This window comes from Prosopis cineraria, unplaced genomic scaffold, assembly GCF_029017545.1.
Source record: "Prosopis cineraria cultivar Desert tree isolate PC_DT_omini unplaced genomic scaffold, ASM2901754v1 PC4, whole genome shotgun sequence".
NCBI lineage: Eukaryota > Viridiplantae > Streptophyta > Magnoliopsida > Fabales > Fabaceae > Prosopis > Prosopis cineraria.
Genome location: NW_026555335.1, coordinates 3,660,432 through 3,722,949, shown reverse-complemented (window position 1 = coordinate 3,722,949; position 62,518 = coordinate 3,660,432). Strand labels below are relative to the sequence as shown.

Below are 62,518 nucleotides of genomic sequence, written 5' to 3'. Positions count from 1 at the left end.
AAATTACCCGCAAGTCCCTCATATAAATTACAAGTATAACTGCCCTAAAATCTCACCAATTGTTGAAATTATATTTGAGTCTCAAAATCCCTTGATGTGAAGAATTTTCCAAAGAAAATGACCTGCCAATCTTTGATCCTCGCTGAATTTGCTGCCTCCTCTAACACTTCAGCTTCCTCCTCCAAATCTCAACCACCACACACCTCCTTCTCATCCTGAGTTGTTCCTTGTCCTCCTTCCCCTTCTCCAAGCAGGTAATCTTCCTTCCAAAGCCAAAGGCATGGGATCTTCAGGGGAAGCATGCACCGATGGGTGTGGACAAGGCAATATTATTTGCTCCTTCTTGCATTAACGTATCGTCTTCGAACAAATACCCATCACAATCCTTGTGATGAGCACGAGTGCTTATCACTCTGAGGTATGGCCAAATTTTGACCTTTCATTTTAAATTGATTTTTAAATATTATACTTATTAACATAAAAATTACAAAAATATTTTGATATCAAATCTGAATTGTAGTTCATACTCATTTAGGAATAAGCATCGTAGTACTCATCATCTCGTAGTACTCATCATCTCTTATAAGATCTGGACCATTCAAATGTAATTTTTTTTATTTTTAGTTACATTTATCAAAAATAAAATTTGTAAAAAAATATAAAAATTTTAATCAATTTATTTATTATCAATATGGTTATTACAAATTTAATTTGCGAGATTCAATTTAATTATAATTTTTTTATAATTTTTATAACTTACCTGTTCAAATATACTTTGATAGTTTAAATATAATATAAGTGGCCTAATTTAATATTTATAATTTTTATATTTTTACGGATTATATTTAGATATGCGTTCGATAGCTCAGATTTAATTACATGGAAGAGGGTATATCCACCCATCCACTGGGTCAAAGGAGGCGAAATCGTTGCTTGGGTTGGACGACTCGAAAATGCTCCCCAGAGGCGGCAGCTGCACTGTCTCGCCCAGTTCCTCCAGGGCGGACAAGTCGCCGGAGGAGGAGGATATTGCCGATGACGATGATGAAGAGAAAAACGAGAGCGGCTTCGTCGAAGGACTAAATATCTCCATCGCAGAGGCCTTAGATGCGGCGGCCTAAACATCCCTGGTCGAGTTGGAAGTGGTCAAGGCAGGGAACCCACGAGTTCAGGGAAGTTGAGAACGGCGGATTGGCCTTTGATAGTGAGCGCGGCCACATCGGCTTGGCGAAGGTGCCGAGCCAGATCCGAGCCTTCTTCACGAGCTACCGGATTTCAGGCACCCACTTGCCCCTATTCCTGCACTTTACAATTAAGAAGGTGATGTGGTGGTGATTGTGATTTGGATTTGGGGGAGGAAGATGAAGAAGTGTTCAGAGGCAGTAGATTCGGTAAGATGAGGGAATGGCAAATGAATCATTTTCCTTAAAAAAATATTTGTATCTAAGGACCTTGGATTACAAATAATTTTAACGGACTTTAGGATAGTTAAAAGAGAAATTTTTAAATACATCGTGTGCATTATGTTATTTGTAATTTATTTAATAAAACATCATATTTGAGTTTTATTAAATATAAATTAATTTTAATATTAATAATAATAGAAAGAAAGATAAAAAATTAAATTTACATCTTATTATAAAAATCAAATTAATTAAAAAATATCATATAAAATTTTAGTTAAATTATTTAAAATATTTTAATTAAATAGGTTATAAGTAATATAATACATTTAATTTATTTAGGTATTTTTTTATTTAAAATTGTTATAAGGAACTTTGTAGTAATTTTATTCAAAATATTATCATCATATTCTTTTTGGTTTTGTTGAGCAAATAATATCATGACATCATCATCAAAAAGTTGCGTGAACTTCATTATGAATCCCACACAAAAAATTAATCAACCCAGCGCCTACTTAAGAGCTCCTCTAGCTTCCCATTTCCGCGCCGAGCAAGCTCCAATCAGAGAAGGAGAAAGCAAGAGCCATGGCTTTCTCCATTAGAATGCTTCTTCTCGCCCTCGCCATTCTCTCTCCCCATCTCCAAGCAGCTTCCTCTGCTTCACCCGCCCCTCTTCATCCCATCGTCCCCACCCAACACCCACTCGACCCTCTCACTAAACAAGAGATCACTCTCATCAGAACTGTCGTCCTAAACAAATACCCCTCCGGCACCGCCTTCCACTACGTCGGCCTCGACGATCCCGATAAGACCACCCTCCTCAAATGGGCTTCATCGCCTAACAAAAACCTCGTACACATCCCTCGCCTCGCCTTCGTCATCGTCATCATTAAATCCCAAATCCACGAGATCCTTATAAACCTCAAAACCCGACAAATCCTCTCCGACAATGTCCACACCGGTAACGGCTTCCCCACCCTGACAGTGGACGAACAAAGCGAGGCCATTTTGCTTCCGCTGAAGTACGGTCCCTTCATTGAGTCCGTGAAGAAGAGAGGGCTCAACTTGTCGGACGTTGTGTGTTCCACTTTTACCGTCGGGTGGTACGGCGAGACCAAGAGCATTAGGGCTCTGAGGGTGGAGTGTTTCATGATGGGTGAGGCGGCCAACATATATGTGAGGCCAATCAATGGGATACTCATACTGGTGGATATTGACAAGATGCAGATTATTCAGTACCAGGATAGATCGGTCGAGCCTGTGCCTAAGGCCGAGAATACTGAGTATCGAGCTGACCATCAAAAGCCACCCTTTGGTCCCAAGCTTCACGGCATTGCCACGATTCAACCAGAAGGGCCAGGATTCAAGATCCAAGGCCACAGCGTCAGGTATGTGTGCGTGTGATACTACTGACGTCACTACTATCTCAGTGGGTTTTTCGGTAAGCAGTTTATCGTGTTTAGAAAGCTTATAAAATTTAAGTTTTAACGTGACGTGCGGTGCGAGGTGATGGGTCTTGAATCTCGATGGACAAATTACAACTGTTTTTGCTTCTTCTTCTTCGTCTTCTTCATCTTCTTAACACTCTTCGTCCTCGTCCACGACTCATGGGACTGCAAGATAGCGGTTTTAATGTCTGCTCCCACCGTAACAAAAGATAATGGTCGACGTACGGAAGAACTCTGGGGCTACCTTAGGAGCTGGATTTTCTCCTCTGCAAAAGAGAGTAAAGGAAAAACCATTGCAGATCTCTGAACTTTTAAATTTTATAATTTTTCAAAATACATATTTAATTTGAAAGTTTAGATTTATGGTGGAAAGAAAAAGTAAAGGAGAGAACCTGCTACCTTATCTACTTGTTTTGCATGAAATTTTAATAATAATTTACGATTTTAATGACATTGAATTGCTTCAATAAAAAATATATTTTTTCATGAGTGCCTTATTCTGGAGTCTTAGGTCTTGAAAAGCAATAGGAGGTAAGAGTTAGTATGAAGATGATTTTTATTATAGTTGATTATTGTTTAGAACTGTTTTTAATTACTTTTATCATATGTAAATTTTAATGTTTTGGCTATTCTTTAAATATAATTTATAAATATTAATTAAGTTCATAGTTTTTTTTAGCATTATGGGCATGCGTGCTCTCTTAAAAATTTGCGTTGAAAATGCTTTCAAAAAATCCTCAGTAGAAAGTCATCTGTACTGTTATTCTTTGTTTTAAAATATATTGGCATGCATTATTTTACCAAGATATGAGATAAGTCCTGGTGTTACTTCTGTACTCCTAGACTTTGCATGGACAATATTCCTATAATCTTACTTCTAACTACCTTATCAGGATTAAGAAAATGCAGTTAAATTATTGATATTATTTAAAAAATATTTACATTAATTTTAATTGAATAAATCATTTTTAAAATATTTTTTTTCATGTAACATTTTTATTTTATAATCATAGAAAATAAAAATAGAGGTAAGTAATAAATTATTTATTTTTTATGTACATACCATAAATTTTTTCTAGAAGATTTCGTATTCATAGAACCAGAGTGAGCACATTAATTAGCAAAAAAAGAAAAGAAGCTGGAATTGGGGTCTGGCAATGTCTATTTAATTGAAAGAGATAGGCAACAGGAATTAGGAAGCGCTATGCTTTGACTAAAAGAGGACGGGTGTGGGGCTATATTAATTAATAGTAATCATGATGAATGAAAAGTTCCCTTTCTTATGAAAATAATTAACTTTAGAGGGGAACATCATACATTCTAGTGCTGCACAAAAACCTAAAAGGTAAAATTTTAATCTAACTTAAAATTTAATTTTATCCGGTGATAATTCAAAGTTTAACAGAATCAAATTTGATCTATAAAGAGTCTGTTTGAATATTTATTATGAATCAATTTGAGATTAAAATTATGGTTTTATAAAAATTTATCCAAACACTTTCATTTTATAAAACTCCATTTGGTTTGAAAAACTTCATTTTAGAGAAGCTAAAATTTTTTCCATTTGCAAAACTCTATTTGGCTCCTTTTTTTGTATCATTTATTTACACATTCAAAATTTATTCTCAAAAAATTATTCAAATATATTCAATTTATAAAAATTAATTTCTAAAAATTTATTCAAACATCATTACGTTTTAATAATCAATTTTTTCTAATTGAAATCCAAACACCTCTAAAATTAAAAGATTGATTTTATTAGTCCAGTATTCCTTCGATCCAGTATATAAGTCATTTTTTAGAAGTATAATCTAATTCACTTTATAAGTCATTTGTTGATAAAATTGTTTTGTTTTAAATTAAAATTTTTAAATTACCCTCAAAAAGTAAGAGAGAGAAAAATAAAAAAAATAATATTATATGATTGACTTATTTTTTATTTTTTATTTGAGGGTTATATTTGAAATTTCATTTACTTTTATTCTTTATACTTTTATTGTATTAATATTGATGAGGTTGGTAGAAATGATTTATAAATAGGATCAAAAAAGTATTTAGTTAGCTTTTTTTTCCTCTATGAGAGGCAATAATCCATTTCAATTTAATAAATTTAATTAAAATAATAAAAAAACTTATAATAATAAATTCATAATAATTTTTAACAATAAAGAGAAAAATATTTTAGTTACAGTTCAAATAATTTAAATTTATAACTTTAATAAAAACAACGCTTAACAAATTTCAAATAACACTATATTACAACAATAAATTAATAACAAACTCAACAAATTTTTATACAATCATTTTCTTAACATTAATTATATTTGAAACATTTGTTAAAAATAAATTATTTATAATCATATTAAATAAATTAATAGGATTAGATTGGATTAAGTTATTTAGATACTCAGCCTCTTATCCAGTTTAATCCAAAAACATAATTTAATTTTTTTAATCTTTTTGATTCAAAGACCAGTATTTATATTGAACAAGATCAAACTGAATTAAACAGGAGAGGAAGACTTTTACATAACTCTAGTGTATACCATAAAAACAGAGTCTTCATACGTAGCGTGATGCAGTATATTGGGACTATTATATTTGATTTGAATAAGCGTAGCGTACAACTGTGGTATGTTGCAGCTGGGCCAACTGGAAATTTCATGTCGAGTACGATGTGAGAGCAGGAGTAGTAATATCACTCGCATCATTGTACGATCTGGACAAGCACAAGTCTCGAAGGGTACTCTACAGAGGTTATATCTCGGAGCTGTTCGTGCCATACCAGGATCCATCCGATGAATGGTACTACAAGACATTTTTCGATGCCGGCGAGTTCGGGTTTGGACAGTCCATGGTGTCGTTGGAGGCCAATCGAGATTGTCCTCCTCATGCTCAATTCATGGATGCTTACCTTCATGACCGTGACGGAAACCCCTCCCTCCTCCAAAATGCCTTCTGTATCTTTGAAAAGCATGGCGAGATCTCGTGGCGTCACACAGAGACTGGCATTCCCAATCAAACTGTGAGTTTTCTTTTCTTTTTTTTTCCTTTTTATTTAAATGAAAATTATCGCATCGTGCAGGCGCCGAATCTTGTTTTCTTGTATCGTCACATGTTTTTGATTAAAAAGGTCATAACTTGATTCGTCGTGGCTGTTGTGTAAATGTTGATAGATTCGAGAGGTCAGGTCAGACGTGAGTTTGGTGGTGAGATCGGTGGTGACGGTGGGCAACTACGACAACGTTATGGATTGGGAGTTCAAGCCCAGTGGCTCCCTCAAGCTTGGGGTACGCATCATCACTCTATTTCCCTCTCTCTCGCATCATTTCACACGTACAAGTTGAACCTGATGTCGCTTTCATATGAAATACTTGAAATGGTCATTGCAGGAATCACTTAATTACCTCTCCGGCCCCGCCTCCTAATAAAAAAATCCTATTAAATCCAACACCTTTTAAAAAGATCACAGTTAAAAATTAAAATTAAAATTTTAAAAAGAATTTCTATTGAAGTTTTTTAACAGTATTTTGTAACTATTTTCTAAATTTATGTTAAAGAACATCTTTGCAAGGTTAACGTTATACTTTTTCGGCCTCAAATTATAAGGCAACTTCAAATAAAATTACATATATTAATAACACATAATAATGATATTTTACAAACTTATTTTTTCAAACTAGAACTATAAACTTTTAAAAATACCACTACATATTCAATTATTCCAATTGTCTCTATATTTGAAAGGTAATATTAAAAAAGTATGATTAATAAAATTTTATTTTTTTTAAATTGTCTCATGCACAACAAAAATTTTTAAAATTATTTTATAATTTAGAATGGGAGGAGTGTAACTAGACAATAATTTCATTAATATGATAATAAGAACCTTGATTCTTAAAATTAATTAATTTCTGGCCGGAACTTTTTAAGATCTGACGATTATTATTAATTATTAATTAATATATATCTAATGTTTTTTCTGTTCAAATTCAACAGATAGCACTCTCGGGAATGCTGGAAATCAAGGCAGTTGACATTAAGCACAACGACGAAATTAAGGAAGAGCAACACGGAATATTGGTGTCGGAGAACAGCATCGGAGTATACCATGACCACTACTACATTTACCATCTTGACCTCGACATTGACGGCGAAGAGAACTCCTTTGTGAAGACAGATTTGAAGACAGTGAAAGTCACAGACGGCAGCTCAAAAAGAAAGAGTTACTGGATAGCCGAGGCTCAGACACTGAAGAATGAATCGGCAGCCATGATCAGGTTAGGAGTTAGCCCGTCCGAGCTAGCTATTGTAAACCCTAACAAGAAGACCTCCATCGGCAACGAAGTCGGCTACCGCCTCATTCCGGCGATGCCAGCTCACCCCCTTTTGTTTGAAGATGATTACCCACAAATACGAGGAGCTTTTACAAACTATAATGTCTGGGTCACTCCATATAACAGGAGCGAGAAATGGGCTGGCGGGCGGTACGTTGATCAAAGCCGCGGAGAAGATACCCTGGCCGTTTGGACTAAAAAGTAAGATCATTATCTCCTCTTCCTTTTCACACCTAAAAACATTCATTTGATTACAATCTAGAAATAAATACATTAAGCTGCTCCCAATATCATTGCAATAATGTTGCAGGAACAGGAATATTGAGAACAAGGACATAGTGTTGTGGCACGTGGTGGGAATTCATCACGTGCCAGCACAAGAGGATTTTCCAATAATGCCATTGTTAAGCACTTCGTTTGAGCTGAGGCCAACCAACTTCTTTGAGAGGAATGCAGTTCTCAAGACACCCTCTCCCAAAACTTGGAAATGGCCAGCTTGCCCCAAGCAAAACTAGTTTGCTGGGCATCATAGTTAAATTATTGTGTGGAAGCGCCGCGTGCACATTAGTATTAAATCTGGTCGAGAAAAAACAAGAGTGTAATCCAATGATTGATTAGTGTGCAATGTTGTTAGGCAAGTCAAAGATAGGGAGAACAAAGGCGTGCAATTTATTGCCGTATGCGTCTCTGGTTTTATGTGTATTCTGAGATGTTTGTGAGCGATGAAAATCATATTTAGAATAAAAGGGGCACCTTTTTAAGTAGGTATCTTATATTTTCATTGGAAAAGTGAATGGATAAAAGTTTTTAACGTCCTTGATTTAAAGAACGGATTGGTGAAATTACAAAATTTTTAATAAAAAAATGCAAAATTAAAAGAGTAAAAAAAATAATTAAAATATTTAAACCTGGCTTCTCCATTTTTAAAAAAAGCGATCTCAATCTCTCCTTAGTTCTTATTAAAATCTCCATCGAGACCTGCCAGTCTTTTCATATTTACAACTTCGGTAAATGGTATATAGTTTTAAAAAAGCTTATGTTTGTTTTAAAAAAAACTTTACTATCATATTTTTATATAACTAGTCTATGATATTTAATAGCTCAATTGACATGTTAACCCTTACTTTTTTCCCTTATCCACCAAGGTTTTAGTAAAGATGTTAGGGAAAATTTAATCTTGAACTCCTTGATCAAATATAATAAAAAAGAGAGTTTTTTAACGTTTGAAATTTTACTGTAGATTAAAGAGAGTGAAATGAAATTAAAATGTGAACTAAAATTACCTATCATGCCTGGTGAAAGAGAAAACAAAATAACAACATCCAGAGTGAAGGAATGACAGAGGAAGAGACAAAATCACGTGAGAAGGGTCTCTCCCTCTCATCCCCCCTTTGTTTTGCCTTTCCCAACATCATGAGCTAATAACTTTGAACATCCCCCTCTGTTCTCTTCTATAATGGTGTAGCCTAATATCCATTTTTCTTCCTTGACCAACAAGCTCTCCAGTCTCTACACTTGGTTGAGCTCATCATCGAAAGCCGTTAGCGATTTTCAGCCCTGTGTGGTTGTTCTCAGGTAAGTATTGAAGGAGGCTTGAACCTTCGGGCTTTGTATACTCTCAAAATTTGGTGAGATTGATCTATTCAATCTAGCTTTGAATCTGGACTTGAATTTATTCCCTTGTCATCCATTCCCTGTGTTGGACACCGTTGCACCACTGCTTACTTTGTTTTAAATGTTTCTGTTAGGAAAAAACAAAAAGCGGTGTCGTGAGGCATGCCAAAGATGAGAGATCTTAAAAAAATGGAAGAACTTGGCTTCTAATCAAATGTAAGAAACTAGAATTCCATTACCACAGTTCATCCAAATGTGAGAATGTAAAGTGAAGAAAATTAATGCAGATGCAAAGGAGCAGAGATACATTAATTAAAGAAAGAGGTGGCAAATTATGCCAGTTGTACAATAGAAAAATAAAGACTAAAACTCCGTGATAAAAAGGAAAATAAAATAAAGTAGAAGATATAGAGTTTGGGAATCTAATTAGTAGTTTAATGATGTTGATGATGATTATTCTTGTTAAGAGGGGGCCCTTTATTTATAGATGATTCTGACTTAGTACCCAAGCCCATGATCGCTACTTTCTTTGAATTTAGGAAGCATTTCCTCTGTGGTGATCAATCATCATGGGTGGAGTAGAGATAATGGCTTAGACTCGATCTTAACTTAATAGCTAAGACTTCATAAATATTCATTGTTAATTATTTTAAGGCCAATTAAGTTAAGTTGAGCCTGAGTCTCTAAATTTACAATTTAAGTACAAACAGTTTCATTTTAATTTGGCTTTGAATTTAGCTATGTAATCATTTTGATTACTAGCAAGTAGCAACTTATATGTTTTAGATTGTTTTGTTATGTAATGTTGGATTTGTTATCTATTGGCATTTTGAGTGTAATATAAATCAACTATGCTAGTTGAGGTGTTGGAATTTTTTAGGTGGACTAAAGAGTGTGTGCGTTTTATTAGAAGAAAAATTGATGCTCCATTTTCATCCATATTGGAGTTGTGAATTGGCTTTCCTGTAATTTTAAAATTCAAGCTAACAAATTTATTAGTTGATATACATTGAGTTGTTAATTTTTTTTTTTTACATTTGTTAATGTAGCATGCTAGAGTTGTTAGGACTTATAGAGAGAAGTTCATTGAGTCCTCCTAATTTGGTGACAACAAATACGTCTTTTCTCTTGCAATATAGCCTAGCTAAATAGGGTTTGCCTACACCAATCCCTAGGATGAATGGGTCAAAGTGGAAGAACTTGTTTATGTTGGTTGGGCAGACATTTCCTCATGGTGATGCCTTTAGAGTTTGTATATGAATGCATCCACACAACCAATTTAGTTTTTCTTGGTATGTGTTCTTTTTTGTAAAAGGGTTTATTAGTATGGGTTGCTTTTTATAAAAGGGATTTATTAATGTGGGTAGATATTTGTAAATAGGGTTTCTGTCATGCTCGCATGTGACGAGCTGCATTATTCACCTTGACAAATAGTCAAAAGGAGGCAACTTTACTTAGGCCCAATTTCTGGGCCTAATTTGGCCTAAAAGCCCCTTAAGCCTTACTTTTAACCCCTTAAAGGATACAATAGGCTAGAATAGTCATCCAAACTCAATAATTAATTAAGTAATTAAATCCTCTAATTAATTAATCAAATTTTTTAAATTAGTTTTAGGCTATTACAAATCAAGGGTACAGTCAAATTGAGCCAACCATTAGTACTTTAAAGATGATGATGAGAGACTATATATTCTAAGGGATCCTAGAGGGAGGATGAAGTGGAAGATGAATTTATGATCTTCAATTGGCTAAAACTTTCTAGTGTCCTAGCTTTTCTCATTTTATTTGATGATTTAGTACCTTAGTCTAAGGTTAATTCTTTATTGGTTTGTAATTCTAACTTGAATTCATCTTTATGTAATGAGAATGCTTGTTTAATCGATTCGTCTCTTTTGAATTTATGATACATTATTCGGCCATCAATGTGAAATAGCATAGTTTTATATTTTATCATTGATGATTGTCTCGATTACCATGCATAGTCTTATGGGATAATTTTAGACTTCTATTAGAGAGGTTTTTCATAGTTTTGGGACTTAATCTAACACTTATCCCATGACTCACATAGAGAGGATCAATTAGAACACTTGGTCAATTTTAAATTAAATGAACTAAGAACATTAGCTAATAACTTAGGAAATTGAATCAACTATATTGAATAATCTAAGATACTCTTCTAGGTTGTTTATTTCAGCCAAGAGAAGAGTCAACTAGTAATTGTCATAATCAATGTAAGACAGTGATTCTTCCACCAATCCATTCTCTAGGATTTCATCTTACTCGTAGGGGATCACACTCACTTTATAGTAGCTTAGCATTTTGTTAGTTTAGCTTAATCAAACTTTCACTACATTAGGTAACTTTTAACACCTCGATAACCTCACTAAGCTATTTGGCCACTCTAAGGGAAATGATCTAAATTGCACCTTGGGCTACACTTAGGCAAATTTAGTATTTAATTTTGCAAGAAAAGTAACACTCTTATTAGCTAGCCCACACGAGCTGCCCATGGGTTTGCTCGCAACTTGTTTTCCCATGGCTAGCATTTTCATGAGCATTAAGAATTGCATCATTCATTTTTTTTAGGAATAAATGGTAAATTGATCCCTCATCTTTGAATTATGAATTCAAAAGTGTCTGAAAGATTGAAATTATAAATTCATTTTTTTTGTGTAATATTCACTTTTTACTTTTAAAATCAGTATAATCTAGTATAATCTATTTCCTACTGTTAATAAAAATAAACGTTAATGATTAATTAATCAAAAAATGACAGAAAAATATTTTAAAAATTATAGAAAGGGTCAAATTATACCGTTTAATTAAAGGAGAACATTTTATTAAAAATAAATTTAGAATTCTAAACATTCTATTTACTTTTTTATCCTTTTATTTTAATTATACCGGGGAGCTAATGATTTGAATTTACAGCCCCACCCATAATCCAACGTGATAATACAAATTAAATATAAGAACGCATTTCAAACTTGCCACCCACTCGTCACAATTTTCTTATCGAATTGCAAATATTTGTCATAGTGCAGTTTTAAGATTAGAGAGATATTTAACACTATTTACCACTTAAACTGCACAAATATATGAGTGAAATAAAGAGCTTTTATCATTAGTAACCTTTAGAGAGAGAGAGAGAGAGAGAGAGATATATATATATATATATATATATTAAACTCTTGTCCATCGAAGTAATTTTCACAAAATAGGTCTCATCAGTTAATTTTCTCTCCATATTTACCACCACACTTTGTCGTTGTTTACATCACATCACCAAGAGCCTTTTGGCTTGACCGTACCCTATACTTCTTAGAAAGAGGTTCGTTGTAGATTCTAAATTCCATGTGATCAATATACGGGTAGGTGTGTGATTATGACGAGAATGTATGTGTATGAAAGGAATATTAGATTAGGTTAGGCGTCTGTTTTTTTTTTTTTTTTTGGGCCGAACATAGGTTATATTAGATTAGGTTAGGCGTGTCTATCTAATCCCTTTAAAAGGGGGAAAAATGAAACCAGACCCAAACATAGGTTATATATAAGGTAAAGTTCAGAAATTTAGCTTCTAATCCCTTAACCTTGGTTTGAGCATAATGTCACAACTTATGTTCAGGTGTAAAAGAATTCATAAAGTTGTAAAATTTTTAAAGACTTTTAGGATAATGGGAAAAATTTCAGAGCTTTTAAAAAAGATTCAATGTGTTCTAAAATGTTCTACAAGCATCTAAAATAATCTAGAATTATCTAAAAAAATCTAAAAAGATTTAGAAGTTTTTAAAAAATTCTAAAAATTTATGGAGGAATGTCAAGATATTTAAAATATTTTAAAATATTTTAGAATGTTCTAAAATATTTCACACATATCTTAAAGGTTATTCTCTAAAAATATCCTTATAAATGTAAATATTTTTATGGAACACTCTAGAAGATGAATGTAAATCGTATGATTAGATTGATCTCTACTGTCCATCAATGAAGTAAGAATTTTTTAGAGAAAAGGAAAAGATCTATAAATACCCCTACAATCTCTCATTTGTAAGCTCAAACATATCAATAAAACTTTAAAGTTCTCTTGTCGAAGCTTTCTTCTTTCTTGTATTCAAGTTTCTTAATTTTTTTGCCTACATTTTGAAAGTTCGGCTGACTAAATTAGGATCAAGAGATTAATCATACTAAGGCCGACATGGTTCAAGAACAGAAAAGTTTTAAAGCCGCGACAATAAGCTACTTTCTTTTGCCTATGAGTTTCCCTAGCTTTGGTTTTATGTTTCTATGATTTATAATTTATGTACTTTTTATTTATTAATTAGATATGATTATATATCATATACAGTATATCACTGTTATGTTTGTTTTAATATTTACAAATAGTTATTTTTAATAATATATTGATTGCATTTTTTTGTAACTTTAATTATTTATTAAAATTCTTCCTGGGTTTACCCCGAGACGAGCATCTCGAGCTTCATTAGGCACACCTTCAGCCCAACCTGATATCTTTTGGATGAAAAGGAAAGCAACTGCAAAACGACTACATGTCAGTCCGACCTGAACTTTGCGTGGAGGTAACTCTTTATAGATATCATTATTTTTTTCTTAAAAAAAAACTCTTTTAACGTGTGAATTTTACAGGGCCTATAGAAAAGGAAAAGAAACCCGAGAATTTTCAGCACAATCGTGATGATTCGCAATGACATTATATTTATACATATGTTGGGCAGGAACATGCTGGGAAATTTAGAGTCATTTTGTTACATTGTAAAGGACCAGAGATGACAGTGCTGAGGATAGACTGTGTTTAATGTTTCATCATGTATATTGTAAAATTGAATGACATGAAAAATAACATATTTGATTTCTACCAACAAAAACATATTTGATTAAGAATTATACTAAACTTCTTTCTTCGGTATGAAAAATATACTAAACTATTAACTCAAGCAGGATGGAGCTAAGAATATGTGCTAATTCATAGGTTCAGGTTGGGCACATTAGTTGAGGCAAAAATGAGTTGGTTGGGTCAATCCAGTTTTACATGGGTTAAGCAATTCCAAATCCGAACTGACTCTGAGGCTAGGTGGATTAAACAAGACAATCTGTCTGTTTTCATCACAAAAACAAGACATTTTTTTCAAAAAAAAAAAATAGACCGACAAATGTCAATATCAATATTTTATGGATAGTGCTCTGGATTAATATTCACGTCATAAAGGGTGCTTCGGACTCGGAATAGCTACTCTCGCTCGTCTTTAGTCTTTACTGTCGTTCTCGCTGCAAGTCAGCTGATTTTTGAGACTCACAGGACTGAACCCCCTTGTAGTAAGAATGTAAAAGTGGGACCAGCCACACGACTTCAGCTCTACCATAAAAAGTATCCTTTTGTTATTTGAATATTTAAGAACTAAATAAAGCCTTGTGTTAATGACTTCCCAATGCGGAAATGAAGCAATATGATGAAATTTCAAAGTGATGATATAAAGGCGTATATCAGAACACAAGTACACAGACAAAACTAATAGTAGTCTAGAACAACAAGTCCAAGTGCAATCACAAGAAAGGAAGGAGAGACAGTGTAAGATAGCATGGACGATGATGGAATGAGTTGAGAATAGCTTCCTGAAGCCATTGCAGATGATGGAGTATTAGAAACAACTGATGGAGAAGAAGGTGGATTCATAAGCAATGTTGCATCTGCCAGTATCAAACTTCAGAAAGATCAGTACTCAAAACTGATATATTTATGCCTTAAAAAAAAATCAAGTTTTTTGTTGTTTCTTACTATCGAGAAGTACCTTTAAGATGGTGCTGATGAAGTACTTCAGAGGGAGAGGGAGTTGATGGAGATTGCCAACCGATACTGGTCCTATCATTATCATGTATAACAACACAAAACAGCTACAGTAATTAATTGATTTGTCCGATAAAAGTAATGATGTGTGTCACAAGTTCAAATTCTAATGATGTCAATTTCTCAAGATTAGATGGTAAGAATTTCTTTTTGAAGTTTCCTAGGCTTAACATGAACATCCTGCTTTTGAATAGACCAGTAAATTTGTTGACTTGATCAAAAGATTGCAAGGAAAAAAGTGCCTTGTAACAGCACCTGAAGCAGCAGGAAGCAATGAACCTGGCTGCAAATGATAAAGAGCAGATGAGAGGACATGTTAGCATTAATGATGAACATAATAAATAAATTGCCAAAATTTTGTTGCTTAGAAAGATGAAGGAGCAGTGCCGTTGAGAAAAAGACAAAAGCAGTCCATGCCACCATCTCTAAGGGACCTGAAGGCTTTGCAGCACTGGCTAGTTGGTAAGGACTCATTGGGATTGCTATTTATCAGGAAATTCATACAAGAAATGAAACTGGTAAGCATTGAGAAAGCGCCACATGGAATCCTAGTCTCAGCATTGGATGATGCAGGTGCAGGTGCAGCCATGGCTATATTGATAGTTAATATCAGAAACACTAAGCCCTTCATCTCTGGATATTCCCTTTTTCAGTTTTGGCTTTGTGGGGTTTGATTAAAAACGTTAGGCCAAAATGGGATTTTGGAATTTTGATGATTGGGTTAGAGAATGTGAGGGGATTTATGGAAGCGAAAAAGAAAGAAAGGCTCTGCGGTTGGGTTTCGAGAACTCAAGTGTTATCTGGGAGATACGAAATAGTTAATTGGAAACGTTAATTGTGTGACCTTCAAAGAAACCAGTTTAACAAAACAAGTTACACTCACCAGGTGGCATCTGAAACTTCATTATTTTTAAAACTTGAATTTCAATAATAAAAGAAATTTTATGTGAGAAGTTATAATTTTTTTGTTTAATTTTTACAATTCACATAATTAAAATCGTGATTGCCTAAATAAAAATTATGACTAGGACTAGTTATTTTTAAAACTTGTTTATTAATTATAAAAAATATTTTACGTGAAAAATTGTGCTTTCTTGTTTAATTTTATCGATTCACAAAATAAAAATTATAATTGTTTAAACAAAAGGTATGATTTGAAAAATGGAGCTAGAGCTGTTTTTTTTTTTATAAACATGGGGCAATATAGTTATTTAACTTAAAATTATTAATGTTAAAGAAATAATCATGAATTTTAGAGGAATTATGATATTTTGAGGAGATTTGATTATCATTTTTATAGTTTGATGAAATTTTATTGTCATTTTTCATTGGTAATTTCTTTTGATCACCTGCCAGCTTGGTCATTTACCCAATCCTCCTTAAATATTTAATATCAATTTTTTATTAGACCATCCTGAAATTTTACCTTGATGAAGAATGTTCCAGTCAATATATGGTTACTAAAGCAGCACAATTGATCAATCAAATTATGAGATTAGTGTAATTGGTGTCTTATCAAAGTTGACTTACATATTTTATCAAAAAAGCAAGAAAAGAAAGGGGAAAAAAAGAAGTTAACATACATACATACATACATACATACATACATATAGCATTATCTAGAAGAAATGAAACACTTTTAATGACTGTTTATTGCATTCATAGGTGGAGAGTATGGAGCACATGGGACTTCTGATTAATCTTCATCAATAATATCAACACAATGAAGAACAAGAGTTAGTCCAATTAACATTAATTTTGCTTATAATTTATAAGGTTATTGGATCAAATCTTATTGCCGATATAAAAATTTTATTGATAAATAATTTATAAGTGTTTTTTGAGTTTAAAGACATGCTTTGATCCTAATAAATATTCTGAACCCAACCTAACCCACCTAAACTTAAAAAAAAAAAACAAGAAGAAAGAAATAACAACACCGGTAGAATTCCATCTATAAGAACTAGTATTATCATTGTCATGATAGGAACAGAAATCAGCCTCTTGATTTAACCCACAACTTTTCTACTTTTGGACAGGGAGTGAGGTCGGGTTGAGCCATTAAATCACTACTGATATGTAAATTTAATGAAGTCACAGCTTGCGGATCTATCCTCACTCGAACACCATCAAAATTGAGAATTCTTTTCATATGTTATCTAGGAAATATTCAATGGAGAAAATCTAAGATCAGTATTATGAGGAGATTGAATCAATTAATTATGAATTCTATTAAAAAAATGCTCTTGTATGTTTTTTTTAATCCTACCATTTGACAGATTTAATTTATCTTGAAATTTCTTTTTTATTGATTCGATTTTACGATAATTTTTAGTTTAAAACTACAATGGTTCTTCTTATGCAGCGATTCATACGAAATCAACCGAAAAGAACAAACAAAAGTTAAGAGGGGGAAAAACAACAATTCTTATTCATTTGAGCTTCCCATACATAATGTCTAAAAGGGCACTTGTACAGATCTCTTATTGATTTCTTAAAATTAAATTAAAGTAAAAAAAAATTGCTTAAAATAGAGAGCTGAGGCTACCTTTAGGGTTGGGTGAGATGTGAGTAAAGCTTTATGGGGGGCTTGGACTTTCAACATTTAACATTTTAGATTCACTTCACTTTTTAACATTTTTTTTTTGGACTGAAACTTTTTATGTGAACAAAATAACTTTTTAAAAATGTGTTAAAAAGTGAATTTCACAACTTAACTTTTTGGTGGATTTAAAATTTTAAATGGGAGTTGGGTTTTACTTACTTTTATAAATGACCATAATATTCTTATCATGTTTTAATTTTTTTCCAACATTAAACTATATATATTTTATTCTTATTATTTAATTTATTTAATTTTGTTAATTTAATTTTTTTACATTTTTCAAAAAATTTTAATATGTTTTATTGTATAATAAAAATTATCAATTATCATAAATCAATGTCTTTTAGCCATTACAAATGCAAAAGTATATTTAAAAAATACAAATCATCATTAATCTAAATAACTTTCACTTTTTTAAAATAATTTTTAAAAAAATATATTTAAATATAAATTTTATTATAACAACTGACTTTTATTAAATTAATTTTTATTAAATAAACTTTTGGCAACTAAAAACCAAGCACACAGTTAGAGTTCAAATCATAATATTAAAAAAACTGCTTAAAATTAAAATTGAAAATGACTAAAAGGCTTAATAATATAAGGCCACAAAGTAATCGAGCCCAACCTTTTCACTTTAAATTACACAAAGGACTTGTTTTACATTTGTCTCCAATTTCAATTGTCGATCAAAAACCGTGCAATTTCAATCCCCGATTCTTGGGGTTGGCAATTTTAAAATCCAATTTGATGGTTTGCAAATATTATAATATAATAATGAAGTACAATTACCAGATCAATTTTGGGCCCAATTTTTTTTTTTAAAAAAAAGAACTTTGTAGATCCGAACTCTTGCCTTGTCAAAGATTCCATGAGAAGGACTAATAATTGTTAGCAGGGATGTACATGGGTGGGATTAAGCCCAAGCCGTCTCAATGACTAAATGTCATTGAAAATTTGTTTTGTCTTTTTATTCGACTGGATTCAATTTGAATCGTTTAAATTACCAATATCAATATATTCCTAAACATTACCAGAGGTAGTATTCCTCACAAGTTATGAAAAATATAATTTAATTTTAACTTTGCAAATTCCATATAGTAATTGGATTGAATAGATCAAACCAACAAGGTCATTTTTAAAAAAACTTCATTGAAGGACCGCCAGAAGACAATCCCATTTCTAAGTGGATTATCTGGTTTTTGTTCAAGAGGTTTACCTTAACTTTACAATCGATTATATATAATTTCAGCAGTGTCATTCATAACTTATGGAAGTAATTTTAACTTTTTTCACAAGTAGAATACTCTTTCCGTTTTCACGTATAACAGAAAATATCATGTGTCTTTTTGTTGATTATTTTTATTTACAAGTAAGACTACACACTTCAAGGAGTATTCACCACCTTTTTTCAAAATTACCCATTATAAAATCAATATTTAATTTCAATAGTCAAATTTGTTTCATTAGTTACCGTTAGAGAGATAATTTAGTCCAATTTTTTTTAGTTTAAGATATAATTATTATATTTAACTAATTTTTTTAATCTATGTGAATTGATTATTTTTTATTATATTTGAAAATTGAGAGAGTACTAAAATCACATAGATAAACTACTTGTGAAAAGTAAATAATCTGCTTGAGAACGAGGTTGCCTGCATCTGACTCTTCAATAAAATTTCAATAATTAAAGATTGCAATTGGAATCAATGAATTATCAAAGGCCTTAATTGTCATTTTTCCTATTTTCAATTCCATGGACCGATTCTATGTTGTCTTCAAAGAACTGCTAACCATGAGACTTGAGTTAGTCTAGCTGTGCACGTTACGCAGCTGTGCCGAACTTCTCCACATGGACAGTTATAGTTTTGAGATTTCGACGCCTCACGTTCATGTGTTGTTGAACCCAGGGACCTTTCACCTAAGAAATTGTAAATTGCGTGTTGATTGGTTTCAGATTCTGAATGAAATACAGCTTCTTTGCTTATGGCTGAGTTCAAAGTCTAAAATAAGAATTTTATTTTTGCTTTTGATAGACACGTGTATTGAAGAACGATGATAAATATGGCAGTAATTATTAAAGTTATAGGTTTCCTAACGGCGAGCTAATATTAAAATAATTATAGTCGTCGTCATTTGGTTAAGAAGAAAGAGGAGAACCAGCAGGTGTGGATTCAATGGTTCATTTCATTCCATTCCATTCCAAGAAAATCGCAGGCTTACAAGTCAGAAGAGCAGGGAGGGCACGTAACGAGACAAGTCAAAAAGCTTGAGGAGCGGTGCAAGTGCAACGAAGCGACGTCGTCTGAACAGGTGTCAAATTCTCGGCGTTTGAACACAGCGAAAGACCAAACAGTAGCTGTTAGAAAAGGTAGGAGGAGTAGTTCACCCACATATAACTGAACTCCACCCTTCGTCTCTTTGTCTGTTTCTCTGCGTCCTCAGTCCTCTGCCTACAAAAACCTCTCTCCCACAAGCAATCACCGCATCCTCTTGTCGCTTCACAGCAGATATGGCTCGCATGTGTGCGCTCATGGTGGTGGTAATGGTGGGCATGTTGTGTGCAGGGGCTGCTGCACAGTCCAGCTGCACAAACGTGTTGGTGAGCCTGTCGCCGTGCCTGAATTACATACAAGGCAACTCCTCCACGCCTTCATCGTCGTGCTGCTCTCAGCTCAGCAGCGTGGTTCGCTCCCAACCACAGTGCCTGTGTCAAGTCCTCAGCGGCGGTGGCTCCTCTCTCGGCATCAACATCAACCAGACCCAGGCTCTGGCCCTGCCTTCTGCCTGCAAGGTTCAGACCCCACCGACCTCACAGTGCAAAGGTCAGACCTTCTCTTCATATATGTATTAATACCATCAAATAAATCATTGAAGGATATAAGCAGCATCTCTTCATTCATTGCTCCCTATTATAATTCGTGTCTCTAAGCTAACATGAGCTATGGGTTGGCGGCAGCTGCTTCACCAGCGGGCTCCCCAGATGCAGACTCTCCCAACTCAGCTCCATCAGGTACATGCATAGTCTTCGTATTCATCCCTTTGAAGGATAATACAGGGAGTATATTCTGGTCTCAATTTCTCGGTTGTTCATGTTATTTCAGGGACTGGATCTAAAGATGTGCCCTCGCCGGATAATGGCTCGTCCCACGGGAATTCGATCCAGTTATCCATTCCTCTCGTCTTCATTGCTTCTGCCGCAGCATATGCTTCCGCTTTCAGGACATACTGATTCTTTCAGCCACATATATTCCACCTTGGACATGCTATTGATACGAGTGTTCTTGTGTCCAGATAGTATTGAATTCCTCTAGCTCGAAGAGTTCAATAATTCTCATTCGTTTTTGTGATTTTTCATAGTTTTGTATTGTTAAGAGACTTGTGTTTCTCTTCCCTTTATCAATAAAGATGCCTCGAGCCTTTCATTTCCTGCTCTGATCTCATCACCAAATTAACATCACACATATCGTTAAGGTTTATGACAAGATATTTGTGTATGACAAGATATTTGTGTAGACAAGCACCAAGTTAAATGTCTGGTTTCTGCTGAACTTTCGCTAGAATACCGAAGTTCTGATATTACATCAACTATTTAAATAAAACAAGTCCCGAACTTTTTGGCATAACTCAGTAAAGCATTTTACAACAAATGCCTGTAGATTCCTAGCGCTTGTTTCCTTTGGAAGAATATAATCCTATTGTGGCAAGTTCCGATTTAATCCTATCAAATCAAACAAAAGGTTTTCCTACAGCCTAGTACTTCTGATAGATTAACAAAAAATTACAGAAAAACAAATTCAAGAGTTCCTCAGAGAACTATATTTCACTCCATTTAGATCATATACATGAAGGGACTGGAAGCACTTCAGAGCAGCAACATGAACAAGTGAAGTTCAGTATAAACCATATAACTAAAATAACCCAGTAGCAATGATAAAACTTCTCCCTCATCTTTTGCTCTCATTGAATTATGTCTCTTTTCACCCGCTCCATTTGATTTGGTGGGTTAGTGTGTAACTGGAAAGTAAAGTCCCCATTCCTACAACACTTGTTCTAGTAAACCGCATATGAGCATTCGTCGCCTTCCCTCGAACAGCCATAACAGCACCAGCAGATTTCAGTCATCCCTACCAAAGATGGGAAAGAAAGGACATGCATATTTAGATCAGACTATTAAGGTTTTAATACCTCACCGTATACTAAGAGAAAATAAAAACCAAATTATGAATCCACCCAACCAATGTCCTCGGAATGCTGGACGTGCACAGCAGCACAATTCTATGACCTCTTCTCTAAATTTTGATCGCAATAAAAAACTTGTGTTCCACAAATTTGTAACTTGGCTTCCATAGTATCAAAAAATAAAAGATACGCTCAATATACGCCTTGTGTTGCAATCAATAGATTACAGATTACAAATTATGCTAAAACTGCACCCTCACTGTGTGAAATGCTAGAGTTAAAACACTCGCCGGAAGTGCGGACAAAAAAGAGTATTTTTAGGATGCTGTCTGCTACAAAGCTGTATTATACTGCATTTCTCATCAACAGCACCTTTTATTTTGGCCATCTCATCAAAACATATCTTGAAATTGTCCAAGATTTTGACATGTTAATTAGACACTAGATTTACATACCTCCCTCTCCCTCCCTCTTCTTGTGGATAAAGATCTTTCTCTTGTGTTTCTATTCTATACAAATTCGGTTAAATGGGAATGAAAGTAAAGGGTGCAGACAATAACGAAAAATTTAATATTCCATTAGATAACCTAAAAGCGAAAGTACATTCAGGCTTCCATGTAAAATTAACGACAGCTAAAGGCTTCAGATACCCCTGTGCATCGGAATCTATCTCTCACATAAATGTGACAGAGGTATCAAGAAATTATGTGTCCATCTCAACAAAACAAAATAAAGAATCGTACGGTAGACAGAAATATAAAACTCTGATTATACACACAAAAATACCTGAATAAAATCAAAGTTTTCTACAATTGTTAGCATGTAAATTAGTTATACAGAACAAATACGACTATATTTCTCCCTCTTTGTACAAAGCCAGGAAATTTGTTAAAGAAGCAAACTCCACCAAATTTGAAGCAACTAAAAACTCATACGAACTGTTCATTTATAAGAACAGCATAAGGCATTACCAAAAATTTGTCATATTCAATACTCAGAACAAGCAGCTTGATAACAAAAGTTACGATCCCTTGAGAAGTTACACATCAAGAATGTGTTCTTGAACGAACAAATTCTTCTAGTCTATCCCACACCTCCAATGCTGCAGCCCTGTCTTGGTGTCGTTTGTTCTTACTTATCTGCCAACAAGTATGAAATTTATGCTCAAAGTGACTGTTAGAGCTGGAAAAAAGATGAAGATACTAAATCGATATTATAAAATAAAAATCATCAACCAACAGTAAGGGGCACAAGAAAGAAGAAACCCACCGAAATTATCTTTACATTCCACTGCTTTACATTCTTTGCTGACTCCAAACTGTCATCTTCAAAACGCATATAAAATCCAATAACTGCTAGAACATTAACAGATTGTTACAACTAGCTTCAACTCAACCAAAATTTTTTGCAGATAAATAAACACAACTATACTCGAATTGTAGCGACGATTCCATTTGTTGAATAAAGAAAATTACATAACAACGCAAATTTCAACTCACTCTTGTTGAATATTTCAACGTGGTCTTTGAAAGGCCAGTCCTTAAACTGCCATTCTTTGCCCAACACAAAAACTGCAACCACCCGATCCCAGTCCTCCGCTTTGAGTGTAGAGGGCTTGTCCCTCACTTCATAAGCAGTGACCACCCTGTCCCTGCTAAGCTTCTTCTGCACCGTCACGCAATCTGGCCTTGCCCCCTTCATCTGCTTCACCTTGACGTCAGTCGGTATATAAACCCCATCCTCCAAAAACTCCTTCACATTGTAGATGGTAATCAGCGTCTGAAATGCACTGGGCACCAAAATTATCGGCACTCCTTCCCCTATTTTGCTACCCTTCAAGTGCATTTTGGGTTTTGGAGTAGAATCGTACCCTAGGTCATCTCCAAACCCTAAACCCCGCTCATCCGCCCCCATCAACCGACTCTTAGCAACAAGCCCGTCTTTTCTCTGCTGCGATTCGATCCTCTGCCTCTCCTCTTCGCGCTTCGTCGCTGCAACCAAAACGCTGTAGAAATCCCTATTTTTGCATTCCAGCAAGGCCTCACGGTCCTTCAACGGTCTTTCAGCCGCCCTAATCATCGACATGAAATCCAATTTCTTGTCATCCGGCACAGCTGCGAAGTCGGTGCTGACACGATTCGGAGCAAATGCAGGCTCTTCGGGACGGTACTCGATGGAATCGGTGGAGGATATCTTACCCTGAAGATATTCGAGGAGGGGTTTTCGGTCTGGAAATGTAACGGAAGGGATTCCAAGGGAGACGGTGTTCTGGATGTAATCGGTGTGCTTAAGATGGTGATTCTTGATGTAATGAACTAGGGTTTCGAGGGTGTAACGGTTGCCCTTGGTTGAGCGGTAAGCAGTCTCGACGTTGCAAGGAAAAGAGTATTCATTACCGAATCGGAACTCGCCGCCGAACCGAACTATCTTCTCCAACTCGCCTCGAATGGTGAAGTCCCTCAGGGCAGAAAGGGGATCCATCGGAGAGCTGAAACCTGGGAGTTCTCCGGTGTATCTACTGACTAACAAAAACTGCTGACGGCCCTTTCCCTTAAATAGTTTCTTGGATTTTTTTTCTTTTAGTGAGAATGAGGGGTCTCAAGAAATTTTTAAATAAGTCAGGTCACATCATTAATTATCATCAGTTCAACGAAAATATAATATTCAAATGATATTAAATAAAATTAATTTTAATATTAATAATAATATTAAAAAATAAAAAAATAAATACATATTTTATTATAAAAATAAAATTAATTAAAAGTATGTCTCATAAAATTTTCTTCAAATGACTTAAAATATTTTAATTAAAAAATTATAAATAACCTACTACATTCAATTTAATAAAAGAAATTTTATGAATTTTATGAGAATATGAATTATAATTATAAATTTTAAATTATTAAAAAAATAGTAAATTATAATTTATATTTATAATTAAAAAAATATGAATAGTCAAATAAAAAATTAACAAAATATATTTGTGATTGTTTATAATGTCATTAAAAAATTTATTTAAATTAATTATGAATCAAAATTTTTTTTGTTACCAATATACATATAAATTATTTAAAAAATTAATAAAATATACTTGTAATTATTTGTAATATCAGTTAATAATTTATCAAAGTTAATTATGAGTAATAAGCCAATAACTCATGGCTTTTTGCTGTCGAAATAAATAAAACCATTTAAAAAATTTAAAATATATACTTAAAATTATTTATAATATCAATTTATAATTCATGAGAATTAATTATAAATTACAAATCAATTACTTGCAATTCTTTACTACTGATATATAGATGAGTCATTTAAAAAATTAATAAATAATATTTGAATGTATTTATAACGTTAGTTGATAATTTATAAAAGTCAATTATGACTCTCATGTCAATCAATAAAAAATATTTTATTATAAATAAATATATGATATGTTATTAAAATTTTGTTAGAGGTCCGAATTTGAAGTTTTATTAGGAATCTGATTGATTTATAATCAAACATTCCAGTGTGTAGGATCCTCACTACAATTTTTCACATGTAAACTAAAATACAATCAAATAAAGAAATAAAACAAAATTGTATGAAATGAAACTTGAAAGGACAATGCATGAAAAAATCTAAATGAATAAAATATGCTGAAAGATCTAAATAAAAGTGTGGAGTGATATATATAAATGAGTTAAATAAGCTGATTGAAATTGAATAGTGAGTTGCATTGGCATTGAGCCCGCGGATAGATGGCTGTGGAATGTGAGCGCCGCTTCATAGGCTAGCTCAAGCAACTCTTTACTTGAATTATAACTCTTTTTTTAATAATTTTAGGAAGTTACAATTTGACGTCACATCTAATTAGCACCATGGCTACCTGAGACTAGCTCAACTAATAAGAATGGCATAAGGTGTATGTATGGATTAAGAATTCAAAGTTCAAACCCTTCCAATACATAAAAGAAAAAATCAATGGCATTGACTTGGTTCTTTTTTATTTTAACCATTTTTATAATTATTTTAAATTTTAAATTATAATTTAAAGCAGTATCTCAGGCTTCAGAATTTACAAATAATATGCTGGCAATTTTACCATATTTTTTCTCCAGAAGAGGAAGTCAATAAAAACTATTTTGAGCACAAGAGTATTTATGAGAAAAGTTTAGGTCCCGTTTGATTATGAGCAAGAAATAAAATAGAATAAATTTAAAAAATAAATATAAAAATAAGATTATTAATAAAAATATGTAAACACATTCATACGGAGGAGATGCAATTTAATTCATAAGGTTAAAAATTATAATTCATGAAAATTTTAAAAAGTGTGATGATCTCCACATTTATAATATATATTAATAAATTTTATTATAAGAAAGGGTGATTTAGTTTATTTTTATTTTTATTTTTTTAATCTATTTTATTCATTTCCTTTTTAATACCGTAATGTTTTGGACATTTTGAAATGTAACTATATTCTGGACTATAAATCAGAGACAATTTTTTTTTAAACTTGGATTTGTGTTCTAATCTCTGGATTAAATTACACTTTGTTTGCCAAAACTCAGAAATGTTTACAAGTTAAATTTGATTTAATTCGATTTTCAACATTATTGGTGCATGCAAGTGGTTGGAGGCTTTTTTATTTAAAACATTTGATGCATTCATTTTATTTTTTATATTATATTAATCTTTATAAAAAACGGCTTTTTGACATGAAGATGACTAACTTGTGTTATTTAATTTATGAACTGAAGAATTAATAAATAAAATAAAACACATCTCAAGTGTGTGTAAATAATTATATATAATATAAAAATTTAAACCAATTAAACTAGATGAACAATGTGGTTGATTTACTGCCTTAATTAACACAGCCACACTAATTTGAAAAGAAAAGATAAAATTCCAAGGGAAACGCTTCAGGAGTCTTCTCTGCCTTCAAGTCCCCACGCCTGCTTAACACATATAACCGAGTAAGAAGGAGCGTTCTTCTTCACTTTGAGCCTGACGCTAAGGGCTTTGCATTGCTGGGCCTTGCCCGAACATGGGATCTCAATTAAATATGGGCCTTCTCTGCCCCCTACGATCAGCTGCCGCCCGCCTTGCTTGACCAACCTGTACCAAGCCTCCATTAAAAATTATAAAATATTTTTAATTAAATTATAATGTTAATAAAATAATTATTTATTTTTAAATTAATCTTATTTTTTATTTATGATGTTTTACCTTAAAATAAACATGATTTATTTAATAAGAGTATTTAAAAAAATAATAATTATATATTAAAAAATTAAAAATATTTTATACTTTTAAACATTTAATTTTTTAAAAAAATATTTTATAATTTCAAACCGAGTACTAAATACTCATAGGATGATTTTTTCCCCCTTTCTTGTTTTCGTATTTGTTATAAAACGCAATCGGTAAAGCTCAATTTTATGGATGCCTCGGAAATATCGGTGCGACCATTCAACCCCTCGGACGCCGAAGACGTGCTGAAATGGGCGGGTGACGATAGAGTGACTCAATACCTGCGTTGGAGCTCCTTGAAAACTAGAGAAGAAGCGCTGTCATTCATAGAGAGGGTTGCTATGCCCCATCCGTGGCGTCGATCCATATGTGTGAATGGTCGGTCCGTCGGATACATGTCGGCGAAGCCAGGGTCCGGCGATGACCGGTGCAGGGCACACATTAGCTATGCATTGGGCGTGGATCACTGGGGAAAAGGGATAGTGACGGAGGCTTTAAGGATGGCTATCCCTCTTGTCTTCAAGCAATTCCCTTATCTGTATAGGATTGAGGCGTTGGTGGACATTGACAATAAAGGATCTCAGACGGTGCTTGAGAAATTAGGATTTGTTAAAGAAGGATTGCTCCGGAAATATGGCTTTTGTAAGGGTCAGGTTAGGGATTTCTTCATCTACAGCGTCTTGGCTGCTGATAAGGTGCCTGTTTGAATTTGCCTTTAAAATTAATTAATGGTAGGAAAATCATGTTTTGGCAAAACATACCCAAGCACCTTTGTTTTGCCTAAATTCCCCCCGCCTGCTTCTCAATATCAATTTTACAGTTGAAACAATTATTATTTTGTCAGAATTTCGGACTTGCCAAGTGTTCAGGAGATATGATTTGCAGACGATCACGATACTCTTCTTTTGAGTCAACCTCAACTTTTCATTCTTTACATATTAAAATATTAATATTATAATTTAATTTAATTTATATTTATATTGTTAATTGTTGAATAATTTTATACTTCCTCTTATAAAAAATATAAAATATTTATAATTAAATCTCACTTTTAATAAAATGTCTTCAAACTAACACAATTTTTTTTATATTTATTCTTATTTAATTGAATGTTTCACTTTAAAATAAATCTAAAGTGATTTATTTATTAGAGATATCTAAAAAAAACACATTAATTGTACTTTAAAACATTAAAAATATTTTACATTTTTAATATTTAACCTTATAAAAAATACCTCATATTTTTTAATGGATGAAGTAAATATTAAATGTATACTATTGTATTTTTAAATAAATCAAATAAATTTAATAACATTGTATGCAATTTTATTAATTATTCTCTTAAAACTCATATCCTTTACTTTAATTTAAATTTTTAAAATTAATTTTAATTAAATTATTCAAATATTTTTAATTATATCAAAATCAATTTTAAAAAATAATATCTAAATACAGTCACGTTATAACATAATTAATTATAATTAAAAATTATTATATTAATTATTTTTTTATAATTAATTATATCCAATTAGAATTTAAACACATGCAAGCTCACACTTAATTGATTTTGCCCAGTCAGGGGACACGGGTCTTTGTACCATCCATCATTTCCAGAAGCCTTAAGTATTAATTACTTTTGGGTCTAGCCCTGTACTTATTAAATTTGGTACTGGGGGAGTTTTTCTTTTTATCTTTGGCCCTGTGCAAATAATTTATTACTTCTACAGCTGATCTAAGGGACTTTATTAATGTACTTGTTCCGCCGGGGTAGTTCTTTTCACGAACAATTTAATATACTTTTTTTTTTGGTCACGTACTTTATTAATGTACGTACTGATAGTTATATATGCAAGTCCCTCTAACGAATAACTTTGGAATTTAATCATTTTTATATATTAACTAATGATTAAAATTTGGATGCGTGTCATATACCCAAAAATAGATGCATGTTTATTGGCTCGTGAGAATTGCTCTCAAGCAAAAAAGAATGGAATGTAGGAATTTGTAGGTTAGGGGTATTCATTCTTAGAATAAGATCTAAACCATTTAGATTTTAATCTGAATAGTTTAGATTTAAAATATTTTTTATTATATTTATTAAAATAAAAATTATAAAAATTATAAGATAATTTTATTTTTTTATTTTTGATCTAATCTAAATTTAATTTGATATCAAATTTTCTATAATTGATGAATGTTAATTATTCATATGTACTCTATACCATCATAATTTTTATAAATTTTTATTTTGATAATATAATAAAAGATTATAATAATGTTTTAAATTCGAGTCTTCCAAATTATAATCTGAATGGTTTAGATTTCATTTCAAAACTAAGCACATGGTGCTCATTATCAGGAATCTTGAATGTTTGCTACGAGTTAGTATATTGTTATCTTTGTTAAAAAATTGCTGTATATAGTTACGTACATACTATTTCTCTTTATACGTCCCAGGTTTTAAGGTTTATATTCCATGCTCATCGTGTACAGTGATGAGCACCGTGCATGTATTTGGTTAAACAAGGGATGAAAGCATATAAATTAGATGTGGTAATTAAGCTTAGTTTAATGGGCTTACCTGAATAAGTTTTAAAAATTTTAGAGCCAGGCTTAAGAATTTTTTAAAAAAATTTACTCTGAACTTATTTGGATCACCTTAATAAACTCGAAGGAATCTGATTAGACCATACCCGAATGACATTAACTCGTATATCTAAATTCCTTTTTTTATTAATTAGATAATATAAAAATTGAAAATATTATTTTTTTAATAAAATTTGAAATTAGATGAAAAAAAATAAAATAATATTTAATAATTTAGATATTTGAACTATCTTGAATAAGCTCAAGAAACTAAGAACAATTTGACTATATGAATTTTTTATATGTTAAGATATGTTAAATCTAATCTAAATAGAGCTTAGCCTGAATAAATTTATCCTACTCAAATTATAAAAATAGTGACTTGCAAGCGCCTTTGAATATCATAGCATGAGAGAAGAAAAGAAAAGGAAAAAAAAAATTGAATAGTTACTGTTTCATGAATAAGTTCCCGCTAAATCTAGAGATAAAAAACTCAGCTACTCATCACAACAAACAGGGCGCAAAGCTCGATGATACGTTTCACGAAATCTTAATGCAGGTAGAGACTAGACATGGGGTGTAATATTTCTCCGTTTTTATATATAAAAAAATTATATTATATAATTTAAAAAAATTAACTAACCATAATAATTATATTTAAAAATAAAAGATTAAAGCAAATGTCATATATTAATTAATATAAATATATATTAATTATTTTTTATTAATGTAAATTATGAGGAGTGATTTAAAAAATATATAATAAATGTTTATTAAAATAGATAATTTTATTTATATAAAAAATAAATAAATAATAATAATTTTTTTATAAATAAAAACAGAGGGAGCATTAGCTAAGCTGAAAAGTTGTTGCGCAGATTTGAAAATGAGCACCTGCATAGCATACACAATTCAACTCAAATTTCATTAAATTGGACCAAAAATAATATATTTTCACATTTTATTATCCCAAATCACAACACGTGGAATTTGTTTTATTTTTTGAATTAATTAATTATAAACCAATAAATAAACCATGAAAAAATACAGATAAACATAAACATGAATGCGTGTGTGACAGAGCTATGGTGATTTGTTGATATGCACTATCTCTGTTAACAAATATAAAATATTTATAATTAAATTTATTTTTTAATAAATAATTATTTATTTTTAATTAATTATTTTTTTTCATATTTATCCCTATTAAACACCCTATAATAAATATAAAATCATTATCAATAAAATATTTAAAAAAAAGTAATAATTATATTTTAAAAGACTAAAAATGTCTTATTTTTTTAACATTCAATACTTAAAAAATTTTATATTCTATATCCTTCCATAAATAAAGTATAGAGACCTAAAATATTAAAAAAAAAAGTGTAAAAATCTAAAATACCAAAAAAAAGTACATGGATTTATAACAATATGAGCAAACTGTAAAGATTTAAAATTATATTTTCTTTTATTTTTCTTGTTTGCATTAGGCAATGTTTGTATTGCCTCTATCCTTATGTATAAGATATTTTTAATTGAATTATGTAAATTAATAAAAGTTAGTTATTTAATTAAAAGCACAACTACATTTCAAATTTACCTTTAATTATTATAAATAAAAATATTTTTTTAAATAAATTAATGAAAGTATTTATATTTTTTTCTTTTTAATTTAATAAATATATAATAATTTATTTATTAAAAAATATGTTAATAATTTTTTATATTTAAAATAAAAAATATTTTAAAAAATTTTTTATATATAGAGATTGAGGGAACAAGTAACAGGCTATTAGCACGTAGCCCTCGTCCGCCTGTGCCCTAGAAAATGACATCAGCATTTCCTCCTTCTGAGTTTTTTTTGGTTGACTACTCGACTGCTCATTTCCCATTCCTTTTTAGCCTGCAGGACACACAAAAGGAAGTTTATAACAAATATTATTATTTTTTTTTAAATAAATCATAGGATAAGTTATGAATGCTAATCACAATGTTACTAGTAGTAATACAGTTTGATTAACCGCCTGTCATGAAAGTAATTAATGAGTAAGCGATAAAAGCCGGTAATTAATGCTCTAACTTACCATTTACTCCTTCCGTTTTTTAATATAAGAAAAAATAACTAATCATGTAGTTTAAAAAAATTGTTAAGTATAGTAATTATATCTATAAATAAAAAATTGGGCTAAATTATCTCTCTAATTAATGAAACAAATTTATCTTGCACAAATAAATATTGACTTTGTGAGAAACAATTAAAAAAGATATAATAAATACTTTTTAAAATTTGTAATTTTGCTTATAAACAAAAATAAAGAAAAACTTCTATTTGAATATAAGATAAATAATCACTTTGTTATGATGAATTGAAATTAACTTCCTCTTATCATCAAAATATGTTGCAATATTGATATATCATTTTATGTATTTTTAAACAAGTTACTACCTGATAACAAGCTTATTAAGGGTTTTCTTATAGACGATACTGTGATTTGTGAATGAATGATTGTATTATTATATGTGAAGAGTGAAGTTTTTGTATCTCTATGTGTCTGTAATGCAGAAGCTCTCGAGTGCCCCTTCTCTTCGTCTTCTTGGAGTAAAGCTAAAATTATGGATTGGATTATATGAGTTGGTCTAAGTAATCTACTATAAGGATTGAGTTGAGTTGAAAAAAATTGACCTATATCAAAATAAAAATTTTTTGTTTCGGATCAGATAACCCATGATCTAAATAGGTTAATTCTAATGAGTTAAGATTAAATAATTTAACCCATATTATTTATTGAGAAATAAAAAAATGGAAAGAGTTCTCACACTAAAGCCCCATATGACAAGCAGATTTTGGAACAAATTGTGATAAAATTGGTCAATCTTAGGTACTTATGATGTAATTTTTTAATTACACAAAATATCATTAGAACTTCTTATTTAGATATGATTTTTTAGAAAAATTATGGAAAAATAAATAAATAAACCAGTGAGTTGGCTCATTTAACCATCAACTCACAAAGGTTGGGTTGGTATTTTTTTCGATCCACATGAAAATAAATTGAACCCAATTCAATTTATATTCTCTCCAACTCATGATTTGGATTGACATGTATTCTTACCTCAGTTGCTAGAGTCTCTACATTAGGGAGAGGATTCTTGATTCATAGTAACTACGAGTTTTAAAGCTCATACACTACTAAAAAAATACAAATTAGCGAGGGCATTTAGCGAGAGATTTTCTATTTCTCTCTAAAATATTGAATTAGTGAGAAAATTAGTGAAAGATATTGATTTCGTAGCTTGACTTAATATTAGTGAGAAAAATAACAAGGGACTCTCAATCCCTCTCTAAAATAAAAGAATTATTGAGAAAAATAGCGATGGACTGTCAATTCCTTTCTAAAATGAAGAAAATAACAAGGAACTACTAATCCCTCTCTAAAATAATAGAATTAACGAGGAAAATAGTGAGGGATTGTCAATCCCTCTTTAAAATAAGACAATTTGTGAGGAATTGTCAATTTCTCTCTAAAATAAGATAATTAGTGAGGAATTCTATTCTTAGCAAATTACTGTAAAAAAAATAACTTTTGATAATGACTTTTAACTATATGTTTAATTATTTTTATTTAAAAATAAAAAATTAAATTTAAAAATTAACTAAAATATTGATAATAAAATTATTTAATATTTAATATATTTTTTATTTTAAGTTAATTTTCATTAATAAAATAATATTTTGCATAATATTAGTGAGGGATTCAGTCCCTTACTAAAATTAGTGAGGGAAATACAATCTTTTGTTAAATTTAATGAGTCTTTTTTTAGTTATGAATTTAAAAAAAATTAAAATATAATTTAGTTAGAAAAAATGACATTTAATGAGAAGTTTATCTCTCATTAAATTTAATTTTTTTAGTAGTGATCTTTCTCGGTGGTTGCCTCAGAGTGGTATACCAATGGGTATGGGTGGGATTTTAGGCATAAGCACTCGAATGCAGGCTTTTTGGTATGGGTGAGCAAAACCAAACCGAAACTGAAAATTGAACCAAATCAAATTGAGTTTGATCTATTTGATTTAGTTTATTCAATTTAAATGGTCGGTTTGGTTTTTTCTTAAAAAAATTTCAGTTTAAATGGTTTGGTTCGGTTTGAAGATTGCAAAACTGAATAAACCGAAATTAATTATATATATTTATAAATATTATAATTGATTTATATTATTAAGGATTGTTTTTATTTTTATTAATATTTTTTAGAAATACTAGTATTATATTTGATTCCTTTATTTTTGATATGCTTTTCTATGTTATCCAGTGTCTACGTTATTGTTTTTGGGGATCCCTTTTGTTTTCCTCACTATTTATATTTGTCATGTTAATTTTATAATTGTTTGAAGTTTCAAAATTAAGATTTCACAAGGTCCACTAGACTAGTCCAAATCATTTTTCCTCCACTTTAGTTAGGGGTATCTGGTGTTTTAAATTATTTCTTAATTAGTATGATGTTTTTTTTTGAGACAAGCCCAATTTGTTGACAAAAAAAGGCCCAATAACCGAAATAAATAATCGAACTGAACTATTAAAATTCTGTTCAGTTTTAGTTTAGTTTTTTCAAAACTTTGGTTTGGTTCGGTTCAAAAAATTGTTAAATTTTGGTTTGTCAATTTTCTTTAATCACAACCGAACCAAACCGAATTAATCAATACTCTCCCCTACTTTTCGGTGTTGGGTGGAAGACAAACTTTTTTTAAAATAATTAAAGAATGATATTTTTTATATTTTTCATTTATTATTTTTTAAAAACAGAACATCTTTTTTGTTAGAAGAAAAAATTGATGAAATTTATATATTCTTAACTTTAGATGATCATTCCCAGAAAATGAGATATGGTTTCACAACCCTTTCAAAATTTAGAGGGTTCATATTTAATATGATAGAATAATAAATTTTGTTATATAACTATCTTTCTATATCACTTAAATTATATAAATAGTATGGTAGGATAATAAGTCTTGCTATATAAATATCTTCTAAAAATAGCGAGATTATTATTGTCCAGGTGAAATTAATGTATTTTCTCTCCTACCTATTTTTATTTTCTCACTTATAAGCAGTGGGTACGATGAAAGAAAATAGTTTCTGCCAAAATTTTCTTCTATTTTCATTTTTTCTCTTCTTATTTTTTCTCCTCAGCCAAGCAAGGATTAAATTTTGTTTGGAATGATGTCATGTACATTAAAAAATTAGGAATATGTCACATTGTATATACATGGACACTTCACGTATTATTAATATTTCATATTAATATAAAATTTATAACAATTTATAATAATAATAATAATAATCAATCATAAGTAGCATATCTCATTATTTAGACTCGGTGTAATTTATTGAACTCATATACATAACTGTTCTTAAATTAAACTTTTTAACGTGGAGTTAGAAAATAAAAATCTCTAATGTGTTTAATAGAGTAAATTTTTTAAAAAATACAGATATTCAAATTAAGTAATGAACCTTGTAAACCACTGGGCCATTTCAAATATTATTATTACTAGTTTCTTAATTTTTTTATACTGAAAATCATAATTGATCATAAGAAAAATAGCTCAAACGCTTTTAAAGAGAGATTATGGGATCAAAACCCCAGTAATAAAGATGAGTGGGGATGTTAGGTTCTTTTTCATATAAAAGAGTAAGGATAACTGCGCCTAAAATTGATCTACATCCAAAAAAAAAAGTGGCAATTTTAAAAATTAATAAAAATATTTCACAAAGTCGTCGCGGGTTGGAAGCAAAAATTTATGGTTTTTTCTTCAATCTTGTAAAATTCCAAATCATTCTCGTCTTCTCTGAACTTACAAGCACCCATTTTTAAAGAATTTCAATTAAAACCTTAACAACAACAACAACAACTTTGTCCGGTAATCCCAGTCCAAAAACTCGTTGTACTTATCGAGAAGACATAAACGGATTTTTCGTGCGTTTGTTTCTCTGAATCTGTTTTTATTCACATATCAGACTGATCTGTGTTCTGAATTCGTCATCATTCATCGACGCACGCAGCACAGAGACGACAGAGAGCCTCGAACAAAAACAGAGAAACTCACATTTCTCCCTTTCCCTCTATCACATGGAAATGACGTTAGAGATCGCCAAGGCTAAGACCAGAGCGTGGTTTTATCAAATCAAAACCACGGATTTCTAATTCTATGGACACGATGGATCACTCTTTTACTTTGTAAACAACCCACCAACCGTTACCTTGCACACCTGCTCTCCCTCCCTCACTCCCTCTCTCTGTGAAATGCCTCTCATTTGCACTATTGTAACTGTATGTCTGGCATTCAGGATGAAGACTGAAGTAGTGTGGAGAGCATAGAAAGTAACAGAAGTAGCGTGGAAGAAGAGAGCATAGAAAGCAAAGTTAAAATTTAAAAACATGATCCACAGGCCTAAATGCATGGGGAGAGAGAGAGAGAGGGAGAGAGAGAGAGAGAGAGAGAGTTGTTCACCAGTTACACTCAGATCTTTGTTTTGATGCTAGAAGTTGAGGGTCTTACTCGTGTGACTCTAGGCTGGTATTTGTCCGGATTCGGAAGCAGTTTCAGCTGAAGTAGTATTTCAAGACAGGCGTTTAAGAAACTGAAAGAGAAAACACTTCCCCCCCCCCCCCTCCATTTCTCTCTCACGCACACATTACATAAAATAATTAGAATTAAACGAGGGAACAAAATTACAAGCCCGCCTTGAGTACTGGGTGCCGGATGATTCATGCACGTCTGGTCATTTGATCATGACTACTAGTGTGAGCCTCGTTGCATGTCGTTTCTGAGCACCCTTTGATCTATTCTCGTCAGAAACAGGCGAATGAAGGCCGGGAAAGCCGGGGAAAAAGTTATCCTTTTCCCTCTCATTTTCCTTCTCACTCATTAATTTGTTTCTGTCTGGTTTAGAAACGGAGGTTAAAGAGGGTTCGGCTATTTAATTAGAGTTTCTGGTCTCTCAGTCTGCTCAACCTCGTGCGTCTCTCTGAAGCTTTCCTCTTTCCCTTGAGGCCTGTCTTATAATCTCCCTCTTGCTATCAATCCGTCTCTCGACCAAACCTAAATCTTCTGCTTTTTGGTTTCAGTGTGAAGCGTGAAAATGACTCCAGCAGCAGAACAGTATTTGAAGCATTTGACATTCTTCTTTGTTTCTCTCAGACTCCTCGGAAAACTTGCTTTCAAAATTTTCCATGAAAATGACAGCATCTGCAGTCCACCATCACCCACCCCAGAAACTGGCCACGGAAGCTTTCTGGAGAGAATCGATTCAAAGGGTGTTGGTCTGGGGATTGTTGGATCTCTTTTGAACGACAACAATTCTGTCGACCCCGAAAGCCCAAGGATTCTGTTCGGATTCCAAATGCAGACTCATATTCCCTCCTTACTTCCTCCACCTGAATCGCCTGAAACCTCATCGGATTCCGGAACAGAAGACACCTCAGAGTCCAAAGTCAGAACCTGGAGACCACCTCGAATCTTCCAAAGCTATCTGTCTGCCAGCGAGATGGCAGTGTCTGAGGAGTACACTCGGGTGACTGTGCACCGCCCGAACCCGAAAGTCACGCATATATTCAATAACTGCATTGTTGACAGCAGCTTGTTCGTAGGTGAATTATTGGGGTCGTCGTCGTCGTCGTCGCAGGAAGATCATCAACCTGTGGTGTATACTTCTGAGAGGTTTCTGAGCTTCTGTTCTTTCTGTAAGAAAAGCATTGAGGGGAAGGACATCTTCATGTTGAGGTAAATTCGACTCATTCCTCTCCGATTCATACCAAACCGCGTCCAGAAATGTTTGCATGTCATGTTAGGAATCAAGGCGAAAATATTATTTTGTTAATGGTTCAATTCAAACAGAATTCCAGTTGATTCATGTGACCGTATATTTCAGGGGCGAGAGAGCCTTCTGCAGTGCTGACTGCCGATACAACGGAATACTGATGATGGAGGAGGAGGAGCTTTTGAAGGTGGCCGCTGTAAAGAAGAAGGACCTCTTGATTGTTGCGGCTGTGTGAAAAAGTTAAGAGCCACCGCCTTTTTTTTTTTTTTAAAAAAAAAGGGCCAGTTTCAGGGGTACATAGAGTGTCCTTCCTTTGTCTTTCTAAAAAAAAAAAAAAAAAAGCAGGGTTACTATCTTTAGTGGACTCAGGCTGGGTTAATCCATGGCGTTTAGAAAATTCATCGTGAGTGACTTGGTTTGGTTATGCTGTGTAGGGTGGCCTGAATTTTTTTATACTTCAAGGAGATGGAGAGATTGATAGGCGTGACATATTGTAAAGGATAGTTTTGTTGAAATGAAAAATCAGGACTGCTAGTCTGTTTTGCCTTTCAGATCGAAAGCTTGCGGTGATAACGAGGATGCCCGAGAAAAGCTTCCTAGTTACACCATTATCTCGGTTTATTGCTCATAAATGACATGTTCCATGACAAGAATATACAATGCTTGATGATAAAGAAGCTAAAGACCAACCATATTTTAGTAGATAACTTTGAGATCTTCAGCACACATGAAAGATTCACGAGGAAGTATTTTTCTGACTGATTTAATTAGGGAATAAATCGTTGCTCAATGTCAACTTGGAGTTAATGATAGACGTATATCTATGATTCTAGGGAAACCTTCGAGCAAGTTAATTTGATATAACTTTCCAATTTAAACACACGTAATACGAACGAGTAGACAAGAACGGAATTCATCTACAATTTGGAAAAGTGACAGACTGTTCAAGTAAGTAACTGTAATTTCTGGTTGGATTGGAGTAGATCGAGGCACAATATCATGAAGTGGGCCTCCCTTGTGCGTTTGGTTCAGTTACAGCTTAAGGCAAAAAAATTACAGCTAATTATATTTTCGTGTTCAAGATATGCTTTCAAATATTTTGAAATAGAAATGTAAGTCGTTGGCCGAAAAAGGAAATAGAAATGTATGAGCTGTCACTGAATGATATCATTTTCACTCCCACAATCTAGCAAGGAGGGAGAAGGGATCTCTGATCTGATTATGACCTCCACAAAAATGGACAACATTTTCATTTTCAACCATAATTTTCCTTTTGTGCCCAGTTTAACCACACACGGACGAAGAATCCATTCATAGATATGAGCAAATATTAAATATTAAATAAACGCTATTTTACGTGTTCTTTTCTCGTAAATAATTATTACATCCAGGGGGGAAACTACGATATGGCTCCCCTTAATATTATTCTGTTGCGTGCATTCGCGCGTGTTGATATACCGGTGGTCCATGCGTCAGCTTTTCGAGCACCCCGTTCTCAGAGTCTGGAGAGGCTTGAACTGCTACATCGGAGAGCACAATATATTTTTTTTAAAAAAAATTATGACTTGTAGTTCTTTTTTTTTTTTGGGTACAGTAGCACGTCTAAAATTATTAATGAGGGACAAGTTGCATAATTCATGCGAACTCCAGGGCCAAAATATCAGTAAACTGTCATTATTAAGTTTCAGTCAGTATGGTTAAAATTTTGAAGCAAAATATATGATATTTTGGATTTGGATTCCATGCTTTGTAGTAAGCACTCGATCGCATCAAGTGTTTGTCATGATGTGGGAGGAAGATATGTGATCAACAACTTCAAAAAGTTCTAGTTCTTAACCATATATAGTCATGAAACATTGAATCCTATCATCTTTTCTGCCTTCCTCATTGAGTGGCGAGATGAGAGATTGATAACCATGCGATTAGAGTTGGCCAGTGACGAGAACCACGTCGAAGACGACTGAGCGAGAAGCAAATGAATGGGAAGTGGGTTTTAAATTTTGGAGTCAAATCTCAACCAAGAGATGAATATCGAGAAGGTGAGATCGAGGGAGTTCGAAACTCGATCTAGTTCAGGTACATGCGTTATTGTAGCATCGCTTTGGGGTTCCAACCACTGTTCAGGTTCTCAACGATTCTCTGATGAGAGTTCAAGTTAATCCAGTGCGTATGATTGTCGACCGGATAAGAACATGACATACTACACGACAATATTTAAAGGATAGGACTTTCGTTATTTATAGTGAAAAAGCTCCATGATCATCGTGGTTGTCGATTTGGAAAGAAGAACAGAGCACAACAATGTCATACGGAAAAAAAAAAAAAAATTCACCTTCGTTGTGGTTGTCAGCTAGAGGAGAAGAAGAACAAAGCACAAGAAGATTGACAGCATACAATATGGCTATTTATAAGAAGGTTCTGAATTTCGGTCAAGCAACGCCTACATGATGTGTGTGTGTGTGTGGCTGTTTTAGAGAAAGGTTTCAACGTTTCACAAATCATGTTGCGTAAAATTTCTTAAAGTCATTGATTTGATGAACGTCATATGACGATGACACTTTATATTTGTACTCGGTATGTGTAGTGGAGACACGGGCCAAATCCAAATCCTAATGTTTTGGGCCAATAAAAAAGTATGACTTAGATATATATAGTTCATCAGTAGAACTAGGATAATTGTCTTGTCACATATATATAACGTAGATTTCAGGACATTTCATTATCATACAATGAGCGTACGTATGATGTGCTCGATAAAAATAGTTATACGAATGCTCTACAAGATTGGTAAAAAAGAGAGCATATTAGAAATCAAAACATAAGCTAAGAAGATGTCTACAAGAAAAAACATTTGCTAATAAGATACTGATCCTTTTTTTTTTGGGGGGGGGGGGGGGACCTAAAAGATACTGATTCAGTTTCATGCGTTTTCTCACCTTTTTAAGTTTTTTATTCTTTAAAACACAACGATACTATTTTTGAGATTGATTCTTTTTACCATGTGTTCAAAAATTATGTACATATTAGTGATAATGAAATTTTTAATGTCTTAAATTTGTCTTAGTTATCAATTTAATCATTCAAGTTTAATTTTTAATAATTTGGTCATAAATATTTTTATTAAATTATTATGTTAGTGTAACATCCAGAAAATTTAATTGTGGTTAATTAACCCAATGAGTGTAATAAGTGAATTAATGAGGTGCATAGTCAAAGAAGTCTAATTAGTGTATTTGACTTCGTTTTCAGCCTTAGATGTGGGTCTAAATTGAAGTCAAAATATTTGAACATTAAAAGAGGAAGAAAAAAAATGAAGGAAAACCCTCTGTGTCACATGTCGCAACGTGCGGGCAATCTATCACGATGCATAAAGGCAGATTTTCGTTTGTTGGGACTTTCTATACCATGGACTGATGCAGAGGGCAACATGCACTGCAGAGCATGGCCAAAAATCAAATAAAGCTAGCTCGTGTTTATGTGCAAAAAACAGAGAAGACGGAGAAGAAAACACAAAGGCACGTTTAAGGCTTTGTAGGGTGCGTTGTTGGATTACATTGATGATATTTTGAGACTCCCAACCACCTAAGGTAAGTAATTTATACTCTCATCTTCATTTCTCTACCACATTTATGAGGATTTGGATTAGGGTTTGAATTAGGAGATTGATTTTCAATCCAAAGAGTTAAGAGTCCGAACCTATTGATTAAAATGGATATAATGAGAGTTGTTTGATGTAGTCAAATCCTACATTGATGATTTTATCAAGAGTTAGTTGGGGTGAATTATTTGTATGCGAATTTTGCAATTAATATAGTTATTGGGAGTGTTAGTGGCTTATTAATAATGGTTTAATGACTCAATAGTGTTAATGTGAGCTAATGAAACTTAGTGAACCCATTGGGTACGAATAGGTAGTGAATTATGAGATTGATAGAATAGAGAATGTGGATATTAATGTTGGTAAACTTACAAAAATGGGATAATAACAATATCCTTGTGTTGTGATTGTGGTGTGATTTAAATTGACAACATTCGAGCTTGTGAGAAGCTTTGAATATTGGTATTGTGAAGGGTAAACTTTTGACCTTTAAAAGGTTTAAAGTAATTGAGGGAAACATATTTTACATAGTTATATGTTAATTTAAAAATTGTTAAATTTATAAATTGATACTTGTTATGTAAATATTATTGATGCAATTTGGCAATGTGATGACTTTAGGCAATTTGGCAATATTTGTGTATTTATAAAAATGAATTGTTTTTTAATCAAGATTTAAATTTTATTGCTAGACTTATTAATGTGTGTTGTGTAGTTTCTAAAAAATTATGAGGATTTTAATTTTTTTAATTTTAAAATATTTTAATTAATTTATAATATTTATTTTTATTTTTATTTTTTTATTTTTTGAAATAGGGCTTGCGGCCTTAGCTTTGAGCCCTTTACATAAGGACTGAACTTAAAAAATAGGGTTCAAAATGAAAAATCGGGCTTTAAGGCTCAGGCCCTTAAGGGCCAAGCCTACCTATATTCCTAGCTTTAGGTATAAGGTTAGCATTTGATTATGAATTTAAATTTGGCCACGTGATTATTAGTATTGTGGTCTTGTATGTGTTAGTGGTGCATGATTGGTATTATTGCGATCCCATGATGTGCATTGACATTATGTGGATATATATGTGCGCGCGCGCGCGCGCTTTAGGCTCGATCACATGCTTATTAGTATTGTAAATTGTGGCTATGGCCATCATATATGCTATGATTGCGTGTTATTACTTAATTGCATCTATTTACAATTGATATGCAACTGTATAAGTTGGGTGAAACTTCGTTACTCAGTGATTATACTCACTCCTTAATTCTCAATATTTTTAAGGCCTAGCTCATTGGATATGAGTTGGGAAAAACACACAGAGATATAGGATTTATAGAGCAATCATTTTGCAGCCTCTTCTTGTTGTTTTATGTGTATAAATGTTAATACAATTGCTAATTATGTTTCATATGATATTTTTGTACTACTTGTATTATTATAGCATATAACTTTTATATTTTGTGCCCTGAATTAGTGAGTTTTAGTTGTAAACTCATGGATAGGGTCAAAATACTTGTGTAAGTAGGTATATGTGTAAATTGATTGATTTAAAATGAAAATGGTTGTTTTGTGTAAAGTTTTTCTCCCCCTTATGTTTTGTGAAAGTTAGGGTTAAGTGATAATTTTGGGTTATATGTGTATTTGATTAAGTGTGGTATGTTGCATAGGTCCTTCAGAGTTCATTAAGTGTGATTGGATGATCGGTGTAGGCTTTTAACACTTGTGGTTGAGTTGGAATACCATTGTTGTGAGACTTTTGTGAAAAAGTGATAAAATAGGTTTTGATGTCCAATTTTTTGTAAAAAATAAATTTGAGTATGAAATTTGTACTGTTAGCTAAAGTTAGGAGAAAGCTTTGTGCAGACACAAAACTATCTCAATTGGACATTGGATAGAGGTTTAGGATGCGTTCAAAGTTCACTCCCTATGCTGTCAAATTGATAGTTGATAACTATCATATTTATGCAATGCGCTGTGGTGTATGGCACAGAGATGAGTGAGTTGGGGCGTTCATGTATTTAGCCGCGGCACATGTCACGTTTTTTGCATAGAAATGCAATTTTGAGTTTTGAAACTCAATGTTTTGGGCCCCAAATGATTTTTAAATTTTTATATTGTTTTAAAACTTTAACCTAAGTATAAATAATGTTTGAGAGATTAAAAATATTGCATTTTGGAACCCTGTTGTAATTGATTTAACAATTATTCTTAGTTTTGTGATTTTTATAACTTGATAATCTTTTGAAGATTTAATCCTTTAATTACCTCAATTTTAAAGTTAATTGTGATTTAGTGAGGAAAACTTTACAGTAAGTACTTTAACTTTTAAAATACCAATTAAATGTATTGGTATCTAGTTATCAAAATATTTATAGCTTACTATACTAACATTTCTTTTTCTTTTTCCTTGATATTATGTACGTACAGTACAGGTCTTTTATTAATTTTTTAAGCTCATTATCCATACTTCAGAGTTATAATTTTAACCTTCTTTCGATATTAAGAGCATATTACGAATGTATTGTTATCCTTTTCTTGGTGTGACTCATGCTGCCTGTTTTCACTTTTCAGAACTATACTGGCCCTGCTTAAAATGGGTCGACTCTTGGTCCCGCGGGGAAAAAAATCACGTTGCTTGAAATTGGAGCGCATGTGTGGAAAAGTTAGAGCGATAATTTGATTATTTTGATAAAATTTGTGACCAGTAAATCAAACTTGAATGAACAAATATTTTATTAATGATATGATATATATCAATAGTTAAATAAAAATTAATTTAATTTTTATCAAAATAGTTTTTTACCCTGCATTTTGTTCTTTATTTTTTAAAAAATATGAGTCTATTTTTTTTTAATTAGTTAAACAATTATGCTCTTTTTTTTTTCCGTTCAGTCATATGACTATTATCAATATTTCGTTATTCATATCAAAATATTTTAATAATGTTATATTTTCTTTTAACAATAAGAATTTATAAAAAATGATGCAAATTTAAAGGATCAAATTGATAAACATTAAATTTAAAGGATTGAATCCATAATTATAAGGTAAATTTAATGGACTATAGATTTTATTATCCCGACATACATAAATATCAGTTATCAATAATTATTGATTTTTCTTGATAAATAACATGCTGATAGAATATTAAATAACTATTTTTCAGTTAAATGAATATAATCATTATAGTTCAATACCAACTCATTCAAATTTAGATATTAATTTTTTGCTCAAAAAAATTCAGATATTAATTTATGAAATATACGAACACACTAATTAATTATTACTGGTCTGGTCATAATTGAAAGCACTGATTTTGACTGTGATATTAATTATCACTTTCTTTATAGCTCTTAATCTCTTAAATTTTTTTTTCTTTCAAAAAAATTTTTAGGTAGCATTTAGATCGTGGATTTGTATTTAAGTTTTAAGATTTAAAATATTACATTCAGAATTTATGTATTTAAAATTTATAGTTTAGGTAATTTAAAAAAATTTAAATCAAAAAAAGAGATGAGTTAAAGTTTAAAATGAAAATAAAAAATCAAAAGCAATAAATTTATTTATATTTTTCAATTAACAAGAAATAAAAAAAGAAACAAGAATCATGAAAACATCAATGTTAAAAACACAGAAAGAAAAAAAATGAGATGTTTGAAGTGATTGAAATTTTAATTTTTTTATATTTTAATAATTTAAAATTATAGAAAAAATGTGATAAGAGATGGATTTGATAAAATTTTATTTATCTAAATGAAGGATTTTTTATCCAAGTCTAAATTTGAATTCCTGTTAATCCAAACATACTGTTACCGCATTTTGAAGATTGCAGATAATGGACATCCATAGCTCCCCTAGAAATATATTTTATCAAAAAAAAAAAAAAGTGTCATGAATATATCATTACAATATTTTTTACCATCAATAAACCCAATTAAACAAGTCAAAATGGTAGTGATGAAAAAGTTACCATAACAGGCTGTAATGGGCGGTTGAGTCAAATGGGCATATCTCATGTGTATCCGATCGATGCCTTGCGCACTCCCCTCCACTGCGCACTGGCACTGCTAATATTTTCTCCAAGATTTTCAAACCCAAAAACTCCAATTGTCCCGCGCATCAATTTGACGATCGGGGTTTATTGTCAGAACAGGGAGCCCTGATTTAATGGAGACTGAAGAAGGCGAGACTAATGGCACAGCAGTTGAGGGGGGCTTGATTCTACGGCCCGTGGCTCCGGCTGAGTCCGGTGAAGGATTGCCGTATGCCCCGGAAAATTGGCCGAATCCCGGCGATATCTGGGGTTGGAAAGCCGGTAAGAGAATTCACCCCGCCGGTTACTTCAGGGACAGGTACCTGTATCTTCCAGCTCATCTAAGGCGCTCCGATATCCCAGGCTCGAGCAGCAAGCGCAGACGTTTTTTTGCCAGCAAGCAGTCCGTTGAACGCTACATCCAAGAATCTTTTCCAGACACTGATCTTAATGCGTTCTTTGCTTCTTTCAGCTGGAAGGTTCCTGCCACTGAGTCTGCCTGTAGAAAGGGTCAGCGACTTGCGATTTGATACCCTAACTTTTGCATTATCTGTTCTCCTCTCCTTTTCCCCTCTTTCTGTCATTTTTGTGGTTACTGTTGATTTTGATGTCTTCATGTGAGACTTGGTTGAAAGGTATGGCAAGTATATATCCTGATATTAATTAGATTTGTTTATCTCGTTGCTCATTTACACGGATGCAAACTATCACATTTTATTTAAACAAAAAGAACTCTCACGTTTTATGCAGCTTAGATGTCGTCTTGACTTAAATGCTACTTACGATAGGAGTGTTAGAGTCGGACTATAATTTACAATTGCGTGTTTGTAATGAAAATAGGAAGCATGGTTGTTTGATAGAGTTTAGGAAGAAACATTTTCTAACATAGGCTGAAAACAAAAATCTCCGAGACATTTTCAGCCTTTGGAGGAAATGATTGGTGACATTTTTGTAATTTTGCAAGAAAATAAGTACTTCTTTCTGGTTTTCTAGCCGTATGATCTTCCGGTCTTTCCATTTATGATAATTTAAGCTAATAATTTGATTTGAAAACGATGATCAATTGTTAGCTCCACAAAACAAAAATTTATGTTTTTTTTTTCTTATTTCACCGACACACCATCTGGATTTCAATCTTTGTTGCGCATCTAGCTTACCTGGTTGGGTTTAGTCAGAGTTGTTGGTTACAGAATAGCTGGCTAAATGTGGATTTAGGTCATGCTGATCATTTTGTTTTTTAAACATGGAAGACTTGTCCGGGAAAGAAATCATATTCATTGATGACTTACGATGGATGTTAGATTGATTAGGATTCCTAAAATCTTTCATCTTATTTCCAAAATTCATCCATCCTAAAATTTTGTCAAGGCCTATCATCTTTATATGCTTTTATTTTGATTTTCCTTTTTTGGGTGATTAGAAATTTAATTTTAAACTAAGAATATTGTTGTGCATGGCATGCAATACAGAGCAACATTCTATAGCTGCAGAAGATATAGAAGTAGCAGAAGATTCATCATCTGATTGCCAGTCTGATATTGCTGTATGTCAAGCTAGAAACAAGAATTGTGACAGCCTGACATCAGAAGTAGAAAAAGCACAATATTCACCCGACTTGCCTTGTGATCTTTTCTGTAATAAACCTGGTTTTTGCCATGATTGTTGCTGCATTCTTTGTTGCAAAACTGTTGATTCAACATATGGAGGCTACAGTTACATCAAGTGTCAAGCGAAGGTTGGTGACTATGTATGTGGGCATATTGCTCATATATATTGTGCTATTCGATGTTACATGGCTGGAACAGTTGGAGGAAGTATTGGGCTGGATGTTGAGTACCTATGCCGGCACTGTGATGCAAGGACTGATCTAATTTCTCATGCTACTGAGCTTCTACAAAAATGCAAAACTATTGATTCTAGAGATGACATTGAAAAGATCTTAAATCTTGGTGCAAGTATCTTGCGTGGTTCCAAGAGAACGATTGCAAAGGAGCTGCTAAATCGTATAGAATTGGCCATCTCAAAGGTATGGTTAATTGATTTTTAGGTGAAAGTTATCTAGCTTGCTTGCATATGTTTATGCATGCCCTCTCTTAGGCTCGTAAAGGAAGCAATATGACTGATTTAATTGTTTGCAACAGCTTCACTGTGGGACTCTGCTTGAAGATATTTGGAAGGCGGATGATGAGGAATCCTTACAATATGCAGGTGCAATAGTATCTCTGTATTACACAATAGTCAAAGCTTTGATCTGTGATTTGCTAAGCTAAAATAGCTCTAGTTCCTACAAATTAGTGAACACACGAGTTCCTGAAAATAATAGACTCATTGCACGTTATTCTTTTTAGCATCTTTAATTCACTTGATGGAGAGTAAGGCGCAATAAAATTGTTTATTATACGAATAATTCATGTGTTTACAATCTTTTTTGAGCTCAAGTAAATTAGAGCTAGTTATTGAGGACAAAAGCATTAGTTTACTATAGTATTAATAACTTTAGTAATGTTGAAAATGCAGCTGTCATATGACCTTACTCTCTTTCTTGAATAATTTATCTTTATGAACAGGTTTCTCAGATGATGGCAGTGAAATGAAAGTTGCAGTTAATGAAAGCCCTTCGGAAGTCATCGCAGGGACAGAAAATAACGATTATGTACCTGACTTTTCAAAACTTGAGGATGAGATACATCAAGTTCTCCAAGGGCTGCAAAAGTCACAGGCTTTGGAATACAGCATGGCAGAAGAAATACTCCAAGGGAAGAAGGGTTATCTCCGAAACTTGTATCAGCAACTGGACAGGGAGAAGTCTGAATGGGCGTGTCAAGACTTATCTCATTCTAATGTCTTGCTTGATGCTGTCAACAAGAGGATGGAACAGATAAGACAGGAGATTATAAAATTCGAAGACATGAAAAAGGTAGCCAAGGGTTTTGGTAGGACAAGCAAAGATGTTTTGAAGGCACACTTTGGCTTAGAAACTGCAGAATAAAATTGATAAATCTTTTAGTGACCGACTCCATCAAAACCTACCGTTTTTCTTCCAAATTTACCGAGTACACTGTCGAAATAGGTAATGTCTGGCTGCCCTTGTGGCAAAGCACATAGATGAGCAACAAGGATCCCCGTTAAGTATATATTTCATGCCGTTCCTGAAGTATTGTGCTTTACACATTCTGATGATAGTGTTGCTGGACATGAGAGGTTACCCGGTGCAGAAGTCTATTGAAGGGGAGATAGTGGTGATGTGGCAGAAGAAATGGCAAGGGAGAGAGAAAATGTATAAGGTGTGTGAGCCATTGAGATATGAAGAGGGAGAAGGACGAAGCATGTGGCGTGAAAAAATTCTGTGGATTCTTTGAGCTGTTTTTTCCTTGTTATTCTGTTTTTTTTTTTTAAATTACAGCATACTTTTAAAACCAAATAGAAAAGGCAACACAAGCTAGGTCGGAGCATTAGGCTTTTTAGATATATCAGCTTCTAGGTGGTTCCTATATCCAGACAGAGGAGTCCGAAAACCGTGTGTCACTCATCTCTTTTTGCTATTCTCTTCCGAGCTTCTTTGCTGAGTGTTCTGCTCGTTTTTGCTGTGACATTGCGCTGAAGCGCCACACACTTGTAATAATCCGGCGCAAGCTTGGATTGCAAAGTTTATGGCATTTTAGTGGCAATATCACAGCAAAAAGAACAGAAGAGAAGCACCCAAGAGAATAGCTCAGAAAGGAAGATTCCACATAATTCCTTCACGTATCCCTCTTTTTATATCTCAGTGCATTTTTACTTTCTACCTACTATTTATTCTAGCATATTCTGCCACGTGATTGCTCTCTCTTCACAAACCTTGAATTTTCTATCCACTGCATCATGTTTATGTGATCTCTCATATATTTTAGCATCACCGCGCGCGCGCGATGGTTTGTCGCGGTAAAATATAAAAAATAAACAGAAAGAGAGGAAAATGACATTTCATTAAAGACTACATGAACTTCCAAAAGCAAATGCTAAAATGGGTTTGGAGGTTTGAAACATTGCACCTGAGATAATACTCAACACCGACTCAGAAGCAACGGTGCAACAATTTTTGTAACTTGGATGGTTTTGAAGGCTGATAGCTTTTTCTTTCTTTCTTTCTTTCTTTCTTTTGGTAAAATGATAGATTTTTTTTTTTTTACTTTATTCTCATTGTGGGTCGCTTTCCTGGTTAATAGTGCATCGGGGAATAATTGCAATTTCCTATATTCACAAAAATGTGAATGTATATGGAAAAATCCCATGTTCATATTAAATTTATCAGGACACAGAATGTGGGGCTGTATTGAAATTTCGACCTTAATTGATAAGCTCATATTGATTACATCAAAATACTATTATTTTAAGACATATTGGTCCAAAAAAATTAAATATATGTAAAAATAAGAATGTGATGAAAATAAATCTTGCACCCCTACATAAACATGGTATAAAAAACAAGTACTATTAAATAATAATGATGATAATAAATATAATTGATATTAACTTTAAAAAAGGGAGTATTAACTTTAAAAAAGGGAGAATTTCAATCAAAGACCATGGAAGAGATTTAATTTTAAGTAAGTTAAAAAATGTTTTAAAATTTTAGTTAAGTCTTGAGGAGAAAATTCAAAAGAATTTTAACGGTGAAAAGATCAAAATATCTTCTATATATTATGTAGAATTATTAGTTGTTAATTTTCTTACTACACTTGTTAATTTATTAATATTACTTGTAAATCATATCCATTTGTCAGACAATTAATAACATTAATTTTTAATTTGCTAATTTTATTTGTTAATTTATTAATATTAATTGTAAATTACAAGACCTATTAGTAATTTACAATTAATGTTAATAAATTAATAAGTAAAATTTAAAATTTAACAACTGATATTACTGCTTATAATTAAAAAACTGATGTCAAATTTTTTATAATTATTGATATGTCAACTTATGTAATTTGTAATTTATATTTATAAATTAACAAGTAGAATAAAAAAATTAATAACTAGTAATTCAGTATAATAAGTGAAAGGTATTTTGATTTTTTCACCATCAAAATTTTTAACTTTTCTTTCTTAACTAAAATAAAATTTTAAAATATTTTTGAACTCTTTTAAAATTAAATCTCTTCCCTAATCCTTTATGAAAATTCTCCCTTGAAAAAAAAAAAGGAAAAAAACACTGCATTGTCTTCTCCACGCCACCTCTTCATCTACGTTATTCCTCATCTTTATAGTTCTCCCCTATCGTCTCATGTTGGTTGCATTTATAAATTCACAAGGATTAGAGAACAAACACAATGCTTTTAAACATCACCAAGCAGCAATGGCAAGGTTAATCACAACTGAAGCACCCAAAAAAAAAAAAAAAAAGTTCCCAGACTCCGTTCCAGCACAATGCTCTTTAACAGTTATGCCTCAAACGCTATGCAAGGGATATGCTAAATTAACAAAATGAAGCAATACAAACTTTTTATATTCCTTCTTCATTCATCTTGTCTTTAACTCGTGATCCAGTTACGGCAAACATCAAGAGGCCATCAATTATCACGTCGAGATGATGCCTTGAGAAACAGTTTTTTCCCCCTTGGGGATCATACAGTATGCTGAGTTTAATTATAAAGAACCAGATCATGATCATTCTCATAACAACCCCTTCTACCACAATACACCACCCGGATGAATTCTCTCCATAACAAGCCGCTTGGAATTTAGATGTGGATATAATTAGCCAGATTTAGTGATAAAATAAATGAAGAAAGGGGCAGACAAAATGTTCAGGACCTGCATGGATCCCGAACATGATAGATATGATCCCGGAACACAATAAATTTACCTAACAAAGTCAAACACCTATTGAATGTCAACATTCGATAGATCCAGATCGATACTCGTTACCAAGGTATGAGTAATGAACAAGAGGCTGACCAGATTTAACAGTCTGAAGAGCAGCACTCCTCTCTCTGTTTTCACTTTCCTTCTGAAGTTTTGGTCCTTACATCAAGCTCGATTGTACGCAAAACTACTATCCCCTTTCACCAGTATGCTGAATCGTGTGCAACTTAAAACCGTAAGGAAAACAATTCCCAGTCCCAGGTACGAATGCCCCCAAACCTCGGAAACAATTAACAATGACCACGATTGAAAGGGGCATATTTACTTATAATCGAAGGAATCTCTCTCCTCACACTATCCCATCAACGGACAGAAATTTAACAAACGGCCGAAGCAACATAAAAGACAGAGAGATTGACATGGAGATCATTCTTGCCAAGGGAATAAGTACAGACCTTGATTGATTCAAGAGAAACTAGTTCCAACAACAACTTGAAAAATTAAAACTAACTCGCATACTGAAGCCAAGTTGAACGGCAACAAGGTTGAATTAAAAATGAGAGGAGAAAGAAGAGATTTACTGTACAAGCACGAGTCTCCCACCCATTCCATCACCATCACGCCACTTTTCTCCGCCGCCATTTCCATTTCCATCTTCTGAATTCTCCAGTCCCTCCCCTTTCGGCACCGTCACTATGAGCTCCCCATCGACAAGAACTGCGCTTGCGAGCTCCGGCCGCGTCGATTCCGGCAGCCGAAACCTCCACATATCGAGTTCTATATCATCCAACGATAACTCCGCCGACCCACTTTCCCTCACCATAATCTTGGTCACTCCAGGGTGGATTTCCACCGTATGCGCCTGCACATCGCCGATACCGTCGGTTTCCGCCACAAATCGGAAGCAATCGGGTCCCTCCTCGATCGATACATCAGCATCGGACCGAAAGGGAAGCTCCAGGACCCGGCTGAAAACATGGGGAAGCCTCCTTAGCTTCTTGTTGGAGAGGCCAAGAAGCTCTTGAGCTTCTGAGAGAGGGTTCCGCGCATTCATGTCATATTGGACGGTGATGTTGCGTTTCCTGGGCACGGGGTGAACCTTCATAGTTTCAAGATCACCGTGAATAGCGGAAGATTGAAGCAAGATTAATAGCAGAATCAACTGGGTAAGAATCAAAATCTGGGTGAGAATATAAAGGGGAAAAGGAAAAATCATATATGAGCTGGCCTTTGTTGCGTTTTGTTTGGGAAGAAAAGCTGTAGAAGAAGGTGACCCTAACCCTAAAACCCTATGCTTTCGATTGAGCAGAGGATTTAAATTAGCGTTATTTTCTGTTTGTCGACAAAATTTGAGCGACTGGTAGAAATTCTCATAGCAAAGGAAAAAGTTTGTTAACGAAATCTTCCTTTTCGGTTTTCGGTGAGTGCCGCGGGGATGAGAGAGAATCAGCTCACAGATAAAGAAGGCGCGATTATGAGTTTGGGCCCAGAGTTCTTAAAATTTACCAATAGGTCCGCAATCACTACTCCATTACGGAAAGAGTTTCATTTTGATTTTGGACCATGCAAGGAGGTTTGCATATAAGTGCCATTTTTAAAAAAATACAAAGGCACATAAAATTGTGCAAGAAGACAAAATGAAGTCATGTTTAAAATTATACGGTTGATACAATCAAAAGGCGGGTTATCCAAAATTATAATATTGAAGCTATCTTTGGATTTTTAATGAGCTAGCAAGTTGGCATGGTTGAAGTTGATTTCCTAGTCGTTCATATTTAGAGAGAGGATGTATATTAGAGAGGTTATGATTGATAAGGGATAAGGCTTCTATGAAATCAAAGTAGACATTAATTTTAGAGAACTTAGCATTCCAACAAAGCTCAAGACCCTTTAAAATTCCTATAAGTTCAGCAACTATGTTGGGATAATAACTAAGATTTTTAATGAAATGTTTGACCAAATTACCCTTATCATCCCTTATGATGCCCCTGCAAGCAATAGCCCCATTGATGTTGACAGATATATCGATGTTGATCAATCTATGAATGTTGAGCCTGACTCATCCCAGTGCAGGAGGGTTCCACTTAGCTTCGTGTCTAGCACTACTTTTACTCAAATGATTGATTCTGACTTGAAGCCTTAGATCGTTAATGATCTATTGAGTGCAAGAAAAGACAATGTCTTTATCTTAGTTATTATTATTAGAATAGATCTTGTTTCATCTTGTCTTCCATATATTCCAACAGGCAAGTGTAAAGAGTCTCTGCCAATTTGTTCTTATACTCAGTCTACCTGCTTCATTTTTTGCATTTCAAAAAATTTAATCCTGCATACAAAGAGAGAAGAAAGCATTAAGTTTGGTATGATTAACTAATTTTTTCCAAACATTATGAGCTTCCTCATAATCCCCGTAAGATATGGATAGAAGAGTCAAAAGAGTTACAACCAAAAGGGTAAGTACACTGTTAGGGTGTATTTCCATTATGATTCATGTAATCGATTTGGAGATGATCCCAAACAGCTTTTCAAAGAAAGTATCTAATTTTTTTTATAAGTAGGCCATTTCTAGATCTTAAACCATATTTTAAGGTGATTTTGGTCCCTTCAAATCTCTATTGCTCTGTAAGAAGATTTGATAGAAAAGTTACCATTAGAAGAAGGCCTTCAATAAAGAAGATCGTTATCACCTCGAGGGTTTGGGGGCTGAATAAGAGCAAAATGTTTGATCACTTTAGGGTCGAGATACCTTCCTCAAAGATTAAAGTCTCATTCTCCAGCGGACAATTTAAAGTCCAAAACTCTTGCATGAAGAATATAATCAATATTATTGAAAGCATATTTAACAAGAGGATCAGGTAGAGAGGACCATTTATCATACCAAAAAGATATCTGATCTCCTCTATTAACTTTTCAGTCAACATTGAACATGAATTTATCCCAGACTTTACATATGCTATTTTAAGTATCGGAACATGAGTTTAGTTTTTGAATCATGAGTATGATGGACTTATTGCATTTGTATTTGTCATAAAGAATTCACACCTAAAGGCAATTCGGTTTAGTGATGAGGCCTTAACAAAGCTTCATGATGAAAGCAATATTTTGTTCTTTGAGTTTTTTTATTCTAAGCCCCCCGTCCTTTTTATCTAATATAACAAAATTTTGAGAGAAAAGGTGAGGTTTTTTAATCCTATCAGTTGAATCCCAAAGAAATTTTCTAGAGATTTTTTCTAAATCAGCCAACACATTGTCAGGTAAAAGCATCATTTGCATAGTGTAGATAGAAAGTGCCAAAAGAATAGATTTAATGAGCACAAATTTTCCCGCAATATTGAGGTATCAGCTTTTCCATCTTGCTAAGTGAGAATTGGTCTTGTCAAGTAAAGGTGAAAAAGTAATCTTAAAGGCCTTTTCATGAATAAGAGGAATTCCAAGATATTTGCCAATATTTCCAGCTAAAGGAATTCCCAACTTTGCACTAATCTAAGAAGCTGTATTGATGTTGACATTCTTGGAACAATAGAGTTTGGATTTGTCAACATTAATTTTCTGCCATGAAGCTTTACAAAGTCAGAGATGCATTGCTAAATGTTTATTGCTTGAGAAACAGATGGTTATGTAAAAAAGCAACAAATTGTCAGCAAAAAAATAAATAAGATATAGGAGGCCCTTTAGTTGTTAGCATAATAGGATTCCATTCATATTTATCTATGCTACTAAGAATGAAATAGCTTAATCGCTCAATATATAGAACAAAAATATAAGGAGAAAGAGGATTCCCTTGTCTAATGCCACGAGTAGGAGAGAATTCTTGTGCGGGCTCTCTATTCTAAAGGACTCTCATATGCTAGTGGAGATAGCAGCTTGAATTAATTTCTTGAAATGGTTATTTAACCCAATCAAGCTGAGGGTATCATCAATGAAATCCTAAGATAATTTGTCAAAAGCCTTCTTAAGATCTACCTTGAGGGCCCTAAAACCTTTCTTACTAACTTTTTTTTTCATGGAGTGAATAATCTCTTGAGCAATAATGATATTATCTATACTCTGCTGCCCTTGTATAAAGCCATATTAATTATTCTCAATTAAATGATTCATAAGGTTATGGATGCGATTAGAGAGAATTTTAGTAATGATTTTATAGCTCACATTACAAAGAGATATTGGATAAAAATCCTTCATACAATTTGGGTTGTCTTTTTTAGGAATTAGAGTGATGAAGGTGTCATTTATCTCGTTAATGGTGTTGAGATCCCTGAAAACTCTCTTAACAAGCTTGAGAATGCTATGCTTATGATTATCCCAATAATTATGAATAAAATTGACATTAATGCCATCAGGGCTAGGAGTTTTGAAGGCTCCAATGTCAAAAGCAGTATTCTTAATTTCTTCATCTGTTACTTCTCTGTGTAAAGTTTAAAGTTGAATGGATAAGAGAGGAGGGAAACTTCTATCGGTAATGAGTTTTAGTCTAACATTGGAGTCTTCTTTGAAAAGTTCTTTAAAATAAGAGATAGCCATATTTGTTAATAAGTTTTGGTTTTGAATCTAAGTATCATTGTCTACTTTGAGAGATAGAATCTAATTTTTTTCCTTCTAATAACCACAGTGACAAAGAACAATTTAGTATTGTGATCTTCCTAATTCAACCATTTGCATCTAGATTTTTAGAATCAAATTAATTCTTCTTGTAAAAGGACTTTCTTGTAGTCTTCCTAAAGAGATTTTTCTAATTTTATTAGAAAGTAGTTATCTCTAGAATTTTTACTTTTATCAATCCCTTCCAAATCTCAAAATCTTTTTCTTTTTGGAGGATATATTGCCAAGGTTTTCCTTATTCCAAGTAGAAGCAGCATTGGCAAAATTAATAACCCCATCTTTCCAATCAAAAGTAGCCCACGAATTTTTAACTAAAGGTTGAAAAGAATCTTCAAGCATCTAAGCAGCTTGGCAATAAAAGGGTTTGGGATGGTGCATATGTTGAGCCATATTCTCAAGTTGAATTCTAATTAGACAATGATTAGAACTATATTTAAAAAGGTGGTAAGTGTTTGCTTGATGAAATTTGAGCCTCCGTTCTGGCTTGCAAAAAGCTTAATCTAATCATTCTTTAATGTTTCCTTTTTCCTAGGTAAATCTATCACCATAGAAGTTTAATTCAAGAAGATTGAAAGAGTTGATGTACTATCTAAATTGTTTCATAGATGTCCAATTAAATCCATTGCCACTAAATTTATCTTTGTAAGAGAGATAAGAGTTAAAATTGCTAACAATGAGCCACAGTTCAGAAATATTTTAGGCAAGTAAGAAATTGAGTCCCATAAAAGATCTCGACAATAAGGGTTTGGATTGCCATAAACATAAGAGAGTAAAATAACTACAATTTTTAGAAAGATTATTAATCTTGCAGTGTAATAATTGGACATTGGAATAGATATAATCAATATTAAAACTATCATTATTTCATAATAACTAAATACCACCAGTATAACCCGTAGCTTTGACACCAATCCAATTAAAAAAATCTAGTTTTTTAATAATTTTATCAGCTCTAGAACCACGAGCTCTAGTTTTTATTAAAATTAGAATTTGGGTATTATAATCTTTAGTGATATCTTTGACACGTTTAGGGAAGCTTTTAGCACAAGCACCTCTACAATTCCAGCAAATTATATCTATAATAAAAATAAATGGAATAGATAAACCTGGACGAAGATTAATTTTTATACTGAGGCATTGATTCCTCAATATCTTCAACACTAAAATCATCATTAGTTGCAATACTGTATTCTTCATCAAGAAGATCATCCTTCGGGTCATCATCTTCTTGAATATCATGCTTTAATTTATCTGGATTATGATCATCTCCCAAAAAATTGCTTTATACAGTTGTTTGAGAATTGAGTTTCATAGACAAAATTAGAAATATTGCCTGGGTCAAGTGGTTCATTCTGATTAAGATGAGAATTAAAGTTGCTATGAGTAACTTTTTGAGGAGGATTCTTAGTGCTTCATCGATGTTTGTCTAGACTTTTAGATTAAGGAAAAAGATAATTTCATTGCCTTTGATTTTTTTGGTGGTTTTATCATTATTTTTATTGATGGGCTTGGCTGAAGAGCCCATAAGTCTGTTGTTTCCTTTAACCATATTATGGACATGTTTATTAGGCCTGTGAGTGTTATTCTTGGGTTGTTACTCCACAGAACTGATATTATTCAATTTATCCCAAATAAAATTTGGCCCTTCCTAAATAAAATTTGGCTTAAACTTAGTAGCTTTGTTACCTAGATCATCTACATTACTCTTCTTTTCTTTCCTTTTCCCTCTTGAATCTTTGGCTGCCACCTCATTTTTACTTTGGTGTGATCTCTTCATGCCTACAACTTCTTCTTTCTCCATTCATTTCTGACAGTCTTCGTAAGGGGCTTTGTAGGTCTAACTTTGCTTGTTTTAGGATTTCATCTATGGCCGCCATTAGCATCATGATCGAGGGTGGCTAAGACATCAAATCTTGTCTTTATTAAGAGATTTTCTCCACAGTTTTGGCACAAATGACAATTATTTGTTAGGTACCTCGTGTTTTGGGCGTTTATGTGACGTCAAAACTTCATCCATTCATTGTAAATCTCCTCCTTTTTCAGCAAGCTACTATGGCTATTTTCTGGTGAGGATTTTCTCATTGTTTCTTACTGTGGCTGAATTTGTATTGTTATTTTGCTTATTGTGGACTGTTTCATTCATATTTCCTGTTCCTTTCTCCTCGTTTATGTTCTTTGGATTGAGGGGTAGTTGTTCTTGTTATGACCATAGCATCCACACCTAAAGCAAATGAGATTAAGTACTCCACATTATAAAGCTTATCTCTGATTAGAAGCCTGGGTATTGATTTTTTTTTTTGTAGATTGATTTCAACACTAATTCTCACAAATTTCCCTCTTTTTGTTGTACCTTGCTCATCCATGGAATTTGACTCGAATAGGGAGTTGAAGTCTACCTTTAAAGTTTTACTAATGCGATTTCCAAGCCTTCATAAGATTTCTTTAACGTAACACTGCACTGAAACATTTGTTAGCCTAACCTAAAGGGTAATTTTGCCTAACGTGTTAGAGTTTGGGTTGAAGCTAGGCATCCAGTATTAAACTAAAATACAATGATCAAAGATTGTCCAAGGAGCACTATTAAGAATGTTATCATAAGCAAAGTGATTATCGATTCTAATTGAGTAGTAGCCATTAACAAGATCAATTAATTTAAAATATTTGAGTTGCAATGTCTTAGCTAACCTATGTTTGAGAGATTTAGGATTTAGCTACATACCCAAAGTATTGATGACTATAGCATTCATCTAAGGTAAGCAGATTCTTTTTTTCATTCTTCATTAGAGATTTGGACAACGGGGTATATCTCCATTAGCTTCTTGGTTTTATCAAATGGTACCCATTCTTGATCCAACTCCTTTGCAAGTGTTTTGTTTTTGTGATGATAATCCTTTTTTGAATTAATTACATAGCACCTATTATAGCCCATTAGTGATTGCTTGTAAGAACTTGGTGCTTTGGTTCCTTAGAACATTGTTGCTTTGTAGGGATGAGCATTAGATTCCATATCGTCACTGGTTTGTATATCTATTAGTTGTCCCTATTGCTTTTTGATGTGATCTTGTTCTGATGATTCTTTGTTTCTGAATGATGATGCGAGTCTGGACCTTTGTTGATCATTTCTTCGTCTAATCATTTCTTCGTCTAACTTTGAAATATTCCTATTAAGTAAATCTATTTCTTCTTTAGATGCAAGAAGATTCATGTTTTCTTCATGAGTTGTTGTGGCAAAGAAGATGAAATTTGGAACAGGCCCGTGAGCATGCCATTCATTGAGAAGTTTAAGTGCCATTTTCAACTCAACTGAAATTCCATTACTTCTACCTAAATTTGATCCATTCATTTTTTTCTTTTTTTAATAAAGAAATTTATCCATTTTCAAAATTGCTATTCTTAAGTATAATTAATCTCTTTATAAGGTCCCAAGCCCAAAACATCATTCTTGAGAAATTCTTATATGAAACTTATGCATCATATCATTCATAGTCTGTATAATAAAATTGCACCCATTTTATTAAATAAAATATTATGTATTATTATTTTTAATGAATTTATTTTTGTAATAAAGTACCTATTTAATTTCTTATATTTTCTCTTTCTACTATCATTAATGTTAGATTTAATTTATTTTTAATATTATCTAAATGTTATATTTTTATTGAATAGATCATGGATGTTGTGGTGCTCGAGCTCCACCTAAAAATTTCTCTCTTCTCTCCAATCAACTAGCAATTTCTTAAGGTATATATCTATATCATAATCTAAGGCTCTAAGCTATATAAAATGTGATCTAATGGTACAAAATAAATAAATAATAAAATGTGATCTAGATCCTCTATCCTTACAAGGAAAGAAGAATTTTATATATTCGCATGTGGTGACTGACTGACTGGTGCATTTAAAGAGATAAAAAGAGTAATAATGAGCCTCACATTATTGATTATAGGATGGGATTCCATATATAATCATATTTTTGTTCACATTCTTTTCAAGTACACTTTCTACAATTACTCTAGAATACAAAATATTTGAAGGCACACATATAGTCTAAGCTATATATAATATTAAGTTTATGAAAATTTGCATTATTTGAAAGTCATAAATACTTAGTATTGTGCAAGGTTAGCCTCAGGCACAAACATCCAGAGTCTAGTTCCAGTAAAAACAAGCCAGACGTAGATCTGTCGTTTCAACCGTGGAATGAGAAGGCATGTCTTACCGTCGCGCCAAGAATATTGGTGCAATCATTCCGTTTCCCGCCGCAGCAGCTCATAGATGAAACTCAAACCACCGAAGAAATATAGTCAGATGCGTGGGAATGACTGAGGGATTTTGGGTAAAAAGTATTAGATAGTTGGGATTAGATGAAAACTTTGAAGTTTGAACGGATGATATTTCATTACATTAAATGAAACAATGTGTTACAATTAGATGCAGAGGGGAAGTACAGGAAAAAGATGCAGACATTCAAGGTGCGAAGCTACTCCCAACAATTCTCATTATAAGGTTCCTTCCAAAAAAAAATTTGGTTCTTTAATATAAGATTTTTAATGAGATGTTAATTATTTTTTAATATTATTTTTAATTAATTTCATTAATTATGAAAGACAATGTAATGCAAATTTAAAATTTTTTCTTTAAATATAAATAAAATTAAAAAATTATTCTATTTTTAACCAAAATTATAACATGTGAGAAAGGATTGAAAACGTATTATAACTTTTTTCGTAAATTTCAAGAAGGATGGAAAACGCCAATAGATACTATTAGAAAACTAATGTGAGGAAGACGAAGCATATGCTTAGAAACCCGTGCAAATCTTGGATAAGCACGATGGTCTAGAGGTGGAAACCAAATACATTAACATGTAACTAGATTTTATGTTTGATGTGATGCTTGTGTAATTGTTAATTTGGACTAAACTCAACGGGATAGATTAAATAATTTTAGAACTAGTCTTAGAAAATTTTAATCTTCTAGGCCAAACCTAAATTATATAGATTTTTTAATATGTTTGAATTTATTTGAGTAAGTTTGATCCAAATTGAGTCTAACCTGCTTAAATTATCAATTCCAGATGCACATAGATATTAGGTATTAATCAAAGTTAAATATCAAGTATTTAAGGTCCCTTTTACTAATTCACAATTAACTCTAAAATTAAGATAATCATAGAATTAATCCAAATAAATTATTAAGTTTGTAAAATTTACATAAATGAGATCTCAAGTTTTCAAAACTTAAAATGCTATAAAATTATTTCATAAGCTAAAATCAGAGCAAAACATGTATGTGAAAGTATGGACATCATATAAGGTAAGATAACAACAAATTGGGTTTAAAAAAGCAAAAATAATGATTCTGGCAAAATACATAGCAGGCTAAAATTTTATGCTGCAATGTAAAATGCAGAACATATGATAACAATGGCAAATTTTCTAGCCAAACTTTTGATGTGTATCAAGTCTTCATCTGACATCCTATTAAAGTGATTTAAGTATTTATAGAAAGCTCTTTCAAAAACTCTAACCCAATTACAAATTGGACACCCAAATACAAACTAACACATTTTCACCCTTAAACCACAACCTAGGTGTCCAAAATTCACACTAATTGTCAAAAGCATAACCCAACATCTAGACTATACTCAATATATTTAGGACAACCTATGAAACACACCACAGCAATCATATATCACATATTTCACAAAATCAACCCTTAACCCCAAACTCATCAAAAGCAAAGAGAAAGGAATTTTAATATCAAATCTCAGAATTTTCAGTTACAATAATCTTAAACTCAAAAGTCATATTTGCACCAACATTTTGGTCTTGTTTAGACTTCTCACCATCCTAAGACCCAATATACAACTAATCAACATAAACAATTAAATGGTATAAGAAATATCAAAATATGCATTTTTTTAGTTGATGTTATCAAATTAGTTACACATATATATGCCAAAATAAAGAGGTTTGCATTAGGAAACAAGTTTCCTAAGTCTCTGATACTTTCCTATTGCTTTGACCTGAGCTAGCACTTGTAAAATGTTAAATGAGGGGTGAGTACAACTACTCAGTGATCAAAGTGAATATAGCTTATACAAATGCATGTTAATTAATCATAGTAATGCAAATGACATATTCAAATAAAACATATTTACATATTAAACCACCCAATTTATATAGTTACCAAACTAACAATCATGTGATATTAGATTACATAACATGCAAGGATCATAACAATAACAACCATATAATCTTCATAAGACATGTAAGACCACAAAAATAACAACCATATGGTCACATAATAATGTGCATCACAATACATATGGAGTCACAATATTAACAACCATGTGTCCCTATTAAATTATATCAGACCACAATAATAACAACAATCATGTAGCTAGGATATGATATGCATGATCAATACCAATCTTATACTTTCTTGATACCTCTGACATGTAACTGATAGCTATTTAGTGGGCTATGTTTATGAAGTCGAACTTCTTAGATCTTCCACTTGTGAGGAGCTATTTGGCTAAGGCTACTACACTCACTTGTGCAGTATAGTTTCTCCCAATACTAACAATCATTAGGTGTTATACCCCTAACATAGCCTCTTTATGAACCGATGAAAACTAGTTAGGTTTGAATCTCTCGAAGAATAAGTAGAATAGTTCTTGTACAATAATGGGACAATGACTAACTCTCAATTTCAATTATTGACAGTTTGACTAGCTTTCAATTTCAATGGTAAGCTAACAATACCATGTGGAATACTCCTCTCTTTATCGGTGAAATCCTACCTTATATGATCATGCCATATACAAATGTTCAACATGTAGCATGAAAATTCATACTTACCAATAGCATGCAACTTTTATTGACATCAATCTCATTATATTATGCTTATCAATATCATGAACATAATCATGCTCAACATAAGTCTCAATTCACAATTTTCTTTTTTCATAGGCACCCTTATACATTTTAATATATACGAACAAATTTTTCATAGGCACCCTTATACATTTCAATAAATACTCACAACAACAATCATATATAATATATATTTCTCACAAATGTCATTCACATCGATTTCATCACATTATATAAATTTATTCATGTTGTCACAACTTGCATCAAATATGATTTTACAATATATCAAGATTTTCAAATAAGTTTTTTTTACATATAATCAATTAATTAAGTAAATGCACAAGCTAAATTTCTTCTAGTTGCTCCTCAATCACAACTTGCTTTTTGAACTAAATTCAATCTCATCGGTGCTCCACAAGGTTAGTTTACACTTAACATTAACACCAATCACTAATAATCATCAAAA

At 32.5% G+C, this 62,518-nt stretch overlaps 7 protein-coding genes across 8 annotated transcripts; 5 read left to right on the top strand and 2 right to left on the bottom strand.

Moving 5' to 3' along the window:
• The first annotated feature begins 1,934 nt into the window (after window positions 1-1,934).
• On the top strand, window positions 1,935-7,999 carry LOC129308208 (primary amine oxidase-like). The gene is made up of 5 exons (XM_054949256.1): window positions 1,935-2,791; window positions 5,495-5,876; window positions 6,028-6,141; window positions 6,851-7,389; window positions 7,499-7,999. The coding sequence occupies exons 1-5, from the start codon at window positions 1,989-1,991 to the stop codon at window positions 7,701-7,703; spliced, it is 2,043 nt and encodes a 680-aa protein (XP_054805231.1). The 5' UTR covers window positions 1,935-1,988; the 3' UTR covers window positions 7,704-7,999.
• An 11,698-nt stretch (window positions 8,000-19,697) lies between these two features.
• On the top strand, window positions 19,698-20,697 carry LOC129309345 (non-specific lipid transfer protein GPI-anchored 5-like). The gene is made up of 3 exons (XM_054950898.1): window positions 19,698-20,092; window positions 20,227-20,280; window positions 20,372-20,697. Exons 1-3 carry the CDS (start codon window positions 19,780-19,782, stop codon window positions 20,497-20,499), a joined length of 495 nt encoding a protein of 164 aa, XP_054806873.1. The 5' UTR covers window positions 19,698-19,779; the 3' UTR covers window positions 20,500-20,697.
• Window positions 20,698-20,858: 161 nt separating this feature from the next.
• LOC129309344 (protein CDC73 homolog) lies at window positions 20,859-23,993 on the bottom strand. Of its 2 annotated transcripts, XR_008592902.1 has the most exons (4): window positions 22,949-23,993; window positions 22,719-22,801; window positions 22,421-22,588; window positions 20,859-21,394 (listed from the first exon to the last, which is right to left on the bottom strand). XR_008592902.1 is itself a non-coding variant. In XM_054950897.1 (3 exons), exons 1-3 carry the CDS (start codon window positions 23,928-23,930, stop codon window positions 22,496-22,498), a joined length of 1,158 nt encoding a protein of 385 aa, XP_054806872.1. In that variant the 5' UTR covers window positions 23,931-23,993; the 3' UTR covers window positions 22,218-22,495. The 2 variants fall into 2 exon arrangements, 1 of the variants encoding a protein (XP_054806872.1); XM_054950897.1 differs by lacking the exon at window positions 20,859-21,394 and having other exon boundaries at window positions 22,218-22,588.
• A 2,879-nt stretch (window positions 23,994-26,872) lies between these two features.
• On the top strand, window positions 26,873-27,539 carry LOC129307828 (uncharacterized). The gene has a single exon (XM_054948745.1). It carries the CDS (start codon window positions 26,882-26,884, stop codon window positions 27,398-27,400), a length of 519 nt encoding a protein of 172 aa, XP_054804720.1. The 5' UTR covers window positions 26,873-26,881; the 3' UTR covers window positions 27,401-27,539.
• Window positions 27,540-36,421: 8,882 nt separating this feature from the next.
• LOC129308359 (FCS-Like Zinc finger 8-like) lies at window positions 36,422-37,334 on the top strand. The gene is made up of 2 exons (XM_054949440.1): window positions 36,422-37,062; window positions 37,211-37,334. Exons 1-2 carry the CDS (start codon window positions 36,422-36,424, stop codon window positions 37,332-37,334), a joined length of 765 nt encoding a protein of 254 aa, XP_054805415.1.
• A 7,348-nt stretch (window positions 37,335-44,682) lies between these two features.
• On the top strand, window positions 44,683-48,509 carry LOC129307853 (OBERON-like protein). The gene is made up of 4 exons (XM_054948780.1): window positions 44,683-45,235; window positions 46,195-46,751; window positions 46,867-46,933; window positions 47,293-48,509. Exons 1-4 carry the CDS (start codon window positions 44,860-44,862, stop codon window positions 47,712-47,714), a joined length of 1,422 nt encoding a protein of 473 aa, XP_054804755.1. The 5' UTR covers window positions 44,683-44,859; the 3' UTR covers window positions 47,715-48,509.
• A 2,477-nt stretch (window positions 48,510-50,986) lies between these two features.
• LOC129309551 (uncharacterized) lies at window positions 50,987-52,033 on the bottom strand. Its single transcript, XM_054951162.1, has one exon. It carries the CDS (start codon window positions 51,786-51,788, stop codon window positions 51,150-51,152), a length of 639 nt encoding a protein of 212 aa, XP_054807137.1. The 5' UTR covers window positions 51,789-52,033; the 3' UTR covers window positions 50,987-51,149.
• Window positions 52,034-62,518: the final 10,485 nt, after the last annotated feature.

Bases quoted from the DNA above. Each gene is read 5' to 3' on its own strand.
- LOC129308208 (XM_054949256.1), top strand. From the start codon at position 1,989: ATGGCTTTCTCCATTAGAATGCTTCTTCTCGCCCTCGCCATTCTCTCT. The intron at 2,792-5,494 runs GTATGTGTGCGT...GGTATGTTGCAG, and splicing joins ATCCAAGGCCACAGCGTCAG to CTGGGCCAACTGGAAATTTC. The intron at 5,877-6,027 runs GTGAGTTTTCTT...AAATGTTGATAG, and splicing joins CTGGCATTCCCAATCAAACT to ATTCGAGAGGTCAGGTCAGA.
- LOC129309345 (XM_054950898.1), top strand. From the start codon at position 19,780: ATGGCTCGCATGTGTGCGCTCATGGTGGTGGTAATGGTGGGCATGTTG. The intron at 20,093-20,226 runs GTCAGACCTTCT...GGTTGGCGGCAG, and splicing joins ACCGACCTCACAGTGCAAAG to CTGCTTCACCAGCGGGCTCC. The intron at 20,281-20,371 runs GTACATGCATAG...ATGTTATTTCAG, and splicing joins TCCCAACTCAGCTCCATCAG to GGACTGGATCTAAAGATGTG.
- LOC129309344 (XM_054950897.1), bottom strand. From the start codon at position 23,930: ATGGATCCCCTTTCTGCCCTGAGGGACTTCACCATTCGAGGCGAGTTG. The intron at 22,802-22,948 runs GTGAGTTGAAAT...ATGTTCTAGCAG, and splicing joins CGTTGAAATATTCAACAAGA to TTATTGGATTTTATATGCGT. The intron at 22,589-22,718 runs GTGGGTTTCTTC...ACTTGTTGGCAG, and splicing joins GGAATGTAAAGATAATTTCG to ATAAGTAAGAACAAACGACA.
- LOC129307828 (XM_054948745.1), top strand. From the start codon at position 26,882: ATGGATGCCTCGGAAATATCGGTGCGACCATTCAACCCCTCGGACGCC.
- LOC129308359 (XM_054949440.1), top strand. From the start codon at position 36,422: ATGACTCCAGCAGCAGAACAGTATTTGAAGCATTTGACATTCTTCTTT. The intron at 37,063-37,210 runs GTAAATTCGACT...CGTATATTTCAG, and splicing joins AAGGACATCTTCATGTTGAG to GGGCGAGAGAGCCTTCTGCA.
- LOC129307853 (XM_054948780.1), top strand. From the start codon at position 44,860: ATGGAGACTGAAGAAGGCGAGACTAATGGCACAGCAGTTGAGGGGGGC. The intron at 45,236-46,194 runs GTCAGCGACTTG...CATGCAATACAG, and splicing joins TGAGTCTGCCTGTAGAAAGG to AGCAACATTCTATAGCTGCA. The intron at 46,752-46,866 runs GTATGGTTAATT...TGTTTGCAACAG, and splicing joins TAGAATTGGCCATCTCAAAG to CTTCACTGTGGGACTCTGCT.
- LOC129309551 (XM_054951162.1), bottom strand. From the start codon at position 51,788: ATGATTTTTCCTTTTCCCCTTTATATTCTCACCCAGATTTTGATTCTT.